The following is a 70,841-nucleotide window of genomic DNA, read 5'->3' on the forward strand; positions in this document are numbered from 1 at the left end:
TTTGCAGCAAGATAACATCGAACATTTAATGACCATAACCTGTCCTTTTCATCATCCTGATAAACTCATCAAGATCAACTTCTCCATCGCCTGCAATAACGGATGAATATCTCAGTTATTTCCTATAACCTAAGTAGATAAAATAGTCAAGCAACTGTACAGGAGTGAAATTCTATTTGTTACTTGCAGAGGGGCATTTGTTAGGGATAAGCAACATATCGCAATGGAGTCAAAGGAAAACTTAGTTAGCAAATTCTTCAAACTAGTAGAGGAAGATATAACAGTCCACAGGGACCACCCCATGGCAACGTAGAAGAGTAAAATATAATTACATTAGCTACAGGAAATGCATCTTATGCCCAAAACATTTAAACTCAGTACAATGGTACAGACATCAAGATGAAACTCTGAATATAACTGTAGAATGGAGACCTTCTCCAAAGAGCTTACAACTAGTTGTGATTCTTAAGAAGGCAACAGAGTGGAGGCATTTACAGAGAGGTGCAAGAAACTTGAAGAGAATTTTGGAATGATAATTAGAAAAGAGAAAGAATAAGTTGAAACACTCAAATTTAGCTAATTGCAATAAAGGTAGAGAGGACAAACTGTTTCTGCTTTGCAGGCAATAAGGAAAAGTTTTAACAGGTAAAAAGGCTATAAAAAATCTAATTTGGATCGCGGGGAAGTATCACATAGACACAAGTTTCTCTTTCTACAACACCTTGTATTTTGAAGATGAGACAATGAGGCACACACCAGATTTTCTTTTCTTTTAATTTCTTTAGTTTGAGTAATGACATAAAAGTAGAAAAAGTCTCTTGCGGTAAAGATGGTGTATGAACTAAGATAACACAAATACTTAGAGATACAAGATTAACAATCGTCTTTACATTGGAATTATTTGAACTTGATGGAGGCCTTCATGGATACTAACATAGGAAGTGGGTCAATGCATGTGCTCATTCTATGTTGATGAATTTAATTCCTTAAAAAATGAGATGAAGATCTGAAGTATTTTCAGTCAATTAGTTTTGTCATGCAGTCTACCTTCAATAGTTTCAATTTGGGCAGCACCTGAATGCTTATGCTCATAGGTTTTGTATAGTGAAAGTTTGAGATAAGACTTTTGTGTTTTCCCTTGTATTGTTGTAGTGGTCTGGGACCAAATGTTAGCTTTTTTGGTTAAGGCAACTATTCAAAAATGCAAGAAAAAGAAGGGAGCCTGAGATGCAGATGCAAGAAAATATAACTTCAGTCTGCATGGATACCTCTAAGAGAGAAGCTGCTTTCTATATCAGCAAAAAGGTAAGACACATATAGATCCATACGTACATAAATACATACATATATATTACATGGACCAAGCTTGGGAAAATTATACATCAGACCTTTTGTCGCAGAATCTGGTCAGACTATGGAGGTTTGGAGGGTGTGAGTTGATCCGCAAAGAGATGCCGATCTGTACACAAAGGAAGAAAAGAAAGGCTTGCCAGATTGGCTTCAGTGGGGGATCCTCCGATGCCTAAGTTAGAATAGAGAGGCAACAGTATAAAAGAAAAAAAGCTTCATCAGAGTGTGGCCTCTGTGAGTGGATGAAAATGTCATGCATACCTGAGGTCTCCCAGGCTGCCTCTTGATATAGAGGAGCCCATTTTGTTGTTTACTTGGGCTGACGTGGCGTATAATGATGGCCAGCCAACAGCCGGCAGTACGGCCACGGTATAGGAGCCAATCCACGTGGGTGGTATATGGTACTGACCGTGCACCGAATGCAAAGCTGTCGCAATGGCCAGTCACTCTCACGACGGCCCATTATTGGGACTATCAGTCCTTGTCGGCATGTGTCAATCGGCTCCTCGGCTAATAACTCCTCGGCTGGAGCCAAAGTTCACCTCAATTTATACCGAGGTCGGTCCGATTCGAGGTCGAGGCGTCCAATATTTTCTCCATCACTTGCCTCCCACTTCTGAGACCGAACTGCATTCCAGTTCAGATGGCGAAAGTCATGTCGTCATCTCGATCGAGGATGGAGATCGAGGATGGAGCTTTTGTCAGGGAGCCTTAAACGCGTCGGTGACGAAGGTGGTGAAGGATGAAGTCCTTTTTCTTTTCGCTCGGGTAAACCGAGCTCAATGTACTTTTTGTTTTGCCTGGTCTCTGGCTTCAATTTTTGCCCTTGTTTGTTTTTTGTTTGAGTCCAAGTCGTCGCCCCAAGCTTTGACATTTTGTTAGAGCTCTTTTTGCTCGGTTTCTGCCAAAGTCAATATATATGCAGCAAGACAATAAAAATAAAAAAAATTTCGAAGTACCTGACTTCGGTTTTCATCCTTCTTGTTTACTTTTGCTTGAGTTCAGATCGTTGCCCCAAGCTTTGACCTTTTGTTGTAGCTCTTTTTGCTTGATTTTTGTCAAGGTCAATATATATGCAGAAAAACAATGAAAATAATAATAAAAAAATTTGAAGTACCTGACATTAGTTTTCATCCTTCTTATTTATTTTTGCTCGAGTTCAGGTCGTCGCTCCAAGCTTTGACCTTTTGTGTAGTTTCTTTCGTTTGGGCACTGTCGAGCTCAATATATATACTGAAAGATAATAAAAGTAAAGAAATTTTCAAAGTACCCGACTTCGGTCTTTACTTGTGTTCGACCACTTTTCAGTCATCATGCCGAGCTCTTCTCCTTATGGAGCTTTAGCTCGCCTCGGGCTCCTCGATTGATCTTTTCAGAGTTTGGCCCTTAAGGAGTTTTGAGTGAGGAGATCCCAGATCAGCTCGGGGGTCTCCTTTCATCTTTGGACCATGGTCCTAGAGGCATCCATGAATTGAGATTCGGAGAAAGTTCCGAGTGGGCTCGGTTCTCAGAAGGTCAGCGCCTCCGTTCGTCTCCGGAGTATGCTCCTGAAGGCATCTCGGGGGTTGCTTACCAGAAGATGTCCAAGTGGGCTTGCTCTTCAGGAGGTTGGCGCCTCCGTTCATCTCTGAAGTATGCTCTCGGAGGTATCTTTGAGATTACCTACCTCAGAATATCCAAGTGGGCTCAGTCTTAAGAAGGCCTGCGCCTTCGTTCATCTCCGGAGTATGCTCTCCAGAGGCATATATGGGGTTGCCTACCAGAAAAAATCCGAGTGGGCTCGGTCTTCAGGAGGTCGGCGCCTCGTTCATCTCTAGAGTATGCTCTCGAAGGCATCTCTAGGGTTGCCTATCAGAAGAAATTCGAGTGGGCTCGATCTTCAATAGATCGTCGCCTCCGTTTATCTTCAGAGTATGCTCTCGGAGGCATCTCTGGAGTTGCCTACCGGTCAAAATCCAAGTGGGCTCGGTTTAAGGAGGCCCCAGACATCCTCAGGGTGTCTCCCTTATTGGGGCCCAGGCATTTTCAGGATGTGTCAAGTCGAGTCCGCTTATCATAATTGTCCGATCTGAAGGCAAAGACATGACAAGAAGATTTTTTTTAATTAAAGATAGCCGGAATACAATGGACCTTACTGATAGTAGATGCGGAGATAGTCGAAGTTCCAAGTCCGTGAGATCGGGTGCCGTCGAGGTGCTTTGCAGAGATCAGCCGAGGCTGGAGCATGGCGTTGCAAGGCATGCAACATGCCATGGGCTCCTCGCGACCTCATGCTGATTGTTCCTCCCATCAATTGATGTTGATGTAGCTGGAGGCTAGGAGCCCTCCTTCTAGCGCTAATCTGTTGCCGCAAAATTCGGTCCGACTATGAAGGTTTGGAGGGTGCCAATCTATCCGCAAAGAGATGTCGATCTGTACACAAAGGAAGAAGAGAAAGGCTCGCCGAATTGGCTCCGGCCAGACCCTCCAATGCCTAAGTCAGAGAGGGCTTTGGAATAGCAATAGAGAATAAAAAAAATACGAAGGAAAAGATTAGCGTAGAGCATTGTCTTCTTCTAGTCGGCCTCCTTTGGTCGGCCTTCTCACCTCGGCCTCATCCTTCACCTTCGCCTTGGGTTTCATCTCGACCTTGAGTTTCACCTTGGCTTTGGGCTTCACCCCGGCCTCTGGCAGCTCATAGACCTACTAACCTGCCAAAAGAAAGAGGGTAGGATGATGGGAAAGAGGGTAGGATGATGGACAAGGGGTTGAGAGCCTTTTACCATAAAAGCTTTGAGCTATGAGAGCCCCTAGCTAATGGGAGCTCCTGGCTACGAGAGCCCCTCTTTTGGGGTCCTTCGGCCCTCTTTATATAGGCGTGGCAGTAAAAAGCTATAACCGCCTATGTTGTCGTTGAGTCCCAGACTAAGATCGAAGCACGGCTTGGATGGTCTTGAGGTCAGTAAGAACCGAGGTGGACAAGGAAGGAGTGGGAGATTGATCTCCCTAGGGGATGGCCTACAAAAAGTTTGCTTGCCAGAGATTTTCCAGTGGAGAATCCTCCGATGCCTAAGTTAGGATAGAGAGGCAACAATATGAAAAGAAAAAAGCTTCAGCAAAGGGTGGCCTCTATGAGTGGATGAAAATATCATGCGTACCTAAGGTCCCTCGAGCTGTCCCTTTATCTATGGGAGCCTATTTTGTCATTTACCTAAGCTGACGTGGCATATAATAATGGCCAGGCAACGGTCGGTTGTACGGCCGTGACGTAGCAGCTAGTCCGCATGGAGGCATATGGTACTGACTGCGCGCCGAATGCAGAGTTGTCGCAACAGCCAGTCGCTGTCACGACTGCCCACTGCCAGGACTGTCAACCCTTGTCGGCACGTGTCAATCGGCTCCTCAGCTAATGGCACCAAGGATGTGTATTGAGCTTGATGCACCTTATCTTTCTCTGAAGTTCCCAAACCTATCTAACAATTACATAATCCTTACACTAAAGGAATCTGTATGTTATGCCCCGTACACTAATACACCACCGAATTCCAAAAAAAACTTACCTGTCCTTTTTCTAATTCAAAACTTAAAAATTATTCATATATTGTAGTTCATTTTCTTGCCAAATTAATAAGCAATGTAGGACATAATAATTTAACATTTATATTTAATTACTATTAGTGAATGGTTTCATGAAGGAATATGCCAATAAAAAAGAGGACGAAGATAAAACACAGCTTCAAATTCTGACTTACCCTAAGGTAAAACCATATTCAAGCATATCTACTGTATGGTTTCCAAAATACAAAAAATGCGAATTTGATAAGGCAATGATTTATATACATAACCTCCTTGTGCATTCTGCAATATAAAGTGGAACACATTTAAGGTGTAATGCTTATTTTACAAAAAGCTAGATCATTTCCAATATCTTTCCTTGACACTTTGATAAGGAAAGGGTTTTGATTTTCTCCATTTTTCACAATTTTATTGTACACATTGAGCCATGTTCTTTCTACCAGGAGTCCATATAGATACTGTATATGCATTATGAAGAGTCCTCATTCTAAAGTCAACCAGTGTGGGATATAAATGTTCCGAAATAACTATTGCAGTTCCTCTTAATTACACAGACAGAAATAGAAACTAAAACTAGAAATATTTTTCTCCTCTCCAGTTCGAATTCCATCCTCATTGTTGTTGAAGCTCTACCGAAGCCATAATAGGTGAGCTGCTGATTTCTAATTAGTTAAGGAAGGCAAGATTCTTCTAATTATTGCTAAATAAGTGTTGCAAGTATTACCAGTATTTCTACAAATTACTGACACTATATCTTGGTTGTGCTTCCTAAAAGTTTCAGAAAAACATTTTAGGTGAATATGTTTGTTGCCTGCATAAGAGAGAAATTACTCGATCAAATTAAGTAGGTTTAGCATGATTTACAAAATAAGATGCATGAAAGCACATTATTAACCCTAGAGACTATCCAAGGGTTCCACTGAAGATTCAAAAGGAAAAAGTTCTCACGATTTTGGTCTGCTTCTGCTATCATCTCTCTGATCTCTTGAAGAGTAAAGTTTTCCCCCAACTCTCTAGCAACATGATGGATATCAACATCAGATATCTTTCCCTGGAATAAGCCCCAAAAGAGTTATGACAACCTTGTAAAAGTCACATATAAAACACCATCGAAGTTATAATTAATAGATAGATAGATGGAAGAGAGAGGGACATAGATATTGATATATAGATAAAAGTGAGAACGTGAAATAGAATTTTACATTGTTATCTTGGTCAATAATGCGAAAAGCTTTCATTAGTTCTTCCCTGAAATCCCTTTCTCCCATCTTGGCTGTCATCATGTATACAAATTCATCAAAATCAATCGCACCACTGCCATCTTTGTCTACTTCAGCAATCATCTGATTCACTTGCTGCAATAACAAAAGGGTGTTGTGTTTTAGCTTCAAGTCAGATTTCCATAATGCAAAACCAAATCAAAGTTCAGTGATACAGGAACTTTGTACATCATTCATTTTGGAATGATTGATGGCACTCAATCGCTATTCTGTCAAAAAAAATTGAAAGGAAAATATATAGCAATAAGCACCAGTTGATTCATGCACGAAGTAAGTTCAACAAGGACATGCTACCTTTTAAAAAAAAAATCAAAACAAAAAATATTACATATAATCATGATGGATGACTTCGATTATTAATTTGTATGGCCCACTATTCATTTTGGGGCTGCCACTGTCCTAAAAGAAATTATAGCACTGTTCTATGATTTAAAAGGAATAATCAAACAAGAAAAAAAATTATGCAATCAACACCTTACAGGTCTTGACGAATTGATTTATTCATATACATTATTTTTCTATTTCAAACTTTTTAGGTATTCTTTTGTGTTAAGTACATATATACACAAACATGTCGGAAAAACTTGTTTTAAAATTCTCGATAAGTAATTTGAAAACTAGTTCTTATTTAGCCAGAAGAAATTCCTGCAGATTTGATGATCCTCATTTTTCATGTTATGCTAATAACTGAAATACAATCAACGTATCAAACCACACATGAATCAAGGGTGCCCAAAACGTTCAGTCTGTTATTACCAGGAGTGTTATATTGGGACAGCAATAGTTGACAAAAATGGTTAAGAACATCCAAGAATTTTTGGAGCAGTTGCAGCTTAACCAAGCTTAACCATTTGACCAATAATAAAGCAAACACTTTTCAAATACTAACTCGAAGCATGGTTGTACTTTCAAATGCTTGATAAGGAGAAGCATGGGTTTGTGTAATTTGGATTGTACAAAACTGTGCGAGAAAACGAAGATTATCTTTTGCCACTTACAAAAGTGTATTAAGCATGATCTAAAATGTGTCTAGAATCTTATACATAATACCGATAAAACATCAAAAGAGTTATATAGTGACTAGTGAGCCCCTTCAACTGATTATATAGTAGAACTTAGCATGATTTAAGCTCATTTAACTTAATTTCAGTTCATTTTCTTCTTTTGACAAGGATAAGCCTTTAAAGCCCAGCCAGGCATCTATAAGCAAATTTATACATTTTATGATTTAAGTGCACCAAGCAGTAAGATTCTATTTGAATATTCGAATTAGGAATTCAAAGTAAATTTTATCCAGAATCCAGTCTAACAAGATGATACCAATGGCTTTTTTTTTTTTTGGCTTCAACTAATATAGGTAAATCAGGAAAAAGCAGCAACAAAATGATCTATCAAGATGCAATTGATGGAAGATTCAACATATGATCCACTGTTACCTATGAATCTTCCTGGATATTCCAGAGTTTGCAACATGTAGAAGTTCATAAGTTTCTAACTATATCTATTATTCCAATGTTGCTTAACAACTTAGTGGTGGCTTCAATATGGCAACTCATCATAATGATCAAGAATATTGCAGTCCACATCCTCTTGCAAATGGCCTCATCTATGTACTACAGAATAGAAATGCATGATGTATAGAGGACATGTCAGTAACATACTGAAAATACTAAACACACATCAAGACTAAGTAGTGGATAACCATATTCCACTTACCAAAGGAACAAGTAATATATCACAAGACTTTTTTTTTGTATGAAGATATCATACATCAAAGTCCTTAGTCCATATTGAATGCTATGAAGTTCTAGGAACCCTTGGCTATCATGTTCACAATCTAGATGTTATATAAATATTGCAAATATTATAAGAAGCTTATATGCTGGTAGTATTATTTCCTGTGAAGAGAAACTTTAGTTATAAATACATCAAAATCCTTAGTCCATATTGAATGCTATGAAGTTCTAGGAACCCTTGGCTATCATGTTCACAATCTAGATGTTATATATATATTGCAAATATTATAGGAAGCTTATATGCTGGTAGTATTATTTCTCGTGCAGAGAAACTTTAGTTATAATTCTCAAGGTCATCTTCCGAAATACTAGTAATAGCACAAGTATAAAGATATTTTTTTCCGATTGCGGTAAGATAGTTAGCTGAGGACACTTGTTAGTTGTATTTGCTAATTTTGTGCAATGCTCGTAGTATGTAGGTCCTCTGGATCTGGCTTTTTTCCACCTCAACATGATGGCTTTTACTCTTTTAGTGCTTTTATTTCCTTCTCTGATGTTTCGATGTACTGGAGGCAGAGTATCAGTCTTTCCTCATGGAATGCTAACCTAGGTTTATAAAGAATTTATATCATTTATTCTGTTTCCTATGCATTTCTCCTGAATACTAAGGGTGCATCAAGTGGGAAGACATGCCCAGATTAAGGAGATGAAGATTGATCATATACTGCATTTCATAGGTTTCTGCTTAGATATTGTGAACTATGCAACATGCAGACTGGTTGACTTCTCAAGAATTTTAAGACAAGGTGGCTATCTTTCCAATCTAATAACCTTGCATGGACTGCAGACTAGGGTCATCTCTGCTTCAAGCAAAGAACTACCAAACAACTTATCGTTGGAGGTGATCCGAAGAGCATGATCAAATGGATCATGGAAAGGCTTGACATTCCCATCTACACACATCCATTTGAAAATGAAATACAGGTTTGTAGAAAGGCAGTTCCTATGCAAGATACAGAATGGAGGCTAGTGGAAAAATAAATGGCCAAGTAATGGAACTTCAAGAAAATCTAGAAAATTGCTTCCTCTTCCCTGACTCTTACATCATCTGTAAAGTTTTCCACAAAAATTAGTTTATCCCATGGTGTTTGCCATGAATATGTTGTATTGGCCTACAAATCACTCTTCCCTCACACCAATTTACAGCTTTCCTTTGTATTTAACAGAGATTCTCCACCATGAATTGCTATATAAATAGACAAATAAACTTATATAACTTTGTAAAATGACTTCGAACTTTAAGTATAATTTAAAAGGCAAAAAGGAAAAGAGATTTAATGACTTGAAATGGGGAGAAAGAGAGAAGACTTGTCACCTCTTCTGTCATTTCAAAACCCAAGGCCCTGCAAATAAAATATTACATATGAGTATTGTTGCATCACCCTCTACAATGAGATAGGATGCATATTAGTTCAAAAGAATGGGGCCTACTGAATAGAATAAGGAATTATTACCTCATGGCAACATTCAGCTCTTTGGCATCAATAGTCCCTGTAAACAAGATTCGTAGGTTATCCCACAGTGGAAGAGAGACAAATGAAGAAAAACAAATTAACAATAATTTAAACAAAAGTCCATACCAGAACCATCTGTATCAAAGAGTTCAAATGCTTCTTTTATCTCTTGCCTCTTTTGTTGACTTAAACCATGATGACGTCCTCTTGGGGTTTCTCTTCTAGACCCTAACCTAGGCTGAAAACTTGCCTACATAACAAACAATCATAAATTTACATTTACTCAAATAAGACAAGGTAAAGAGCATCTGTGGATGTTCTAATAACAAAGCTTCAGAAGCATTATATGAATCAAATATTTTAATCTAAGTACAATTGTTACCTAGAAGTTGGCATGGGAGCCAATCTTCCCAGTGTTCTAAAGTGCATGACACTTCAAACTCCAAAACCACCCACCCTCCATATGATATGAATATTCAAAAAAATATATTTTATCAATATTTCTAAATATGCTGAATATGAGTCTAAGTTAATGGTACTTCTTATCAATAAATCTGCATTTCACACCAGATCACACTAACAAAAGGAAGAAAAATAGATGACCCTTCAATAGGAATGTCTGAAACAATAAGTTAATGTTGTTTAGCATCTAAAATTGTTAACAATTATAGAACTATATTAAGTTGTCTTTTATTGGAACCTTCCAAAAAATTGTGTCAAGTGGCGACACTTATAGCGTGCAACTGATGTAATTAGGGCACTCCAATTTTAAGATGCCAAGGAGTGTCTTGATATGCCGCATTATGTCTGAGTGCCCAAAAGTGTTGCCACTTCAAAAATCTTGAAATATGTCTTTGGGCACTTTAGAAAACTTAAGAACTGAAGTTTTTAGATAACAGAATAACTATGGTATGTTGTACCGCCCCGAATTGCCCAATACCAAGCCATACCGGGGACAGACCGGCACAATTCCGCCTCTTGGTTCAAGAAACCGGTGGAGGGGGAGGGAGAAGGAAAGAGAGGAAGAGAAAGGGAGGGAGCGGGAGAGATATATAGGCGAAGGGAGGCAGAGGGAGCCCTGCGGCTCCCTTTTTTCGAATAAAACAGCAGCCGCAGGCCCCTTTTTTATTTTTCAAAGCGTTAAGTGAAGTCGGCAACAAACTACCCCAGCCGGCTTCGCTTAACACTTTGAAAAATAAAAAAGAGGCACTTTTAATTGTTTCTATTAGATGCTTTACTTGTAATGCAGCACTAAATGCAGCCAACAGGTACTATAACCCGATGAACTATGCTAAGCTTTGAAAGAGCTAGTGGATTCACGGGCGAAGACTACACAAGAGCTAGGTGGATTCACGGATTTAGAGGTTTTTGCCATATTTTTTTTTCATTGAAGACAATATCAAATTTTGGCAATGTTCTATCTTTGTAACTAAACAATTCCAGCATGTTTCCTTATTATTGGGTCATATTTCTACTATGATTGCATTGTAAATTTAATGCCTAAGTTTGAGGTCATGTCCTACATATGCTTCTGATACACTGTATGAATGGTGGGATTTTGGCATAAAAGAGCGACCCACCACACTAGGCTCCTGCTACTGCGAGGTTTAGGGGAGGTCAGATGCATGCAACCTTACCTCAGCATGCGGAAAGAATGTTTTTATGTTTCAAACCCGTGTTTCGAGCTCGTGACACCCACGTCACAATTAAGCAACCTTACCATTGCGCCAAGGTTCATCCTCATTTTTTATATATTAATAAAAATTCTTGGAGAGAACTTCTTTCACAAAACAAAGGGTTATTCAATTCAATTTGACTTCAATATCTGTGTTGATCTTCGAAGTTTAATCCAGGCTCATTCTTCACAATGCATCCACTTTGATGTTCAATTGTACCATCACATGAAATCTCACAAGATTACAAGGAAAAAATGGGGAAAGAAGATACTAGACATTCTTCAAACGTCTTGCCCTCATGGTAAAAGGTAAAGAAAATTGATAAAAGGGGAAAATTATGGATTCTTCAACTACCCATTTATAGATAATTTAATAGATAAGCTTCCTCTCATGTGCATTACACATGAAGAAGATCTAGTTAATATAAGTTTCAAAATTACTACTCAAAGGGTATGCCGCAAACATGGATACTTCACAAGAACAAGTCTTCTCCAAAAAGATTTTTTAATTGACCTGAATCAATGAATAGAAAAATTGTTAATCAGTTTTTGATAAAGAGCACATTTAGATTGTTATTCATGCCCTATCCTATTCTGGCACAAAAATACCGAATGAATGACTGCAATAGACTTTTAACATGGTTGAAATAATCCATCAAATCGTTATTGGGGGCTACCATGGTAAATTCATGAGTTATGCTTCAGAAAAAAAAATGTCGGCAATTATTTTACAAAGCTCAGTAGATGACACATTAATTGGAAAAAAAAGTTGAACTATTCTGTGATGCATGTACTATTGTAAAAAAAAAGCAATCACTACTCAAACTTCCTTCACTGGGATAGGTCCACAAAACTCAATGATCGAAGAGACCATCCACCTTGCTGGATAACGCTAACCAATATTAAGAAATTTAACTGAACCTCCCCATGCATGGAAAGTTATAATATAGTGAAATCTAAACAAGCACCCAGCAAGCACTTGGTTTATCTATAACCCAAGCTTCTTCAACTGTTGCTGTAGATAACGCATTATAACAAGATATGTACGCCTCACTTGCATTATTTGTCATGAAGCATAGAATAGAAACATAGACAACACAAACATTTGCCATCAAAGGAATTTACTGAACTTGTAATTGTTAGACATAGGCAAAGAAATTATCTATTTGCAGCGAAAAAATATTGGCTTTATGATCTTTTGTCATAATAATTGACAGTTAGGAAGCATTTATTTTCACTATAATCATCTAAATTCTACAGGTTCAATTCGATTGGCTCGTCTGTTTAGTAGACAACGTGAATTTTCACCTTTGTTTCCATGGTTTATTAATGTTGATCCTGCTTCTCTGTATTTGTTTGCTAAAATTTGTTAGAAATGTCAATATCAAGTGCATAAATTGCAGCAAATGAAAAGATCTGCACCCATAAATAGGAAGTTTAATCAATTTGTTCCAATCGGTACGAAGATCATGCAAATCTTCTTAGACCCAGAACCCAATTAGCACGTTAATCAGCACTACCCGAAGAATTAGCACTAATGGTATTTATAAACCCTAGCCCGGACAGATCATGAAAATTTGTAGAGCATAGTTAATGGATAGAAAGAAAAAGAATTGGCTAAACAAAATCACACCTTTTGAACAAAGTCAAATTTCTATTCAACTAACGCAAACCCTAATCCAAAAATTATACACTTCCATCTAGTAGATAATACTATAGATTTGGAGATCGGTCCAGTTCCCAATAACAATTGCCGTATAAAAAGAAAGGAAAAATAAAACATGAAGAAAAGGCGAGGTTTAAAAGAAAGAACGAATCAAAGAAATCAAGGCAAGGAGAAACGAAAGGAAACAACAATTGAATTGGTGGAGAAATTATCGGAAGATACCATTGAATTGGGCTGGATTTGTGGAGGCTTCCTCTAGGGAATCGTCGTCGATTGGGGTTCGCGCGCACGCCCCGAGAGTCGGTGCTTCTTCTCAGGCTTTATCGAAATTGGGCAGTTTTGAAAGCTGCCGGCTTTTTCCTCTCCGACTTGCCAACCAATGCGGGAAAGAAAAGCGGGTCGGGTCAGGAAAGCTTGTGCCCGTATTCACACCGTGTACCCGGTCAACCCGTGGACATTGACTACACTGGATTGGACCGGAACTTACTAATCACCGAAGCCAAGACACCCCAATTTCAGAGCACCATCGGTCCATCGCACAGCGCACAAGGACGCACGGCCAAAAAAGATGATTTTTTTGAGCACTGAGGATGTTAGATAAGCTCTAAAAAAAAAAAAAAATCTCCCATCTCCTCCTCCTCCTCCTCCTCTTCTTCTTCTTCTTCTTTTTTTATAACTAAAAACAAAAAAATCAAAAATTTTGCTTCGAATTACGGATCTCAACATCCTAAACAACCCTTGTAACATATTTGAAGGCCCCTGGTTATGTTATAGAAGTATGGTACGGGTAATATAAGTTAGGGATGTGAATGATAATGTGTAAGAGAGAGAGAGAGAGAGAGAGAGAGAGAGAGAGAGAGAGAGAATAATGATCAATATTTGACTTTTTAATTGTTCATTTTTAGATATGGTTATGAAATGTTGTTATACTGCAACTTTCTAAACTCTGTTTGTTCATTTTTGGTACTCTGCATTGCCTAAATCTTATATGTACCCATCCTCAAGCTTAAGCTAATAGGATATGCAAAATTTTTAATAATTGAGTTAAAGAGTGTGTAGATAGATTCAAACTCAAGACCTCTGCTCTAATACCATGTTAAAATCTATACTTGTCCCAAAAACTTAAGTTTATAGATGAGGTTGATTTATTTACATATTTTATATTTTCTTACACTGTTCCTCACTTGTGGGCCAGCCGGATTTTTTTTTAATGGGTGAGCCCAATATGTGAAATTTTTAATAACCCCACTTATCCCAAAAGCTTAAACTGATAGAATATGTGCAATCTATTCTAATACCATGTTAAAATCACTACTTATCCCAAAAACTTAAACTTATAGAATAAGGTAGATATATTTATATATTTTATATTTTATTACACTCCAACCACATTGTATGCTAGTTGCCGGAGGTTCTTTCTTTTTAGCAAAGTTGGGTCTGTAGCATTACTTGATAGCTAAAAATGATTGTTAGTTTCATAAATCTATTTGCAAGAAAGACTGGGGAAGTAACTGACTTGATTGTCATAATAAAAAGATATCAACAAGCATAAAAGGAGTAATTGCGCTATTGAACATTGGATCATGGTCTTAATAACTCCATTGTGGTTCTTCAAGTGGGGGGAAATCCTATTGTGGTTATGTAGCACCCTTATTTAAAAACCATAAAAGCCTCTACAGTCTGATGCTATTTTGGCTAAATTATCTTTTCAATGTTTTGTTGATTCATGATAGATATTTTGAATTTTTGATAATTTTTACTTTCAATAGGTATATTTTAATATATGCTTTAGAAATGTTACAAGGGACGAAGAACAATTAGTGGTAATGACCATCATTAACCAATATTGCCTCTTGCTTTTTGAGAAAAATATTGCCTCTTTTTCATTCTAGTATAGGCACAAATCATTGAGGAACAAACAAGCATATCCTCGCTGAAGAGCACAGCAAGGTCTCGGAGGCATCTCATGACATGTTCATCGTTGGATTACCTAAAGAATGCAAGACAATCCACTGCACTATTGAATCCCTCATCACGTCTCATTGGTGTGTCGTCCATCTGCTTCGAGATGTTTAACACAATTAACTGGAAATTTGTCTGCCTAGGTTGATGTTATCTGCTCTCTAAGTTCATGTTCTTTAGTAATCTCTAATCTATGCACCAACAAAATAAAAATAAACGATATCAATTGTACTAGCATGATAATGCATATGATAAGATACATAAATTGAAAATCCACTTTATGAATTACGATCTGTACATTCTCAAGGGACAGATTTAAATTTACTAGATTTTGATAATTAAATCATGATATAAGGTGTCAGGACTGAACTATCTCTTTTGACACCTATTCGATGATTAGGTTAGAAATAATCAAAATATATAGACTTTAATTTCTAGGTATTTTTATACTATAGATCATGTTTAATGGTTTTGATCTCAACTTTAGATAATCTATTATGATTTTGAACTATTAGCTCTTTTTTATGGAGTTAATGTAAAGCATGCGATCCAGTTCTTCTTTCCACCAAAATATATAGGAGATATGTTAATTATGTATACTTTACAAATGGAATCTTTTAATGACAGTGCTGACCATGGTATGGCTTCTGATATCCTTGTCTAGTGCATTTTGAAAGTGAAAGTAGGCGGTTAACTGGGTCACCTTCTATGCTGCTCGGCACTCCGAAGAGATCCTCTAGACTAGGGAGTCAGATATTCCTTCACCATTAAGCAGTCTAGTTTCTCTTGACAGCGCTTGCTACGCTCACACGAGATTAGTGTGAGTTGCCGATATACCAACAACAAAAAAAGTAGTTTGAGAAAATTTAACTTTTTAAAATACTAATAAGGGCATTCTCGAGGAGGAGCATTTTGGGAACAGAGAGGAAGAGTTCTTGGGAATCGGAAGTTCTAAGTTGTGTACATTGCCATACTAATATAGGTTTTAGGATTTTAAGATTAGGATTTAGTCAAGACATTTAGATGGATACCATCAATATTTGTCTAAAACCATGTGAAAGGCAGACCCAACATTGCATCTTCTTCATTCTGGTATAGGCACAAATCGTTGAGGAACCAACAAACGCGTACTCAGTGAAGGGCCCCAAAGGCCTCTCATGCTCATGGCCCCTGAGGCTTATAGTCGGATGACCTTTTTTGCAAGCTCATCCACCAACCTTATTGAGGTCCCATTATGTGCATTTTGATTTCCTACCTACTATGGTTAATTAAAGACTCGTTTGGTTTGCAAGAAGGAAAGGAGGAAAATATGGTTAAGAGAAAAATAGAGAAAAGACTCCTATAAAAATATGATTCCTACATTTCACTGGAAAAAAAAAATTCATATGGGACATGAAACAATCCAATTCCCAATAGCTAAAAATTGAAATAATTTATTTTTTCAAAATGTACTCTTAAAAGCGCTTTTAAGTAAAATGAGGCAAAAATTTTTTTTATTAAGAGCATAATAAATATTTTACATAACTTTTTTAGAAAAATACATGCTCAACTAAATATAACCTACTTTGTAATGAGCAATTTTTTCTTGGTCAATATAAAATGCAAACACCATTTTTTTAGGCATCATGTACCCAGATATATCAGCTTCCTAAGAAAAATATTCTAATAAAAGAAATATCTTTCAGTGAATCAAATAAGTCCTAAATTACTAGAATTTTAGACAATGAAATGTAGCCTCCACGATGCAATAACTATCCATTCCAAAAAGAAAAAGGGGGAAAAAACTTCAGGCAAAGTCCATTGAACTTGCATACGAACTTAGATCTTTCAGCATCAAATGATAAGACTGTACCACCTCAACAAGCTGGTTCCTTGATCTTGTGGCAGTCTGTCGTGACAAACGAATCACTGACACCTTGATATACAAATTGGCATAACCTTTTAGAAACAATCCAAGAACTTAGAAAGTTACATCAAGCAAACTGATTACTAATAACAAATAGTAACAATACTAAATGATTTGCCAGCAGTTATTTTGGTATTTTCCTGCAAATACTCAAGCAAACCAGGGGGCATAGCAGAAGCGCAGGTGGTAACAATTGAGATCTAGATGCCCTCCCCACTCGCTGATCTAGAAGGGGTTCTGTTGCTGCTGATATTTGACAAAATAGACTGCATGGAAAGTGAAACTGAGTAGATTGCACTGCATTTGGCATAAAATGAATTAATGATTTTGAGACCATCTTTTCCTTTGCCTCCATATTAGCAAATATGAAAATGTTAAAAAAGAAAAAAAAAAGAAACTTCAATGATTTTTCCAACATCAAATGTGGAAAAAGTCGACCTCTTTTTATAATTTTTTTTTCCTTTTATGCATCATACACCCCCTATGAGTCACATTTTTTGAGTAAATACAAGCTACAAAGCTGAAGCTATGGTACAAGACCAGCCCATTGAACTCGGATGAACACCCCGTGGTTCTTTACCAGATAATTAACAACTTGGCATGTGGTTACACAAAAATGACTTCAAATTTAGCACAGGGATGGCTCTCGACGTGTTTCCTAAGATCAGCATCACTGTCAAAATTAAAGCTGTATAATGCTTGTCTTTGTGCGAGACCAACTGGGTATATCTTATATATTTTAAGGTTATCATCTCCTCTAATGACTTCTGGTCTTTCATTCTTCCAAATAGGCGAATGGTTTAGTGACTTGAACTTGGTGAGGACTGCTGATTCCAATGCTTTTAAGGTCAAACTTCCAGACCTACAATAATCATCAAAATGAAGACACAAAGTAATTGAAGAAATTGCTACAAGGTTGCAAAAATGACATCAGACTGACAGTGGTAAACACTGTAGGCATGATTCTCTGAGTAAAGCCAGTGAAGCTAATAAAGATGGAAACTATGATTAATAAATGTAAGAGGCTATGAGTTCAAGGACGATAAAAGTACCTGAGGTAAAGTGATTCCATCTCGAATCGTCCTCTCTCTCTCACATACACATGGTACACAGTTCCTTTACTGCTGATGCATTTACAAGGGCGTGTCTGAAACTTGGTGGTCATTTCTTCTTTTTCTCGGATCTTTGTTGCAAGATGAATGCAAAGACGGCAAGATGAATGAACTGCTGCCATATCCATGAGTGCCTTGAAAGAATCAGATGGACCATCATACTTCCAACTGAAGAACAAGTAAAAATCAGTTAGGTACCTATTTTAAGTTACAGAGAAAGTAAATTTAAGTACAAGAGACCTCAAAATTTCTCTACAAGTTAAATATTTCCAAGTATACATGTTATTCATGTAAAGTTCACGTATTCAGGCTGGTAAAAATAACTTGCAAGTAGAGGGAAGATATGAAAGAAAGAAAGAAGATAGTAGATCATGCCTATTCCCCAGCAAAAGTGCAACACCCACATGCTAGAAATTCAAGTAAAGACCATGCTTCAACTTTGAAATATCTAATTACAATAAACATGACAATGATTTCTGAATGGTGCCTCACTTGCTCGGGTGGATTTCAAAATACCATGAAGTCGTACAAACAGCCTTAAGTGAACGTCTGCAATAGAAAATGCAAATCGAAATTCTAACAGCATACACTATTATTACATGAAGTGGTAGCCTGATATTTTGGTTTAGCAACCAACAATATTAGAGAAAAGTTGGGTTTGGCAATCTACTCCAAAATGACAAAACAATAAACGTTACTAGTTAAGATAAACATAGCACAGGCATGTTATCAAGGGTCAAAATGACAATTGAAAACAATTTGCGCTAAAGATTTTGGAGATTATTTTTGAGATCCCTCCATGGCACATTAGTAAACCAACTCAACATATATCATTGTTCCTTTTTACATATTTTAGATGAATTACTCATAAACTACTTAATAATCCAATGTACATATTCAAAAAAAAAAAAAATCAATATATTATGACATTTTACTCAAGGTATTTCACATGTTGTATTGCTGATCATCTAATACTTTCACCAAAATTTCCATCTCTTTCCTATTTCCCTTAATTTTACCTCGGCATTGTTTTAATACTAGAAGAAATATATACTAGTACATTTCAAATAGAGCCAAAAATTATGAGCAATGAGATACTAGATCTTGCAAATAATCACTCCAAGAACACTCTAGTTTCAATTCCAAATAATACAACCACTAATTGACAAGAAGACAAAAGAAGACAAAGGAAAATGTAAAATTACTTTACTATTGGTAACTTTATCCATGTAAGAAGATATCCACTAATATGTCAAAAAATATATAGACTAAAATGGTATAGCAACAATTTGCAAGTTATAAGAAATATTACCTTACTGACTTATTGTAAGCATCAGGGTGTGATGCAAGGTATTTGATGGTCTTAGCAACTGAGGCAACATCATCAAGTTTTTTGATATGCAAAACTGAACCAGAAGAAGGTGCAAAATCTTGGATATTAGGAGCACCAACTACAACAGGGACAGCTCCTGCAAAAAATATTAATATTGGAAAAAAAAACTGAGTAAAACCAGCATTTGATTTACAAGAAGAAGCCATGCTAATGTTTTAAGTTTGAACTAAATGAAAATAAAATTTGTATATCAGAAGAATAAGGCATCTACTAAAAAAAATTGTAAATCAGAAGAATAAGGCATACACTGAAAAGACATTGTTTTCTTGATATTAGTATCAAGCAACCGAAATTTTTAAAACTTGAAAGTGTTTCTTTTACAAATTACAAATGACTGCAGGTGGGAAAAAATAAACTTGCTGGGTACTAGAAAATTTCCTTCAGTTATTAGGGTCCAATCCATATTACTTGAGTTCAGGCTTATGATTACACCTGCAGTCGGTTTCTTTCATTAAGGAATTTTAGTAGGATCAGAAAATAAGTTTAAACAAACATGTTTATTTTTAGATCAAACTATAGCCTAAGCTTCAGGGAGCTGTAAGCCAAGAGATTGTGTTCATCTTCTTATACATGTTTCTATAATGGGCCAGGAAATGATAAACTTACCGGAAATGTTTGCCTCTACAAAGTAGTCTTACACAGGATTTTGATGCATGCTACCTTTTCCTATTTGTTTAGTTGTTTTTGATAGCCAAGTTTGATTAAAACCAAAGTTCGTCATCTTAGTACCAAACCCCGTACCAGTGCCATATTAGCACAATATCGGTAAAGTATGGAATTTTTTTTGATATACCGAGTGTCAGTACACCACACGTATTTGATACCGGTAACGAATTGGTACGCTATGATACGCCTCATACCACTCGGTTCGGACCGGTACAACGTACCTTGGTTAAAATACTACAAAGCAAAATCTATACATATAATTGAAATTAGTTTTTCCCAACAACCCAGTCATATTGGTAGAGTGGCACAAGTCTTTGCTCAAAAACCAGTCGAATGCTTCATTTGTGTTTGAGAGCATGGGTGCCATGCCTCTCTTTATTCCTTTTACCATAGTCATCTTTCAACCAAAGAGAAAAGAAATTTACACTTGTTCTTTCTCTTGTTTATCATGCAGTAGGAAATGGTTTTTTCAGCTATTAAGGATCCAAGGAAGTCCAACGTAAATTGTTCAAGGTCAATCTCTCTTTTCCTGGAAGTTATCCCTTTTAACAAGAGGTTAATAAAATCTAAGAAAATGAAACAAAAAAAATAAATAAAGGAAGTAGGAAAAACATGAAAAAACATATTAATGATACATAATAAAACTGAACAGGGAAGGGGCAAAGGGGGAAATAGTGTTCAGCTAACACAGTTCCCAACACACTGAAGAAAAAAATGAAGTGCTTTTCACAAAATCAAGGACGACAACTTGACAAAATGGAAAGGGAAAAAAAAACTAGTACTTGTTAAGAAGGAGCTGTAATAGTTCAAAACTCAGAAGTGTAAATTTCCAGAAGTCACAAAGATATACATTGGTAATGCAAGGTAATGAGCATACCTGCAACAAGGGATTGAAAGAATTTTTCTGTAACATAATCCTCTTCATTTGAATTCTCAAAAGCCAAGCTGAACTTGTAGTGCTTCAAAGTTTTTATTTTATCCACTATTGCACACACACCAAATAAAAGTCCTTGTTAGAAAGAGATTTAACTGTTTAGATAATATAAAAAATCAATTAAAAAAATATGAAGTGCTTGCAAATGGATGATTCTTGTATAATATATAAATGTATGCATGCTTGAGTTTCATGATAATTAACCATCGGTACATTAAATTTCTTCCCTCCATCTCGATTTTTTTTCTGCTTGATGGGTGAAGCGATGATTAGTTAGCTATTTTTTTAAAAAAAAAACAAAAAGATCATGACAGAGCATTTATCTACTGAAGATGGGTAAAATGGTCCAGGTACCAAGTTACTGATATTCCTAAAAGGATTCCACTGTTCCAAACCTCTCTTTTGATAAGGAATATGGCATTTCATTAGCACTACACAGCATCGCTTGATGTTTTAACTTATTTCCAGAAAGTCATGTCCCTATCTCATGAAGATCTGAGAGGCTGCCCACTGTGCATTCCATCCCAATGAATGATCATTTTTTTTTCTTTTTCAATTCACTTACTGCCTCAACAAATTATTTCCATAAAAAGAACCTCTGACTCATTCGAGGTGGAGTTACAACATATCCAGAAAATATAAAATCACTGATTGGACATCTTTGGCTATTAGCATCACCTAAAGGCTTTTTATGAAGATATTAATCACCGAAAAAGAAATCCTGTGTTTGACAATGTTTGACCATGACAATCCTACAAGTGATGTATTCCAATATTCCTTCATTCCAAATATGGAATAGAATGGCATGAACCATAAACCAATGTTAAGATTTCTAGAAGACATACAGAAAACACAAGCAAGAGAAGAACAAAGGCAAATATTACAATTGCCAGATGTAATGACCCACTAAATTGCTAGAATGAAGCAAACCCCTTTAAGCCCCCATGGAAGTGACATAAATTTGAACGATGTACTTGTTACAGACCAGAAAAATTTTTACTAGAGGTAATCACTTCCAGATGTACAAGTGTCTTAACAAATATGTTCCAGGAGGGTAGCGAACATCTGAGAACCCTCAGCTTCCTGTCTAATGCTGATCAAAAACTACATCAAAGTAATTATTTATTGTTTTCACCCTTTCAGAATTCAGATACTTCAGTTCGATAGTGCCAGGATTCTGTAACTGCAAGCAACCCCCCCCCCCCCCCCAAACAAAAAGGGAAAAAAAGGGAAAAGAATACATGCCAAAAACTTGCATATTATAATATTAATTTTTGACACAGATACACAAGAAGCACTGCAAGAGTGAAAAAGCATACAGCACACACCTTCTCCATCCCGATTTCGATGACAACTACCATATGAATCTATCTTGATATCCAGTTTTTCAAGCCTTTCAAGGGCCTGTAGACGGAAATTCCTTGCCCCACAATTTGAAATAAAGGCAGCTGCAAGGGCATCTTCAGTCTTCAGGTGCATGGGCGCCATGATGTCATATTCCGCCCATGAGAAATAACCAACAGGTACATCTGATGAAAGACTAGTAGTCATTATAATGTTGTACCCTCTCCTATCAAACAAGATAGAAAATCAGTTTCTGATCAAACATTCCAAATCTAAAAGCAATTCAAAGATGACTACAGACCCACTTTCAATCATCTCTGAAAACAAAAATTAAGTTTACATTCAATAGAGACAAAAGCACATATGCAACTGCAAACATTTAAACCAAAAAAAGGGAAAAACATCTGCAGTCTCTAGCAAATCAAGTGCATTTGAACATATTTTTATAGGACCTCAGTGTTGGTTAAAAAACTTGAGAAACTATCAGGAGAGCAGAATGTAGTTCTGATCAAGAAGATGGTTTGAACAATCTCCTGACTAAAAGATCAGGTCTAGGAGACAACCCTCATTATTCATATCTTTATAAGGAAAACTAAGACTAGGATGTGACAATTTGAACAGCCTCTAACAACGACATAATATGGTGTAGGTATAAAGATGAAAGCTCTCTGTACCATGAAAATCAGCAAACGACCACCAACCAAAATGAGGTGCTTGACATTTTATTCCGTTAAATATTTCAGATCTCTCTCTCTTCTCAATTTGCATGCCATGATTTTAGGTATATATACTTTAAGGAACGAAAGATGAAGGTTTTACGCCAGACCGACATTTGGAATAATGGAAAGCATAAATCTGTCGGGCTTCTTGCTTTGATGGCTCCGACAGAAAGTATACAAATTAAATGATGATAGCTTCCCAGATAAATAAAACCTCAAACATGGATGATTGATCAGATGTTAGAGATCATCAAAATGAGCAGGTAGGCACATATTGATTGAAACATTCTCAACCTTCTGTATAGTTATCCCAAGCACCCAACCATCAGAAGCAAATCAATAATGGAAGATCTGTGGCATTCCTGCAGCAATTGTAGTAAGTCTCATAACGAAAGGACCAGCAACACAAGCAATGTTGAGATGGCAAGCACCAAGTTTATATGGCTAAGATAAATGAACACAAACTTTATAAAGCAGAATTTAAACTTAATATGACCTTATTGCGAAGAATGGTGAATAAATGAGTCTATCTATATATTTTTTCACCTAGAGCACAAAAGGATATTTGACTCCGATAAGTGCTTACCCACCGTCTTGCCACATTGATATTGTTTTCTCCATAGTAATGTGATGATTCCATTGAGCGGAGGACACTTGCTGTCGCTGGATGTCGAGGACGTTTAAATGTAGCATCAGGCTCTTTGTTTGCTCCAGATCCAAATTTACAGCCAACAGAGCATGAAGCCCAATCCTGAAAAAAAGAATTAACGAAATTTATTACAAGAAAAGTGAATGCAGACATGCAGAAAGTAATTTAGGAGTTTAATTTTTTTCTTTTTTTTTCTTTTTTGGTAAACTTGGATATTATGTCTAAGAATGACAAGGCTTTCATAAAAGCACAAAATGATCAAAGAGTTGTAGATGAGTTTTTATTACCAATTTACTGCTTACAATAAAAGGTGCATATGCTTAAAAAGTGGAAATAAAGTGTCAAAGCACAGTTTTCTATGTACTAGTCTCCCACTATAAAGGAAAATTTGATCATCATCAGTCAGCAAATAACATCTCAAACAAATAAAAGAAGTCTGTATTTGCATTTAGTGGTTCTGGCGAAATAAAGTGAACTATTATATACTACAAACCAGTAGCAGAAAAACTGTACTTAACAGCAAAAATCAGTACCAAAAATTCAACAAAAGGTAATTGTTTGCAGCCAAAGAACAGATTGATTATGTTCTTCCGTATCCAGCTCCCACTACATTGATAAGCAAAAATTTTTTTGACAAAAGCAGAAATCAATAGCTTCAAAATAACTTGTATAATGTCTATCAAGGTTCACCGTCTCGGTACTGAAGCCTAAACCCTATACCGGTGCCACACTAGCACAATGTCGGCACTTGGTATGCCATCCATACCGGAGACCGGTACCGAACCAATACGGTACGCCTTGTACCACTCGATTCGGGCTAGTACGGCGTACCATGATGTCTATAGTTTAAATATAGTAAAATGTCATTGTCACCTAAGTACTCAATCCGATCATTCTAGAAACTCGCAGACCTGGTCTATGGAGCTTAAAGAAATAAAACTGTAGTAATAAAATATAAAAATAAATTGCAACATTCACTAGATGCTAGTAAATGGATGATTGTCATAAATGAAAAAGCCACAAAAGTCTATCCACCTTTGGAAGACCAGTCATTAGAAGGTCAACAGTCAACAGTAAAGCAAAAGGCATACTGGGTTGAAATCTTGAAAATAATATTCATGAAAGAAGGAACAAAAGGATCAAAGCTTATTGATCAAATAAAAGAAATAAATCACGAAAAAAATTTATAATCATCAAAAGATTGGCCATACGGCTTGCATGAATGGCATGTCTATATTTTTTCTCTTTTAAGTTTTTATTTTTATAAGGACTGATTACAGCTAAGCTAGTGGTGTATGGTAAGCTTGACAAAACTAAGACTTTTAGGCTTATTTCTTAGTCGAAGAAACTTTGATAAGATTCAAGAGTTTCTATCAAAAAATGGAGCACCATCATTTAACCAATCTCAATCTTTTTCTTTCGATATTCATACTTTCAAGTCCATCTACTGGAGGTCAACTTGAAAGGAAATATAGTGAAAAAAGGCCAGATGACTCACTATGACCATATTTAATCTAGGTGTAATCTTAGTTGCAAAATGTAGTTAGGACAGGTAGTAAATGGCTAAAGGATTCATCTAGCTCTGCTCTCAAGTGCATAGTTGGATTCAAGGATTCAAAGGCACTTCTCCTCAAGCTTACATTGGCAGATTATGAAGTATGGAAATTCAAGAGAAAACTGGTTAGGCACTCTGACATTAGCAGAACAGAAATTCAAATAAACCAAGAAACATGTTTGATATTGTCGTGTCCAAGACCCTGGATCTTTCGCCAAGGCTAGCAGACGGAAAAAGGAAACATCAATTTTCAACTCCACTAATGTGCATCAATGCTCTCCCCCCTAGCTGGAGTTCTAGTTGCAAATGTTCTATTATTTCTAAGGAGAGTACTCTTTTGTTGGTATTGCACAAAAGAGAACTGGCACACTCATTTCATTTCCTTGATAGTAAGGTAGCTCAAGTGAAAACAAATAGCAACATATATGTTCTAATGCACTGAGAATAATAAAATTCTAAATATTTGATCCCTTACGCAAAACATAGAGACCTTTTTCTAGTTTGTAAATCCTATTACAAGAACATAATGGTAATATTAGGGAAGGATGACATTTATAAGAAAATACATCCTGCTTGGAAGAGATTTCCTTGTTGAATTGCAGGCTTTCACTTAAATAAGCATCTGCTTTCTTAAAACCCCTTAGTGGATAAGTTCTTAGATTGAAGATGCAAGTATGGTCTCTGACGTTTGTAGCAAGTTCAGTGGAAAGACACCAAATAAAGTTTCCAGCATTGTAGAGAGACTTATATATATATGCTATATTCAATTAAAAGTGACTACTGAAATCACATTCAAAACAAAAAAAGTCGGTTGACATGGAAGATAGGGAAAAATTCAGACAAAGCACATAGAATTGGTTCCAGAAATTCCCATAGGCTCCACATGTTTGTCCTTTGGTCACTAAAAAAATGACCTTCCATGCCTAAGTCTACATTATCTCAACACCTGAAGTCTGAAGATTTTCTAATACCTAATATACTTTGGATACAGAAAATTAAGTAGAGTATCCTAGTATTACTCGTGTCATTTCCCATACCCATACTCATTTCAGGTCAAAAGTAGGCATTAGGGGTCCAATTGATGGGTCCATGTAACACAACTTAGTTGTGCTTGAGTATCAAAATGCATCCTGTGTCATTTACATGAAAAGTTCACATCATTGATCATGATTCGCATATTTTGATTTAAAGTATTACAAAATATCAACTAGTTTAGTAATTTCCAATCCATGAAACATATCAGATGAAGTATTATTTACAAAGGAACCAGCATGATGCATCAGCATGTATCATGTAATGCCTATATAAACAGGCAAAAATTGTTGCTGGTCAATATCACAACAGCATATATAAGACTTTGCAAATCAGTACCCTTGCAAATGAAACTATCTCTGTGGAAAATAATAAGAATCATGTTGTTAGAAACAAGACAAAGAATGAGAAATTGCTTTCATTCACAAGATCACTCAGCAGATTTGTCGACCTAAAAATATAAAATTAGTTATCATTAAATGAAAAATCAACATGTACACGTAACATGTTAGTAAGCCAACAAATAAACGGAGACCTTCTTTTGTAACTGCAAACTCGCATACACCCATAACCATTTTATGTTGATCCCAAACATAGCCTCGTTCCCAAAAGTCCAATCGTCATATTGTCCGATCATGGCACCATAGAAATTCTTGATTGAAAAGGCTTCAAAAATCTTATTAGCATGGTGCACCAAACGGAACTATAATCATCAATAACTACGAGATTCTCAAAAAGCTATGCTGTCTCAGAACATATCAATAACCAAACCATATACTTTGAATCAAACATAAAGGAGAAAGATTTGAAGCGAAAGGAGCGACCTTTTTCTCGGCGCCGGCGACCACGATGGGGTCGGTTCGGAAATCCCGAGAGTAAGCGACGGCGTCCTCCTGCTCCAGCCAATCCTCGCATCGACGGCCGTCGTCATCCCCGCCGTCGTCGACGGGCTCGGAGTCGGAGGGGAAGTGGAAGGAAGAGGTCCAGTGGCGGACCACGGCGGCGTTCTTGGCCATGTCGAGGCGGCCGAGGAAGGCGAGCTCGGCGACCACGACGAGGCCCACGAACAGGGGCAGGAGGCCCGTCCATCTCCTCCGCTGCTGCTGGGCCCAAGATGGCTCTCGCATCGATGATCTCGCTCCCTCGTTCGTTTCGCCACGGAGAGAGAGAGAGGGGAAGAAGACCCACCTCTCACCGCCCACGTTCTGTTAGGTCTCGTGGGGCTTGACAGCTTGCGGGTTTGGTAACTCGGAGATCCGATAAAATCCGACCCGACTTTTAGAGTGGGTTTTGGATCTAAGCTTATAGAGTTGGGTCTGGATATATCATATATAGCCTGATGGGTTGGGAAAATATCTGACAGCATTTTGCAATTTTTTTTCCTCTGGTACAAGAGAGGGCTAAGTTACTAAAACCCGTTATTAGTTGCACCACAAAAATCAGCCAGCAAAATATTAGCAAACTACTGTAGTATTTCACAATTTGCATGCGAGGAGAGGAAGATATGGTGATAAATTACATGTAATAACAGAAATTTTAGATATGGGTATGTATATTTTATTTTAGAGTTTTTTTACATGAATATCCTCCTAAATATCAGATTTTGCATGGATATCCTTCCAAAATTGATATTTACATGTATACCCTCGTAAAACACTTGTTTTGCTATTCTACCCTTTTTTATTTTTGTTTTTGCATATGTATTTATGCTATTTAACGATGTTAAAAAATTAACGGTTTCAAATTAACATGACTAAAATACCCTTAATAGGTAGACATGCAAATAGATCGCGATTCCGATAGCAAAAGAAGAAAACAAGAACAATAGCGTAATTATAAAATTTTATTTTATTTTTAAATTAATATAAATATGATTTTTTTAATACCGTTAGAACAACCGTTATATTACGGGCATTTGTACAATAATAGAGTTTTACGAGGGTATACATGCAAATATCAATTTTGGAAAGATATTCATACAAAATCCGATATTTAGAAGGGTATCCATGCAAAAAAAACTCTTCATTTTATTTTGCAAACACAACCAAAAATTTATGCAGACAGTTATTGGTTCTTGGTAAAGCTCATTATCACAAAATCTTGGTTCAGAGAGTACGACCCTAGCCATGTTAGGCAATGGATCGAGATTCGATTCAATAGGGTGTTGGCCCTTAGTTCGACCCCTTTATATTAAGGCCCCAGTTCTTCAAGAAATGTCATAGTTTGCTCGAAGGCCAGAACTCTAGTCTAGATGGATAAGATAATGAATGAGAAATAAGAAATAAAAAAAAAAAGAGAAAAGTACAAACAATCAAGTTATTGAGTTAACATATCTAAATTGTTTTACGTTGAAAAAGATATTGGAAAAACAAAATTAACAATTGTAGCCTTGGAGCTACATGATGGTGATAGCATTTTGCGATAGAGTTCGATACATGCCGAGGATAGGAAAGAATTACCAAGGAAATATGTACCTAAAGGCTCGTATGTACAAAATCTTGAACAAAAATGCACTTGTTATGATGGGATCTTGGATAGAAACAAGTAATATTTTAGTAGGTAAATTAATATCTTAAGCAGTGAATAAATTGCCGGATACCTCGGAGGATAAATTATTAGTTGTCCACTAAAGAGAGTTTACCAGCAGCTTATGCATTTATTGGGAAGTAACATTCATCATGTTCTCCTGATGCCTGTCAATACGGGAGATAAATAGCACAGAGGCTGGGGAACAAGATCATAAGTGTTGATGATGACATGATTCTTCATTATGTCTTTCAGGGATACTGCTATTTCATTATGTTTTCATGGTTTTTTGATTGCGAGTAGCCCAGGAGGAGGCCACTGATCCCAGAGTCCCAATATTTTAGATGCCAAAATTCGTATAAAACGGCAATCTTTGTTAGCTAGACCTCAAAGTTCTAAAATTTTTCAGAACTGTGACCTCCAAAATCACCAACTTTCCTCTCTTCCTTGTGTCCACGATTCGAACTGGTATAACTAATTTTAATTGCATTCAAGCTTAATAATTCAACTGCGCATGTAATCCAGAACTTGTCTCTAAATTTCTTCTTATTCCTCCTGTCATTAGCTACCTCCTGAATCTAGCTGAAATTGAATTCAAGCATCCAGTTAATCTGAACTCAATTGTAACTATAAACTTCTCAACGTAAAGCCAGACCTTCCAGCATTTCCCCTCCAAAATATACCTTGAGTCATGAATAAAGTTAACATGCCAGAAGAAGAACAAAGTCCAGTGCTCCTAATTATTATAGCACAGGAGATTATTCAGAGACAAAGAACAAGATTTTGGAGCACCCCAGAAGTTCTGCAGTCCCATCATAGCTGAATTCCTGGAACATCTCATGACACAGCTGGACATTCTTAACATGCATTTGGCTTCTCTTAGTCATTATATCAAAGATACCATGATAAAGCATAAAATCTTCTTCCCGATCAGAGATATTGTAGTAAAGATAAACAGAAACAGAATGCACCGTGATTTTAAATTCAGCACAAATAAATGTAAGAAGCATAGACATCCAAGAATCAAATCATTCAAATGGTCTGAACTAAATTTTCATTTCAATTATAAAAGAACATCTAGTCGTCTACATATTTTGCAAATAACTATTCATGACAAGCATCAGCTGCAGGCTGTAATATAATACTGAGGAATATTTCACCAGCAAACAACATACAGTAAAGCTACAAACCATCATGATTCCATTGCTCAAGATCTCCGATCTTATCCACATATCCACACATCCTATGGACATCTAAAAAAGAAACAGAAAGGGTTGGGCGTACTGCCAGCATTAGCTATTATTCCTTAACAAACTATGTATATATTATTCGAGCCTACGTAGCAGCATCAACATTTTTTTCTGTTTTTCTTTTTTTTTCGAGAACTTAGAACGGTTGGATGACAGCAACGTAAAATCTACAGTTATAATTTCTGCAGAACTTATAACTATTCTTGGTGCCTGATTTGACATCTTCATCTCCTCAAAGAGACTATCTTTAGATTTTGATGCAGTGCTTAACCTGTTCAATTATCTGCACTGCTCGTGTATCATGGCTTCCGCTTCACATTAGCTGACACTTCAAATCCTGGTCTTTAATTGGAGGCTCAGGCTCCACAGGGAGAAAACTACTTGTTATCTCTGATGTTTTACTGCTACATTCTGCATTTCCTTCATTCAGACACACATGATTCTCACCAGAACTTGGTGTTGCATATGATTTCCGAGATGGAACGACCTGAAAAGTATCCAAGGAGCAGATACATGTGAGAACTTCCGCTAAGAGAAATCATTTTACATCGACTTTCATGATCTATGACAAGAAATAAAACTGACAAAATTGACCAATTACTTGATCATTAACCAGCCGATCTGCAACTGCTGTCCTTGGTCTTTTTTTCCTGTATGTTCTACTTGATTGCTTCATTTGTTCAAACTCATCATCAACAAAGTTCTGATCTGATACCTCTGTAGAAATTCACAAATTTTACCCTTTCTGAACATGTGTCAAGTAAAATAAAAATGAATTGGAGCATTGTTACCTCACCATTTTTTTTATTTTACATGGTAAGTAGATATTGCATTATCTAAGTTGGAAGCAACACTCATGTAGCAGATCATCTGGTTAAATTTGATAAATTATTGGAGGCATTTATCTTTTAGAGGTATGATGATGCAGACAATAGAATGGCAGGAGGACACAGATCTGGAGTTAATACAGTTGTTTAGAGCATCATCTAGGCATTTCAAACATCAAGTTAATAAGGTTGCAAATATAAGAATTTGATCGATGGTTCACCGTACTAGCCCGAATTGGGTGGTACAGAGCGTACCGTACCATACCAGTATTCGGTACGGGAGGCGTACTAGTACAATATCTGGTACGGATGGCATACCGACTCTCGGTACGCCAAAAGGATCCCGTACCATACCATACCAGCACCGTGCTAGTGTGGCACCAGAACAAAGTCCAGTACCGAAACGGTGAACCCTTGTTTGATCTATTGGGATGAGTTGATATCTATGGGATGAATTTCTTTTTTAAGTAAAATTTCATTATCCTTGTCCTTACAAATATCACTACAAAAAGTGCTTAAGACCATTCCTACATGTAGACATGACCCAAAACCTAATAGTCTAGCTGATTTTTTTTTAAAATTCCCATATTTATTCCAGCAGCTGATATTCAGGTGGAACTCTTATTGATCATCTAATACTGAGTAATGAGCATGGCAGATGATCAAACATGAATTTGGAACTTTGCTAGGAAATATGGATCCAAGAACAGTATGATCAAATTCTCTCTCAAAAAAAAGAAGACGAAGAAGAAGAGGAGGGGGAGCAAGAGGAGGAAGAAGAAGAAAAGGAGAAGGGGGAGGATTAAAATAGAATATGTAAAAAATGCAATTAAAGTAACCACTGTCTAAAATGATTATTTGAGATGAAACTAAAGTAACCACTGCCTAGAGGCTCATGTTCTCTTTAGCATCATATCAAGGCTCATATGGTTTGCCTTGAGGCTCACCAGTGAGACCATGTAAGAGAGGCATATGGATCATGTGAACAAGCTCAAGTAAAATGCACACATTAGCCTTATATTATGATCTAATGGGAGGCATACAAATCAAACTATGACATTTTGGTGATCTAATGGGACACATACAAATCAAACTATGACAATCTTCAAAACAATCATAAGGAAATAAATTTCTTATATTTAATTTTACATGATTTTATATCCGAGCATATTTGCAGTCAAAACTAGCTAATGACAGCATTTCAAATATCACTTTTGGTAGATTTCTAAGTAATTCTATTAGAGATTAAATTTCTTCGAGGCTTATACCTTAACCCTTGCAGCAATACCTGACCTTTTCTTTTTGAAGGAGGACATATGTAGAATGATGTTTTATTAGAAATTTAGAACTAATGACCGGAGGATATTCACTTTGTATTAAACTTGTTATCTTGAATATTTTAGCAGAAAATGGATAAATACATGGTAGAATGTCTCATATGATTCGATAAGGTAGATGAAGAAGACTCTGACAATGTGAAGCTTCTCTGTTCTACCACAGATATATGTGGCTGACTCATGGAAAATCAAATAAGACAACATTATGGTTGGCATTGACAATTTATGGGTAATAACAAAACAAGTTGGATAACTTGAAATATGTTAGAAGATGCTTAAGCATAGCAGCAGTTGAGGACAAGTGACCAAGAACTGATAAGAACGTTAATACCAATGCCAAGAATAGAGAAAGGGACGAGGTCCAAATGAAGAGAAATACTTGGAATTCAGTCATATGGGATGAAGAGATGGGGAAAATGACCAAAAGATCCATCGCTGAAAAATAAAGCAGATCAAGAAGATCAAAAGGCAAATCCAAGTTTTGCTGAAAGAAGCATAAGCAACTTGGGCAATAGCCCAAGTCTGAAAGGTGTTTCCCTAAGAGTTTGGCCTGGGGAATTATTCCATCTTTTCTTTGAAATGATTGGTGGTGCCTCTGCCATTCTTGGAAAAAGGTAAAGAGAACTAGATTGGAAAATAGTACATCTCATAAATCTCCCAACCTAATAATTTCTGCGATGAGAACCTCATTATGTGCTTCTTATACACAAATTATGAAAGGAACAAGATGATTGTTTTCTTGATAGAAAATTAAAAAAAATATGACCTGAAATCTATCCAAATTCCTTGGTTCTTTAAACTACTTGATAGCCTTTATGCTGCATCACACAAGCTTCTACATAAACCAAAATAATATTTCTCAGTGCTTGGTGTACTTAAAATCCATACATTCGTAAAAGTGAACATCCAAGACCATTGCACAAGGAGGCTTCAACTAGGTGCTGATGCAAAATTGTTCTGTCTACCTAATGCCATATTTCCTCATTTTGCATGCCCAACTTGTTGCCCTTGCACTTGAGCTACTATTTGTGGATATTCATCATTATTTGTCATGAGCAGGATAACTGCCCTATCAAAATCATTGCTTGCTTCAGACATTATCACCCGAGCCTTTTCTCATCAAATATGTGGTTGGATAAAAAGCATGAATCAACTTAAAAGACCCTAAATCGATAACAGATTATACAACCAGTTGTTGACCTGAAAGCAACCATTGAGAATTTGGTGCCAGATTCGCAGCTAAGGCAAATCTAAGCATGAGAAGAGCTTGCATGAAACTCATATGACAAGTTGGCAGATCTGAAGATCTACTTAATTGCTTACAGCATCAGAATAAAGGTTGCCAGGACAGCATGCCACCAGCACATGATACTTCTTTTTGAAGAGACCAGCATATAATACTCCAATTCACACTCACACATCAGAATAAACTTATATTGTATCTTCCCCTTCTCTGACATGGCCTACCTACTCTCTTCGAACAAAGGTTCGAACTATACCAAGATGAACTTGAAGAGCCACTGCATACTATTACTCATTCGTCTAATTTCAATGTTCTCCTACACCCCTCATCCTTGCTTCTCGTCCAAAGAAATTCAAATCCTCAGCCTCAATCTTTTTTTTTTTTCCTTTTAATTGCCGCAATCAACTCCTGTTCATTAGCTGATCCTATACTTGCTTTAATCCACATCCAGAATTTTCTTCCATTAAATCAAAACAAACACTTAAACAGACTATCTATATGCCTAGTTACTACACCAACCACTTATAACAAGACTGAAGAAATATCTGGTTGAACAGCAACCCAGAATTGGCTGCCATATCGTTGGGAGGCCCAAAACTTATACCAAGACTGAGGAAATATCAAAAAACCTCCTATCTTCAAAGAACCATATCCACAATAGCAGAAGTGAAAGAGGTGGGCAAAGTCAAACAGAGAGGTAAACAGGCAAGCAAAAGGAGAACCCATTATAAAGGGGAATATGAGGGCAGGAGGCGGCAAAGTCTTGCCTCAATTATGGTTGCCACCACCACCATCCTTACTTTAGAATACCCTCCACTACCAGGAAACAAACTCTGGTAGACCCTGCCCTCTGAGAACTAGTATGCAGCCTTACATGAAGAGCTGCAAATGTTCCCGGCAAGGAAAATACCTGCCCTCACCATAAGAAATGCTATCATCCTAGAAGCAGGAATAGTATAGTACACAGATATATGGGACCTGCAGGCTTTCATGACATCTAACCAAGCTTGAGAAAAAAGGCATACAATGTAGGAGAGGAGCAGCAATTTATAGAGAAGAAAAGTAGACAGAAATGGCAGGTAAGTATTTTCTCATGCTTGAACTCACTAGAGACTGAGCTTTGATGGGATATATGGCAAAGGAGAGTAGCAAATACAACAGGAATTAGATTTGCTACTTATGGTTATTAACGGTTATACTTGTAAGGAAAATTTACAAGAGATTGAAGGACAAATAACATTGTTTGGAAATACAATTGCTCTTGATTATGATGCTTTATTCTTTAAGAAAACAAACAAGCTTATGATTATATGCAGTTTCTCTCTTCTTTTATAATCAAAGGCACTTTTTGAGAATTTAATAGTTATTATTTTATTGGTGTCATTAAAGTTTGGTACATTCAGTAATGTTTGATATTGCACAACAAATACATTAAAAGATATTACAAAATAACAAAGATAAAATAAATCTGTCTAGAAAAGAATAGGAGAAAATTTTGAAGAAATTAAGGCTAAAATTGAACATCAAAGATATTTGTGTATGACTGTAGAAGGAAGAAAGAGATCAGCCACAGAAAAAAGTTAAAAGGGGCACCTGTAGTGCTTCCCACGGAATCTTGAAGACATATGTGAGGGCAGGATAGAAGCTGCTTTGTGTTTATTGCTTCTCTTCCATGGCTCTGAGTTGCTACTTCAATTTCTTGTGTGGCTAAGACCCTGTCATTCACCTGGTTTGATGTAAGACGCGTCCCTTTGCCAGTGGAAGGTGATCTGAAATGCCGAATCCATGGATTTGAAGACAAAGAGCGAGGTTCATTCTCAATGTCTTTGCATCTTTTAGCTCTCTCAAATTTTAGATTCTCCCAACAGCCTCCCTGCAGGACCTTATACTGCAAATTTATATGTTTAGATCAAGGAAAAAAAAAATTAGAGGTCTTAGGAATTGCTACCAGATAATAGAAACAGGAGGAAAAAGTACTCATCAATACCTGACCAGATGTCAAGCTACTGGCATTTGACCCAGATGAATTTCTGCGTATTTGTGTCCTTGACAAAGATCCAAGCAAATCCTTTGAATTGTACTTGCTGCTGTATAACTGACTAACAAATGACGCTTCTATAGAACTAAGATAAAGATTGTGCTTCTCATCTGTCCAACCAGTTGGCCAAGAATCTACCACCTGAGGCCCGTAACAAAAGAAAGCTTGTGAAGTGCATTATTAAAAATGATCGTAACAAGGTAGCTACTCTAAATAAACCTATTTTGAATATTCTTAGAAATTCTAGTAAAAATATATGTAACATTGACTGTCAAATAAAATCAAAAAAAAAAATAAATAAATTCTTCCTCACTGTATATGGAGACGATGACATGTACAATCTAAGGTAAATAGAAAAGGAAAACAAGTTTAGAAATCTATAAAGTCTTTATAATCTTCACTTCATATCATATTATGTTTTTGTTACTTAAAAAAGTTGCTCTGCAATCAAAACAAAGTTTCTTAGGAGTAACAAAAAAATCTAGCGGAGCAAAATGAATACAATGGTTTCATAAGATGGAGTGAATACAAGTAAGCAAATGAACTCCATATAATTCTGAAATCTATGTCAAATGGTAGACTTAGGCATTAAAGCTTATCCATCGCCATTTAAAGCATATGCTCTAAATTATTCTTCCAACCAAGCAAGTTTCTTTTCTTATTTATGTTATGGTGCGTGAAGAAAGAAGTGCTCATGAAAGTGATAATATAGAGTTTCATGATATCAGCAGACAATAGAAAGAGTAAATATTTAATGGACAAAAGCAAAAACTAATTTCAAAACAAGAAAAAGGAAAAAAAAGAAGAGAACAAAAAGTCCAATATGATAAATGGAAAATAAAAGCCTCCACAAAAAAAATATAAGCCAATATTAGCGAGTGATTTCTCTCCATGGAAAGTGCATTATCTGCAAATGGAAAAAGCAATACAGAACTTCGGCGACATAAAGGTGTATAACCTATCAAAATAGTGCGGTTCACCGAAGAAGTTCTCTAATCAACAAGGGCAAAGAGAAATTCCAAACAATAGCAATAACAATAGGAAGAAAAAGTCACGATGATAGATGGAATAAAATATGCTTCCAGAAAGAAATTAAATCTTTCCTCCCTTTTCACAGACAAAGGACGAGGAAAACTAACATCTAGTTTCGGTATAGGAGATGAGAAGTACAGCAGAGCCTCATGACCAGGAGAAAGACACCACAAGCAAAATATCTAAGTCAACAAACAAAATACTTAGTCCTAGAGAATAGGGGGGGAAAGTGGTGTGCCAGTATCGGTAATTGTTCGGCCCCATCTGTGGACCAGTTTAAGCAGCTGAATCTTACTATTCTAACTTTTAACTCTAGTTCAGCTGATATTGAGAATCTTTTTTTTTCTAATTTTTATTAAAAGAAAGCCCCAAGAAACTTCTATCCCATGTAGAATTAACCTGCTTGTATTTTTCTATCTATTATATTGAATACAGTCCTTTTCATTTTTCTTCTTCTTGCTACACTTTCTCCTGATCTTGCCTTTAGGAATGGACAAAAGAATTGCCCCTACAGATTGCAGACTTGATCTCACGCAACTTCCTGCAGATTTTCAAAGTTATCTCAGATAAACTTCCAAAACTTGAGATATGAAGAAAAAAAAAGTCAGGTCTGAAAGCGAATAGAATCTGATTGTGAGATTTACCTGCATCATGAGATCCAATTAGGATCATAAATATCTAATCTATGAGGAAACTATTCTCAAACAGCCTTAACAAGTTTCTCAGGGTCATGGAAGGGTACCAGTTAAAAATGATTCTTGTTGTTTTACAAGGCTTACCATGATGAAACCAAAAACAAGGCGCAATCTTCTAACTCATACTAATGAATTAAGCTCAATTTTATTCTAAAAATACTTCAATCCATAGCAAGACCCTAAAACCAACCCCCTCCGCCGCTCACTGCGGCACTGCCTTTCGAATAATCCATCAATTAATACTAGAGGAACAAATCTTTCCCATAATGAAGCAACCAATTACAAAACAACAAAAGAAACCATTATCTTTTTTTTTATGATAAGATATGGAGGAAATGAGACACTTCCCCCATGATTCATTAAAATATAAAGAAGTTAATTACACGGTAGGTTACAAAAGAAACCACTGTCAACCAAATTTTCCTCTTCAAAATCCTCAGAACAAACCAAATCAAAATCAAAACAATTATCTAAAGCAAGTACACATCCTCACGAAATCAAAAAAGGAGAGAAAGGAAGACCGCATCAATTACCTTCCTCGGGCTCTCGATCCCGGAAACCTCGGCCTTAATCGGCCGATTAGACCGGTTATCATCCATATCTCCTCGCAACCTACCAATCTACGCCTCAACCTTGGGAAAACCCACAAGAGCAAGAGAAAGAAACGAACCCAAAACTCCTCGATTTCTAGCGCTCCGAATCGCCTCAGATCACGAATGAAGGGCAAGAGGTCTTGGAGCCGAGACCTTTATCCGGCGTGGCACCGCTTTTACACGTGGCGACGACGACCCAAGCGTGACACCTGGCGGCAGACATAATATCTTGCGGCAGATATTTTTGAGGTGCCGAAAGATCTTGGCTACTGTAATGATGACGTGGCAGCTGTCAGGCTCCGCGGACTTCCGGTTCCGCGATTTTTTTCCGGTTTTGAGGCTTAGCTTTTACGCTAACCAGTCTGAATTTGGATGTACGACCATAATTTAATTATTTACCTTATCCTTGAGTATTTTTTTTGGCTAAAAAAAAAAAAAAAAAAGAAGAAAGAAAGAGGAGGTGAGGAGGCATATTTCCTGCTGGAAAATGTTCGATACGGACAAACAAGTTTTACTTTGCCCTTTCTACCTACGGAGGAGTCTCACCAACATGGGAGCTTTTTTCACGTGTGAGTACGTCACATCAGCACTACCTAAGTACCAACAGACCAGATGACGATGACGACTCCACTGGACAAACTAAGCAGGAGCATCTGGTCCCCGTATTTAATCGACGTCTGCGCGTTTCGAATCTGAGCCACTCCGGTGGAATTTTAGCCCCGTTTCAACCGTGCTACTATCTTGATGGTTGAATGTTATCTTTTAACAAAGTAGTAACGTAGCCTGAAAAAAGTGTTATTATCTCTAAACACATTATCAAGCGTTATTTTTTTTACCATAATTTTAACACTTTATTGACATGCCAGATGTCCAAACCTCCGGATCTTACTCTAATCTGTCTCAATTTTGACTTACCACCATAATATACCATGCTTGGGCGTTATCTTTTAACACATAACTTATGTAGCCAATATATATATATATATATATATATATATAAGAATAAAAATCAGGGTTACAGCTAGGAATGGATTTAATCCATACACTCAACAAGGTGCTTCAATTTAGAAAGTTTTTTCTCTTTTTATCAAACTTGTGTTAGTATTTTTTTTTCTCTTTACTGCTAATTTTTGTTTTCTTTCTATGTATAATATAGTATATTTTAGCACCATCATCTAGGAAAAAGGAGAAGAAATCAGTATTTAAAAATACGAAAACTCGGTTCACTTGGATTTTTAATGATCCACGTGAATTGACAACTCGGGCAGTTTATATTTTAAGTTAGTACAAAATACAAATATATATGAATCATATGCATAAAATAAAAATATAAAATATGATTTCAAATTAACATAAAGTAAGAAAAAAATATAAATATAAAGTATTAAATAATAATTATATAAATTTAAGTTGAAATGCTGAAAAATCTGAAAAATTAGAAAAATAAGAATAATTCTAAAAATTTGATTGAGCTAGATAACCCAATTATTCAAAAATTTGGCCTAGTCATTGAGTCGGATTGTTTGAGTTCTTGATTGATCACTTACATATACTTAAGTGATCTAATAAGCAACCCAACCAGAAATTCTGCCAATTTAATCAAAATCAAGTGATGCTCTGTTGGACTGCTAGATTTTTAAAGAAGCAGAATAATAAACTCTAGAAGTTTGATCAAGAACATCATAGTTAGGTATCCGAGAATGATCCAGGAAAAGGGATAACCATTTCAAAACAAGCAAAACTGATGCGAGTCCTATAAATCTATGTGATCCCTCAAAAAACAGTTATCTAGACTTTGGTTCCAAACATTGGGTATCCACTTGCTAATTTTAGCTTTTTATGAAGTGGGGTTGCTAGAGCTTTTGTTTTGTTTTGTTTTTTTTTTTTTGATAAGACATTAGAAGGAAAGAATATACCTCCCCTAAAGATCTTGCGGCAGATATTTTTGAGGTGCCAAAAGATCTCAGCTACTGTAATGATGACGTGGCAACTGTCAGGCTCCGCTGACTTCCGGTTCCGCGATTTTTTTTCGGTTTTGAGGCTGAGGCTCAGCTTTTACGCTAACCAGTCTGAATTTTGATTTACGACCATAATTTAATTATTTACCTTGTCCTTGAGTGTTATCTTTTAACAAATTAGTAACGGAGCTTGAGAAAAAAAAAGGCGTTATTATCTCTAAACACATCATCGAGCGTTATCTTTTTGACCATAATTTTAACACTTTATTAACATGGTAGATGTCCAGGGCCCCGGGTCTTTTGGTTCCATGGCTTTTTAGCTTTCAGTCCTAGTTTTTACTCCAAGCTATCTCAATTTTGACTTACCACCGTAATAGACCATGCTTTGAGCGTTAACTTTTAACACATAACTTATGTAGCCAAAATATAAAGAAAAAAAAAAACGTGATGTTAGAGATATTCCGAGTCGAACCTGCCAAGATTATTATTATTTGACTAAAGATCAGAGTTTCAGCTAGGAATGGATTTAATCCATACACTCAACAAGGTGCTGCTTATTCTTCTTCTTTTTTTTTTTTTCTTTTTTCGGTATAACAGTTGCTCACGCTATTTTGGCGTGGGTATAACCAGTAGAAACAAGGTACTTCAATTTTGTAAATTGTTGAAGGCCCCTTTTTTTTCAATCTTTTTATCTAACTTGTGATAGTATTTTTTTCTCTTTACTGCTAATTTTGGTTTCCCTTCCATGCATATTTTTCTCTTTACTGCTAATTTTGGTTTCCCTTCCATGCATAGTATAGCGTATTTTAGCACCATCCTTAGATAAGGGAAAGGGGAAGAAATCAGTCTTTAAAAATAAGAAATCTCAGTTCGCTTGGATTTTTGATGATCCAAGTAACTTGACAACTCGGGCAAGTTAAATTGCAAGTTAGTCTAAAATACAAATATATATGAATTTTATGTATGGAATAAAAATGTAAAATATGATATCAAATTACATAAAGTAATACAAAAATATAAATATAAAAAATTAAATAATAATTATATAAATTTAAGTTGAAACCTTGAAAATTTTAAAAAATAAGGATAATTCTGAAAATTTGATTGAGTTAGATCACACAATTATTCAAAAACTCGGTCTGGCTATTGAGTTGAATTGTTCGAGTTCTTGATTGAATCACTTACATGTACTTAAGTGATCTGATAACCAGCCCAACCAGGAATTCGGCCAATTTGATCAAAATCAAGTGATGCTTTGTTGGATTGCCAGGTTTTTAAAGAAGCAGCAGGATAAACTCTAGGAGTTTGATTAAGAACATCATAGGTATCCGAGAGTGATCCATGAAAAGGGATAACCGTTTCAAACACAAGCAAAACTGATGCAAGTCCTATAAATCTATGTGATCCCCCCAAAATAGTTATCTAAACTTTGGTTCCAAACATTGGGTATCCATTTGCTAATTTTAACTTTTTATGAAGTGTGGTTGCTAGAGCTTTTGTTTTTTTGTTTTTTTAATAAGAATTGCAAGAACATTAAAAGAAAAGAATATACCTCCTCTAAAGAAAGTATTGATACAGAAATTTGTTCACCTTTTATAAATAACAATATTATTACCTCAATCAACATAAATCTCAATTCTTATCACATTTGTTACATTAGTTGTCATTTGAAAAAGGGCAGGTGCACCCGTTGACATTATAATTTGTAAAAGCCAACTTCCTAAAGATTTCCACTAGTTGGCATGAATTTTTGACTTTTATTTCAAAGTTCACATATGAGATCAAGCTTTTAGCCTATTATGCACCTTGTTAACTTGGAGAAAATACTAGACAATTGCCACCATAATCCGTTGTCACATGTCCACAAAACTCTTCAATCTATCACTTGAACCTTCTAACTAGATTATTTTTATATTTTAAAAAGCATGTGTAATTATAAAATATTATATTTTCACTATAAATTTGAATTCATTGGTGCAAAATTTGTAATTGCATCATATTAAATCTACGAGTTTCATTTAAAAGAATATGCAATACATAGGTTCCCAAATTTAGGATACATAATTTCTTAAACAGTAATAAACAGATGGGGTAATCAATTACCAAAAAAAAAAAAAAACAGATGTGGTAATCCACAAACCCGACATGCAAGACCTATTTAACTTGTAAACTTGTTTAAGACTTAATCTAAATGCTTTTTTTTTGTTACCGAACTAAAACTCATGTCAGATCGAGTAATCAAATCATTATAGACCAACCAAACTCTACCTGATTATTGAACAAGTTAGATGTATCGAGCATATTATTTCGAATAAACGGACCATGTATAGTTCTTTTTTTTAAAAAAAAAACTGTTTAAATGATCGGATTTGGAGTAGCAAGTTTTACTTAAGCATGGAGGATACATCACAAGAGGGTTTTTATCCTTAAAGCCATATGAATCTTTATTAATGTTATGTTGTAAGGCTTTCTTTGCAACCCTACATGAAAATATGACACCACACTAGGAATCGACAGATGCATCAGCTGGAAGACACACAGATGATGCTTTTGTTTCTCATAATCAAGTAACAAAGACAGAGTCCTGGAAAAAAAAAGGACTAGCAAAATTCCCCTAGGTTAATAACTCCTAGAAAAAAAATAATAATTTGTACCTAACAAGTAGCTATGTGATATACACCAACTTGAAGCATCATGTATGTGCATTTATCATTGCTTGCTTTGTCACACATATGGAGGAAAAACACATTACAACCAAGAAAAACAAATTTGTCATGTTTGTTGAGCTAGTATACAGAGGAGGAAGGTCTTTGTTCTCTTCTATTCCTTTCATTTTATTTTGCCAGCCAAAGTTCAGCAATGTTGACGCACTGAGCATGCAACAACTCGGGCCCATTGCCTCAACCTTTTCTTCACTCGTTCCGGGCTTGCACCTTCAAACCCCCCAAAAAAATGCCACATCAGATTATAATCTTGACATGCTCGACATACTATGTATGCATAAGGATCACTTGATGTCGATAAAATTACAGTTTATAGCAAATGCTTGATTCATTGTGGCACATCGAAAATGAGGTGATATCCTCCGAAAGAATTCACCACATCTGAAATCAAAATTATGTAAATAAAGAACTGGGATATCTAAATAAAGAGAGCATACGTATGCATCATAATTCATTAGGAATTAGTTGGCAATACCAGAAAAATAATGCTACAATGCCCAACTTTGGTATCAGAATTTTTCTCCAAACAGATAGCATGCCATATGGCATGAAAGTATCAGTGCAGCTCACAAGATAGTGTAATATTCACAGCAAGACTCTCTGCCACATGAGATGCTAGTTGTTGATGGAAAAGTTTTGGTCATGGAGTTGGGCTTTGCAGAATTTTCTAGTAAAATTTTACAAGAGACATACATATTCAAGAGTCCCAAAGGCCTAAAAGATGCTGCTCTCCTATCCTGTTCTAAAAATGAATGAACACTGTACTCGTATCTCAATTAGATGGTTGCAATCTCATGTGGCAATTGGTATACCAGAATTCCACAATCCTCTCGCATACAAAATACATGTATAAATTCTAACAAAATGTATTAACAAAATCCATATTTTGATCATCCCTAGAAGATAATTTGAACTTTAACATTTGTTATTATTTTGTAGCTTTTTTTTTGTTTTGGTTAAACCAGAATCATTAAATCAGTCTAGAACAAACAATTTAAAAGAAATCTCTCTCCTAGAATAATAGCATTCCTAATGATAAAAATCATTATTTTCTTAAGTATTTTCGGTTGTCGGATACGCATACCCGGGGAGATTATGGAGGCAGGGGAATCAGGCGGGGACCCGTCAATCGAGGAGTCAGATCCTGGCCCGGATCCGGATCCGGATCCGGATCCGACAACTGAAACATGATACTGCTTGTGAACCGCATGATAGAGATCGAGGGCGGGGAAGGTCCGAGCGAGCCTGGCGACGGTGGTGGTGCCATCATCGCCGGAGTCGAAGGCAAACCCGAATCCGAGATCGATGCACCCGCGAAGCTCGTCGAGGTCCTCGTCCATGACGCTCCGGCCAACCGGAGCTCCCCTCAAGCGGCCATGCCGGAGGCTCTTCCTGCGACGCCAGGCCTCGTCACGCGCCGAGTCTCGTGACCGGCATCTCTTCTCGACGAACGGGAACCTGGATTCGGGGTCAGCCATGGGGGATCCCCCTCCTTCTTGGCCTCGTGGGAGGCGGGAGCCTGAGAGGTGGGCACGGGGCTTGGATCCTATTTCTTTCTTTCTTGAGGGATGGAAGAAGGGACAGGGAGGGAGAGGGATAAGGGAGGTCGGGGGAGTGTTTTTAAAGGGCAATAGATGGAGGGAAAAGAAAAACGGGGCCAGGTTGGCAGTTTCGCGTAGATCTTGGTTGGATCTTGGTTGGTCTTAGCTATGATATCCTGTCTCCTCTCTTTTTCTTTTTTTAGAAATTAACTAAATAATACTTATTGGATATTTATAGTTGTCCACCTGTTTGCACTCCCTCCCTTTCTCTCTTCCACCTAATTAAGGATACATTAGTAGGTTTTATAGATTAATGGAAAAATCTAGATTTATGAGACCAAGCCCTTGATCATTAACATGTTTCTCTTATAATTCAGGTGAAATGTTAACAACTCGCTCTCTAATTTCCAGAAATATGACCATATTCAGTGTCGACACATAGAACGTATGCTTGGACTTTCCACAACGGGTGCATTAAAATTGCAAATTATATTTGGTGCTTAATGAACTATATTGTGATAATAGACAAATATTACATAATAAAATATGAGATGCATGATTGCATGAGTATTCAACGAGCCTTAGTTAGTGTTATACGATATATCCCATGCATCTTGGTGTGTGATATGTACTCCAATTTTATGCTACAACCATTTTTCCGTTAATCATTTTTCAGTTGAATTTTAATAAAATAATCAAAACTAAAAGAGAGAAAAAAATGTCATGATGCTTTCCTCTCTATAATATCAGCCACATTTATAACTCATGATTCATAAATTTAATGGACGAGCTTTGCTATGCGTGAAGGTGAGCATGGCTTTGTGAGTTTGATACGAACATGCATAGTTGGATATGCAAAAGAAAAAAAAAAGTCCTATTTACTTGGAATTACTATAGTTTATATGAGTAGTTACCTCTTCAATACGACTATCTCTCCATAAAAAATCTTATGCATAAGCCACACATGTTATGTCTATTGGACTCAAATTGTACACATTTGATGCATGAAATTAGAAAACTATACAAGTTATTTGCAGGAGGCCAAGAACCATATATATAATTACATTGAGGTGTAGATTCATTATTTTTTATAGGGTGAACAAATATAAAACTATCATTAAAATCAATGATAGAAAATGACTCCAAGTACATAGCTTTAAAATTTTCACTTCATATAATTTCAATTCATATAGTATGTATGTGCGGGTATGTGCATAGGTGAAATATGTTGTATATATCGAAGGATGTGATATTCAAGATATTGGAGAAAACTAGAAAATTGAATAAAATATTATTTTATCTCCACAATAGATTTAGGCCATTGTCATGGTATCGTAGTAAGTAATCCAATATAGAGAGAAAAAAATACAGCAGATTCATATGGCAAAATACATCACATTCATATGTCATTATTGAATACATCTTTATGCATCCTTTTTTTCCTATTTCTTTTATTTTGTTATTTTAATAAATTTTTAGTGCACAAGTTAAATAAGATTAGCATATTTACTCTGGATCGATGGGACAACATACACAATATTTTAAATTTACTTTATTTTTTCTTGCAAATTTGTGAGATCATTGTGTCTCAAGAATATAACTTTATTGCTTACTATTGAGAATAATGGACAATTAATGACCATCCAAAAGCAGTGCCACATTGGATATGGTGTCAATTTCTTTGGGATATATTTGTAATCATTTTTGCTAGTTATTAATATAGAAAACATTATGATCATAATAGAAAGCAATATAAACAAGAATATAACACTGGCATATGTTTGTGACCCTAAAATAAAATATTTGATTTCAATTAATATAGGCATTTCAATTATTAAATAATAGGGAATAGAAAGAAAAAATAAATTTGAGATATTATTAGTTGAAATCAAACAAAATTTGAACAAATATACAAATATTAATTTATATAATCTAATATAAAGAACAACAACAAAGCAACTGAAGCAACTGAAGCATCATGCAATTGCTTGTTCTATTGCCCCCTAGTATTTTGATGATAGAGAAAGACTTCTTAAAATATTGCACACGTCTTAGGAGGAATATTTCTTTTGCATATAATTTTATTCTAATGTATATTTTTTAAAAAATATTAAAATTAATTGATCATTCTTAGGTTTCTACTTGGCCAAATGATTCTTCAAATTATTTTATACAAAGAAACCATTTAGGAGTTATTCAGCTATTCTCAAACTAACCATGACTAATTCAATTAACTTTGATGAATCATGGATTAGTGATACTATGTTACCTTCTTGGTTGGGTTAGCTTGCTATTATTTGCTATTATTGTATCTCCTAAGTTTGATTTTATTTTGTGAATTTTTCAATAATCTTGCATACATTTCTATTCTTTGTTATTTAAATTCTTTCCATTTTTAGTGAATATTTCTTTTCTTTTATGAATTGTGAGTGTTTAAAAGCAAATTGTTTCTGAGTATCAAGCTTATGACTACACATTTTAGGTACATAAAAAAAAATATTTTACAACTTTCTAACTTAAATATTATACAGGCAATGGGCATGCGCCTATACTAGTCTTCTATAATAATATATCCAGGCAATTACTTGTACGCTGATGGCTGTCTGCTCAATTGTTTAGTTTCCAACTCTCCTAGTGGAAATAACCACCATATTATTTTAAAAGGAAAAAAAGCTTGTCGCCATTTCGCTGATTAGGTCAGTGCTAGCTTCCATGCCTGTCCACCTCATGGCCAACACAGTAGTTCCGAGAACAGTGCTAATGAGGATTGAGCGGCTACTTCGGAGCTTTCTGTGGGGGTCGTATGGAGGGGGTCACGGGGTGCATCTAGTGGCATGGGAGAGCGTCTGCCTACCAGTGAGTGAGGGTGGCCTCGGGGTCTCGTCTCTGGTGGAGCGACGTGAGGCGCTGATTGCCCGACATGCAGCTCGATTCACGCTGGAGCCACAGGGATTCTGGAGTCAGACTATGGCTACCAGATATGGCCGTACTGGCACTGCAGGGGCGGTCCGCAGTGGGCGTCGCTGTTCATTCATGTGGCGAGAGATTGCCAGATACCTTCCCATGGTCGAGGAGAACACTAGATGGTTGATAGGAAATGGGCAGAGTATTGATGTGGTTGGTGACCCATGGGTGGGTGCCCTACCCTTGAGACGTTGGCCGACTACGGTTGACATCGAGGCAGTGGAGGGACTGCGGGTCTGTGACCTCCTTGTCCCGGGCGGGGTTGCCTGGGATGAGGATAGGGTGGGTTACATGTTTGGGGCACACTTGGCTGAGAGGGTTAGGTCCCTTCCGATCCCGGGGCATGTGGGTCCGGATACCCGGGTGTGGAGCACGTCGTGCAGGACCGGAGTGAGGGTGGGGGACCTCTCCCGTGTGCTCCGGCCAGAGCATGAGCCAGGGCCGGATTGTGCCTGGGTCTGGCGCCTAGGCCTCCATCCGAGGGTCGCACTGTTCTTATGGAAGGTTGCTTGGGTTCGGCTTCCGACAAGAGCAGTATTGAGCGAACGGGGTTTGAGGTTGCCCTCAGAGTGCGGGGCATGTGGAGCTGAGGAGTCGGTGGACCATGTACTGTTTCAGTGCATATGGGCGAGGGCGGCGTGGTGTGCGGCGGGGCTGCCATGGGATGGTTGGACCCATGGGGACCAGTTCTTACGAACTATTCGCGGGTGGTCGGGTAACCCATTGACTCGCCAAGAGGCGGTTAGAGCGACCTGTACAGCATACCAGATATGGCTGGCTAGGAATGCTCGAACCTTTGGTGAGCAGAGCAAGTCGCCAAGGCTCGTGGCGGAGAGCGCCCGGGCGCAGGCGGTAGAGTTTAGTCGTGCTGTCTCCTTAGACGGACTTTTGATAGCTCGGGATATCTGGGGCTCCCCTTCTGCCTCGGCAGCTTCTCACACGGTGTTTTTCACCTGGGAGCCCCCACCCCCAAGCTTCCTCAAAGTCAATTTTGATGGGTCCGTGCTGGATGGTGGCACGATAGGTGGAGCGGGTTTTGTTATTCGGGACCCTACCTCCAGGGTTGTGGCGGCAGGAGGCTGTCAGGTATTTGACTGTACGGTCCCTGGAGCGGAGCTGAGAGCTGCCTGGGCGGGTCTTCGACACGCTCAGCATGTGCTCTCAGCTAGATCTGTCATCTTGGAGGGTGACTCGGCTACGGTCATTAGTTGGATCCAGGGGGGTCTGAGAGCCGGTGCTGCCGACCATCCCTTGGTCCGCAATATCGGGTTGATGACGAGGGACGGAGGGGTGGTTCAGGCGAAGCATGTGTTTTGAGAAGCTAATGGGGCTGCGGATTGGGTGGCCATGTATGTGGCCAACCATGCCGGGAGCACCTTATGGGCTGGGGACGGGGAGCTGCCTCGGGAGCTCCGGGATGTCTTGTTTTCCGATTTTATTGGGTGTATCCGTACACGTGTTGTATAGATCGCCCGGTTTAGCAAAAAAAAAAAAAAAAAGCATTTCACAAAATATATATTGATAAGAAGTTAATGAAGTATAATGCATGGTGGTTACAAGATGACACTATTGCAAATTGCATAAACATCGATTATTCTCTAGAAGGTAAGCTAGAATTGATTACCATGTTTTGAAATTCTCACTGCCAAAAATAATGCCTTATGTCTCATGGACTAGACAAATTTGGAGTACCTATCCTTTAGGCGAAACAACAATACAATATGGTTGATTTTGAACATACATCCACATTTTCACCAAAAAAAAAACATACATCCACTTAATCTAGAGCTCACAAAATGGTGCCCCTTATTTCACTTTCCCTGGGCTAGAAAACGGTGATTAAAAGGTGTCACTGTTGCAAATAATTCCAGTCCCTGCATTGATCAATGGATTTAGAAGTTGCATTAACGTTCTCAAGTTCAGAATTTTCTCTGGAAGATAAGCTGGAATCTTCTCTCTATGGTGTTGTGGTGGGACGCCAATACAATCCACTAGATTTCAAATCCAGTTCATGATCATCTTTACTTTTGAGCATAGTACTACAAATTTATTTTTTACAATACAATAAATAATATGATAGAAAAAGAAAAGAGAATAAAAAAGTAAGAGGAAAAAAGAAAAGAAAAGATTGCCTTGCTTGGGCTGGGTTAGGTCTAATTGTCCGGTCAACTAGCCGAAGTCTTGACTTAAAAAAGAAAAAAGCCCAGCCCAGTAAGGGATTGGAAAATAGACATTTCCGGGAGATTCTGTGGAGTTGATTAATTTCTTCGATCAGCTTCACGAGGTCGCGGGCTGTAATTCGATAGCCTCTCTCTTCGACCTCCATCAAAACTTCTAGGGTTAGGGTTTTGGAATCTCTTCTGCGATCTCCGAATTGAGAAAGGAGTGAAGAAAGATGTGGCACGAGGCGCGGAGGTCGGAGAGGAAGGTCCACGACCTGATGGACGCGGCCCGGAAGCGGGCGCAGCGGCGCGCGCTCTTCCTCGCCAAGCGGCGGGGCGACCCCCAGCAGTCGCTCCAGATCGTCGGATCTCGATGCCGCGTCTACCGCGACGATGGCCTCTACCAGGCCGCCCAGGACCAGCAGGGCCTGTACGTCCTCCCTCTCCCCCCTCCCCTAGAAAAAAATTCTAAAGTGTTTTTCCCCGTTGTTTCGTTATGGGGTGTTTGATTTTTTGTTTGATGCCTGGGTGTATATCTGAAGGTTTAAAGCTCTTGGTCTCATGGTGATTTTTTTCTTCTTCTTTTGATTTCATATCCTATCCGTTAATGAAAAGTTTCATCTAGGCGATGTACAAATGATTTTATCGTATACAATCGATTGATATTACTCTTAAGCCAAAAACAGAAATTTGAAAAAGGTGTTCATGGGCATAGGTTCGATTGTGTTTGAATTTGGAAATCTTTTGCTACTACTATGAATTGACTTTCTACATTGTACCACTCTGTTAAGTTATTTCATGTTGAATTAATGGGCAAAGAAAGAGAAAAAATACTTATGCTTAAATTTGTTTTGCTTTTCTCAGTAATCTGAAACAGAAAAGCAAATAACATTGCTATCCTATTCCAGACAACAAAGAAAAATAAAATTGAAGACCACTTTCAAGAGATGATGATCATTCAATCTTAATGTGTGATTAAGTTTTGATAATACAGGCAGGAACCTGTGCAGAGCTGTTAATTATTTCTGCATGGCTCACTGAGATAAAGAATTTGTTGATTTATAAATCAACACATCATTTTAGTCTCATTGGCGACGCTGGTATTCCACCATGCCTCAACAACATATTTAGCAATAGGGTTTTGCTTGCCATCAAGCTTTGATTCATGACATACCACATCAAGGTTGATTTGAGAGGCATTTATTGATCAGGATCCATTTATCAAATCCTTTCAAGGTTCTTGTGAAAATATAGAATTTTATCATTCACCACAATTTTTCTGTAACTTTAGAGAAAGAAAAATTCATTCACTTCTTGAATTCAATCTAAGCTCTGAATGCCAATTTTGGCATTTTGTTTATACCTTTTGCGTTCTCATACCGAGAAAAAAAACAAATCCTGTTTTGCCAAGTGTCTCTATCCCAAGTGATTTCTAACTTATCATTTTCTTAATTGATAGCATCCAGCTTGCGAACACATGTATAAGACGCTCACCTATGAGGGAGTGAAAACACCAAAGAGGACCAGTTGGTTGGACCCTGTATGGCCCAGGTCAATACCTAAGCAGATGCTTAAGGAGTTAAATCTCCAAGTCATGAAATATGCATTTCTATGCTGCTCTATAAGAATAAGAATAAGAAGAATGCAGCATAACAGAAAGAAGAAGGCGGCAGCAGCAGCACTGCTGCCACCATAGTAGTCAAGAGGAGGTGGCGGCTGCAGAAAAAAAGATAAATGTAAAGGGACGTAATAGAGGAAAGGGTGGTGGTCATTCAGAGGCAGTAGCAGAAGAATAAGAATAATAAAATTCAGAGAAAGAAGAATGGCAAGGAGAAAAAAAAGAATATGAAATCTGACTAAATGAAGACATTGAATTGATTAATATGGTGCTTTCTTTGCTTAGATGACTGCCCAAAACATTCATTATAGGAAAGTTTCTTAGATATCTTAATTTTGTTAGAATTTAGAAAACCTAGAAAGGATTGCTTGGGTAGTTTTATGTAATAAATGGGGGAAGAATTGTTGTTACATTATCAAATATTAACTGAAATATAATGAGTTTGAGTAATTTACCCTTGGCTTAGAAGTTGTAAAACAAGTAGCTTTAACATGAGCAGTACCTCATTCTCTCATGATGTCTGATTGCCATTATTTTTCACATGAATGAATTGTGTTAAAAGTGTATTTTTGTTTCTATTGCAGGATACCATGGAATGGAAAACAGGATATTTTGATTGACAGGTATATCTTTTAACCTTTTAACCTTTTCATAGATCATGACAGCTCTGACCTAATTCGCTACATTGGTGGACAGATTTGATGGTCGTGCTTTGCTTGATTTCATTCGAGACTCTAGTTCTAGGCCTTTTCGAGTTCAAGAGAAGACTGAGGAAGAAGAAGAGTTAGAAGAGTTTGTTAATTTTGAGCGTTATCGGGATTTAATTAAGCATCGGCGTAGAGGATGTCGGTAGTTCTTGATTTTTTTAAAAATTCCATATTAGTGCTTTAAGAATTTCAATTTTCCCATCTAATTCCAATTTCTGTGGGTGATGTTTAAATTTTCTCATTGTCAATACTGACTTTTTTGTCTAATGACAACAATACTAAATTATCTGAACTCTGTTTATGTGCAAAATAATATCTATCCACAGTTACTGATGAGGAGGGTTTGCAACATGTTCACCAAGAATTGGAGGCAAAGACTGCTGTTCCCTTTGCTTTGGAGAGGTATGGATGACTTCTTTTTCTTGAAGATTTTGATATGATAGAGCACTTTTATATCTTCTGTCTCTTATGAGTGAGAATTCTTGAATTCCCAATTCAAAAATTAAATATTTTTCAAAGTTGGGGTTCTATGTGCATAAAACCTAGGGGTGCAAATGAGGCGAGCTGCTTGCGAGCTGCTCGAGCTCAACTCAGGTCCAAGCTCGATTCAACTCAACTCTGTTACCGGGCTCGAGTAGCTTGAATAGTTTGCCGAGTTGGGCTCGAGTAGCAAAATACTCAACTCAAAGTCTCGTGAGCCTAGTCGAGTATATATTTTTTTAATAGTATTGTTTTTTATTTATAATATATTATTAGTTTAATATTTTAAAAATATAATGTAATGTTACATTTTGTTTTAACTATATTTTTAAATTATGACCAAGGCTCGAATTTGAGCTCGAGTATGGCTCAGTTGATTTTCGAGTTGAGTCGATCTCGAGTGTTGCCCTTTTTTTTTTGTCGAATCAAGTTTGAGCTTGGATATTGAGGCTCGATCGATCTTGAATTGAGTTTTGAGCCTAAATATTTTGAATCAAGTTGAGCTCGAGCCTCTACTCGACTTGACTCAGCTCGATTGCACCCCTAATAAAACCTATGGATAATATTCTTGAGCTTGTTGGTCATGTTGCTAATTCAAGCATAATTCTCTAACTAAAATAAGTATTTAATGTGTAGTATTTTTCCACTGTCTTGCGGTATGCCTCTTTATACCTTACAACTTGCTGTAACCAGCAATGTTCGAATGGCTACACTCGGAACATAATTCATTTTGGCAATGGTTTAGATATGTTTCTTGTACTTACCTCCACTGATTGCAGTGGACTAAAGATTCCTTAAGTTACACTTAAGCATTCATGGTGTAGGTGAGAATGGCTTTCTTTTATAATAGGTGCACACACAACTCATAGGATGTGTCCCAAAGGATGTGCGCTACTTTGCATAAGAGTCATGATTTCTGATACATTGGTTCCTGCAACTGATTTACTGCCGGTACCATGTGGTCTCTTTCCTATATGATCACGTAAATTTGAATGTATCAACACGATTTGTAGGGGTAGCAACATGCAATCCAATTTAATTTTGTGCCTAAATCTTCATCTTTGCGGCGCATATGGCAACACACTTCAGTTGGAGTACCATACATGTTCGGTGTATACCTTTTTTTTTTTGAGACTACTGCCTTTCTTATTAGCATTCAAACAAATTGGTAGGGAGTATAGCTTTTATCATTATCTTCAAAAGATGTAATTTCATGTATTCTAAAAATATGAGTGTGTTCTTTGTATCTAGTTAATTTGCTGTGCTATGCACATTGCCGCAACTCTTTTTTTGTATGTTATAATAATTTAATTTATTCCACACAGACCACATTCATTACAAGCTCCAGCGAGCAAAGGTTCATACTCGCAGGTGGGGTTCTCCTACAAAGGCGATGGTAATGAAGAATCCCATCATCTGGACAGCGATGATGAGGATGAAGATGATGAAGATGATGATGATGAGAAAGACTTCAGTAGTGATGATAGTAATGACGAAGGAATGGAAAAGATTGCAAAAGAATTTGGTGTCAAGAGATATAACTGGCTAGTTTACATGGATAAAAAAGCCAAGGAGGAAGAGAAACGACAGAAAGAAGTAATTAAAGGGGATCCGGCAATTGTAAGTTTGCTAGCAGATGTAAAGATCTTTTGAGTTGGTTGGTTGCAGATGTGCTTACCACCACTGTTGTGGGACTTACATTTCTAAAATTGGCAGAGAAAATTGAGTCGCAAGGAAAGAAGGAAAGCTTCTCAGATGGAAAGGGAAAGAGAGAGGGAAGCAGCACGTTCAATTGGAAGAGCACCCCATCATGATCCCTACAGGTAAAAGGCAGACAGAATTTTAAATTTTCCTGGTAATTGAATGCTAAGGTCATATTTTTCAATAGCTATGTTTCGTGTATTGATTGTTGTGCAATGTCATTGCTAATTATGCCGATGGGAACATCCATGATTCAGGGAGCCACGGCGAAGTCCCACATATGAAGCTTATCCTCGCTCCAGAATGTATGCAACAATTATTTAAGATGCTATTGTTTATCATTTTTGAGGTATACTTTTCGAGTGCTACATTTTATTTTCAGCTATACCTTTTCTTTTTGACAGGTCCAGATCCAGGTCACAATCATATTCACCTTCACATTCAAGACGACATGATCGCAGTTCTCATGCTGATAATGGACATCGGAGCAAGCCAAAGCCGCCCAAAATTGAGTATATTACAGAATTTGGAGGTTCAACTGACATGGATGACCAAAAAGTGGAAGGAATCTCCCCACCATCATCTCCATTGCAAGCTGATCTACTGAACCGGTCGGGGCACTCGACCTTTAATTCTTGCAAAGATAGGGCAATGTTTTCTCTGCTGCAGCTTATTCTGGTGCTCTTTCTGGTTTCCTAAAGCTGAATATATGGGGTCTGGGGGTAGGTGAAGCCCAGGTTTGACAGCATGGTCTGGGGGAGGGGGATTAGGATAGGGTTGGCTAGGTTAGATTGGGAGCTGTATGAGCTCTTTGGGATCATCTATTTGCCTTCTTCAACGCACAATTGCAGTTCTTTTGTAAAATATATCTATTCAACCACTTCCCAAGCCTCGTTAGAAGGTTTCAAAATGTTACCGTGGGTATCTCTAATGTTTCTTGCATGTTTGCAGGTCATCTGGTAGTCAAATTCTTGAGGCACTTCATGTTGATCCTGCATCTGCTCTATCCCTCGAACGGGAAAAGAGTACCAGAATGTCGAAACCATCAGTCAGGTAGATCATCAACTACCTGTACCTTTCTAGCTGTGTTGTTGTGGTGGGTGCAGATTATGGTGGGTGTAAGTTGAAGTCTGCCTTTACCTGAACTACCGATGAAACCTTAAATACGTCCTTGTAGAATCCTTGCATCCTAGACTGATGTCTCAATTTTGGGCCCCCCATTCAACTAGGGCACTTGGCCCAGCTTTGGGTCAGATGGGAGCAACGACTGGTTGGATTTGAGCTACAAGTTATATTTCTAATGGTTTTTAATATATACAGGATCATTATTCTAATAGTAAGATGTTTTACCATTTTGTTAAGTTAGGATTTATATTGATAGCATGAGTGCTCTCTGAATTTCTGACTTTGCAAGTTCTGATTTTTGAGTGCCAGCACATCATCATCAGCAATAGCGAAACTAAGCAAGACTGCTACTGGGGGTCCTTTAAAAACCCAACTAGGTGAAAAGAAAGAAACTCCACAGGAACGTCTGAAAAGGATAATGAGTAAACAACTGAATAAACAAAGTAAGGTTTCTGACTTGTCTGAGCCAGCAGCAACAAATGATTCTGTTAACAATGCAAGCATATGTTGTGGGCTATATGTATTTATAAAGTCATGCTCTGTTAAAATGAAAACATATTTTATGGGTTATGATTAATTATAAAATCCTCGACAGTCTTAGCTGTGCAATTGATTCTGGCATGTGGCTATTGATGATTATGCCCTGCAGTTCGAAAAGATACTGCTGCCGAGATGGCGAAGAAGCGGGAGCTGGAACGCCAGAGGCAGGAAAAGCTTGCAGAAACAAGTAGAATAAGTCGCTACAGGTATCGTAGCCGTAGCAGAAGCCGGAGCTGTTCTCCACCAAGGTACATTTCCCAGTAAAACTGGATTACTTCTTTCTGTTCTACTTTTCAGTGAGCTTGTTATATGGAAATTTCATTGTGAGACTGATGAATCTAGCAGTCAACTAAAGATCATTAGATATCATAGAGGGTTAGTGTTACTTTCTGTCAGTATGTTGCAAAAATTATTTCTACTAATAAAGTGGGTTCTTAACCATGTGACCATAATATTACCTGTTTGGTAGCAGCTTAAAGGTATCCTTTTTTGCTTTTAAGCTTATTTTTGACATGCTCTTATCAATGATAACAAATTTTTATCTCAGCCAATATAGTTAAATTTAATTGGTTAAAATGAATATTCTTCGAGTCCCATCTCTTGACTGCCATCTGAATTTGTTGCAGGTCTCATCTTTTTCAATATTTTTAAAACGAGTTCAAGCTATACATAAACCTGTCATCTTAATCAGTTATCTATCATTTTGCCCACCATTGGTGCAACATCAAGTTTCCATCCCAATTGAAATCCAAGCTGTTCTTAATGGTTCTATACTTTTATCACTTATGCACCTTAGCATGCTTTGTGCTCATTGCATGGATTAACACCTTCTTGACTTAGTATTCAATAATGCTAGTTTTGTCAGAATATGACTTGTAGGTGATATCCATGCAAATTCTTAAAGGAACAATATTCATCTTATTATGTAAAGGTGGTCCATGAGGCTCCCGCTATTGCGGCATCTAGGGTGGTTAGATGTTACACAGCCTTACCCTGTGTGCGGAGAAACTATTTCCATGTTTCAAATCAATGAGCTTTAGGTCATAGTGGAGCAACCTTACTGTTATGCCAGGCTCTCCCTTTATCTTCCTGTACATTTGTGTAAATATTTCACAAGGTTACTAGGTAATGATGACTCTTTGCTTGCGGCCTAGTTTTTGTTGCATTTCCACAAAAATCTTTTTTATAAACTATGTTTTGGGTTTGGTTGGTCTGAATGTAATAATTCTTTCCAATGTAACATACCAAGATTTAAGTTTATTAATAGTGTTATTGATTATTTGAAAAGCTTTCTGGATAACGTGTCCGTTAAGCTGCCTAATATATCAGCTATCCATCCAACTTGAATATGTTATTGAGGAGTTTGCAGCATATAGTCAAACTTAAGCAGTTGGTCCACCAGGACTGAAATCTCAGTTAGCCTACACAAGCACCGTTATCCAACTGTTAGCGAACAATGAGGTTCTTATGTGCCTGGATTGCAAGAGTTGGTTGTGTTTTGGTCAAAAATATTTTGTGGCTTTGAAACCTTTCTTGCATGTTGAGAAATTTCTTAGTAATGTTAGCACACCAGTCATATGTTAAGCTGCACATTTGTACATTAAGTTGCACATTGTACTACGTTTCATTGTGTTGATTCCTTTTCAAGGTTCCCTAGACCTTTGTGGTGATAGTGTTATCATGGTTTCTGATGTCATCCTTGAGCTGATTATTCATTAAATAAATATTGCTGTAGTTTTTCTTTATGGTGATTTTGAAAAGAAATCCACATCGATCAGCAATATATGGCATGAGGTGATTGTCCTTGATTGGCAAACCTATTATTTCCATGTATACAGCAGGCTTGGAAAATGCTGCAATGTACTATATGATATGGTTAAATTGCCATTTCATAGCTCAGTTACCACGAGTGGCTACATATTGTTGGATGTAAGGTGTTTCATACTTGAACCTCAACATGAAGAATGTTATGAAATTTGGTGGTGTTCTTTTGTCAATACTATGAGTTTTTTTTTCTTTTTTTGTTTATTTTTGTGCTGACAGTCACTCCACAGTAAGCAGAGATCAAGTCAGTCTAGTTTCTTAGAGAAGCCTGCTATACTAGAGCAATTGCAAATATTAGGGCAAATACTTGGCCACCAGTTAATCGGCTTAACTGAGGAACACTATTATGAGCCCGTTATGCATTATCTTATACCATGCTAGACATTATGTGTGTATTGGAATTCTCAGCCTTTAGCCTTGGTAACTTCTTTTATGGATTATGGGGGGAGCAATTATATACCTAAGGGGGCTCGCGCCAATTTTTCTACATTGACTTTCAGATCAATGGCAGACAAGCACTAGAGCTGCAATGTTTTAGAAGCCAAGGCAGACATGCATGTCCAGTTTTAATTGATCTGTGGGAATTTGTTACTTTAGCAGTCGATGCATGAAAGAGCAGAATGATTTCGGAATTTGTCGTCGAATGTCCTGATATCAACTGATCAGTGTTAGCTGTCAAAGCCATGACGGTCAAATGGCAAAATTATACGTGATTTAATTATAATAGCATAGCTCTTCTGGGAGATCTATAAGCATGGCATGGGACAAATATGTTAGGTCAGGTTTTGCTCAAACTTCTTGTTCAACCTGAATGCTTTCAGTATACTTTCCTATAGGTTGCAATAGGAAGTAGGTTTTCATTGATCAGTGGTCTGAGCTTCTGTCACATGTGCAAGATTTTAAAATAGGTTCTTCATTCTCTTTATTATGAAGTTCGTCAATGAGGTGTTTTTATTTGATGTACGGCATCTCATTCCAAAGTAGAACTCCATTAAACCAAGTATAACTGGATTTCTAGTCGGTTATAGTATGGGAAAAATCATGAACTGTTCGATGGTGAGTTGTGTGTGGAGATTAGTTTTCAATATTTAATTAGTTTGATAGCTGCTACTTGTGATAAGCTCCTTATCACATTCTTTTACATAATTCTTCAATAACCTTCACTCCTCTTGTGCTAATTTAAGTGATCTTCATGTAGAAATAATTGGGAGTTGCTTCAATTTTGGTGTTATTACTTGGATAAACAATTAGGTCAGTTCATTTTACTAGATAATCAACCAATTCTGATTGCAAGGTGGCTTTATCCATGTTGTGCATGATGTGTTTAGGTGGTGGGGGAGACTGATCATATCCGTTAACTTGGCAGCCTTGATAATGAAGTAATTGAGCTGTATCTTTCCATTATGTGCGGGGGTTGTCTGATCTGCGTGCATGTGCGTGCATGAGATCATCCTTACCCATTTAAGTATCCAGATGCAAAGCTCAAAAATAAGCCTTCCAAAGACAAATTCTGTCCCCTGACAGCATTCACCATTCACCAACCTTTCTGCCTCTAAATTTCCATCTTGAATCCTGATGCATCAGTGAGACTTTTCAATCTACAAACCAGATGAAGAGAACAAATTTCTTCTATCATAGGTTGAAAGGCATTCCAAATATATCAAAATCAGGTTCCACCGACAAAGTCCAAAAGCAGTCTCGTATCAATATATGTTAGGTTACTGACTGCATCTGATCCTTGTGGCCCATTGCCAGCAGTTTGAATAGGAACATCAGTGATATTGAATTGAACTCCATAATATTTTAAGCTAATTTTTCTGTAAGTTTGGAGCTATTTTGATTCTGCATTTCATTTTTCTAGCGCCGGCTCTAAGATGCCCAATATGTTTTTTGAGTTTCTCTATATCGAAGTTTCCTGTTATAGGCTGGTGATGACATAATTCATGTGTTTGTTGACAGAAGACGACAACATGGTAGAAGCTGCAGCAGGAGCAGGAGCAGGAGCAGGAGCAGGAGCCCTCGTCGATACTACTCCAGATCGCGTTCCCGTTCTTTCTCCCGATCACGTTCCCCAAGGTAATCACATCTCTCAGGTACTCTGATATCTCGAGTTGATTGTGTTATACCCATGTCAGATTTTTATGAACTTGGGTTCTTGAGGAGATTCTGCTGTCGCAGGTTACGAAGTCGGTCCAGACACTGAAGCATTGTGATTAAGCTAAAGTGGATTCTGATAGTTTTGTAAGCTATCTTTATAGGATTCTGGGCTGTATGTGAATTCAATTCTGCCTGATTAACATTCACTGCCCTTGTTCTTCGGTGTTAGTATTGATCATGTTTTGTGTAAAGAACATGTCAGCAAGAGGTTCTCTGCATGAAACTCTGCATCTTTCTTGGTAACTCCATTTGAGGGAACTCTCTCTCTCTAAACACCTATATTTTTAGGACCTTTTTTTATGCCATCGTCAAAATCTTTCCAGTAGAATGCAGATAAACACAGCAAATGATAGATGCTTTACCAGATGAACCTTTTCCGTTCAGGAAATGGGGCATATGTCCTAATATAAGTTCTCAAATCATAAAAAGCTTGTGAAGGAAATCTAATCTCCTGGTATCCTGGAAAATATCTTAAAAAATGCCAATTCCTGTGGTACGTAAGTGGAGATGTTGTTGCAGTAGGTGCTGCAGCGGTAAGAGATGCTTCGTGCTACCGGCTTCATTTCAATGCTTGATGTTGTACAAGTGAAAGTCTTGATCCAAACCTGCATGAATGTATGTGCCTGAAATTGCATGGATGAATCTGGAAACTGCCAGGCCCAATTTTCTAAGTATACTGTTCCTTGGGTGGACTCACAAAAGGAATGGTTGAAGCAACCATTCTCTTTGCTAGATGTATTGCTACATTTATGAAATTCTCATATTCAGTAAACACTTAATTTTTTTTTTTTCAGGCTATACAAATAAACACTATAGATGGTGGATGTTTATGGGTGTGATTACAGTCATGACAATGTGGTATGAGGCCCAACTAATCATCCTGACATCCGCCATCACACCTCCTTTGGAGCTGACGTTTTAGCGACCTAATCAAAACCACCTAACCTTTGATAAGCCAGGGCTGGTTGATTCTTTTTCCCTAGTTTGATGAGGGGTTTTCGTCACGGCCATGGCATCGAATGATGTATGTGTAATGACTGAGATCCTTGCTTTCTTATAGAATATAAACCGATATTCCCCTGGATATTTGTCTGGTGTAGAGCTGATGCATGCATGCATCTATGTATATTCTTTTACTACAAGTAACTTTTGATACAGATTAAAGTCAGTACCCGAAAATATGTTTAATATTTCTCGCACTCCGTATTTGAGAATATCACAGTTCTTTTGTCGTAGGCCTTTTGCCGTTCAACTGTGATGAACTGAAATCTTATTTCATCATGATATCAATCACCCGTAGAGGTGGCTGCTATCTCCCAGCTTTAGCAAGCTTGCTTTCGAATATGAGGAGGCTAAAAAGAAATCAAACTCAGAGAAAGCGTAAAAAGTAACGGAGGGAACCAAACAGAGTGTTTTATCTTCTCTGGAAGTTCTTTGCGTTTAAAAGCGTCTAATAAAATGATGGATTATCGTATCTAAAGGCTCAATACAACGGAGTTTTATACCGAGGTGATATATCATCTGATACTGCAATGCGAACGGGGAATGCAGAAAAAAAATGAGCATTTGTTGATGGATGGGAGGATTAACCCCTTGGAACCATTAAATTTTTTGAAACAATGGCACCATCCTACTGGTGGGACCAAATGGATGGTTGGCCTGCCACTCTTTGGTGGAAGGTGAACTATAATCATGCCGCAGTTCAGAGCCTGAGACATCCTCAATCAGAAAAAGGTTTTCCACCATAAGGCACAGCTACCCTTCATTTATTCCTTCCCTAAAAGCTCGCCTGCGCACGGGCACAAGCCACTCTGCAATTAATCAACCACCGAGAAAGCAACCTGGCGTCCTCTTTTGACTCTCTTTTATCTCACACTCTTTGGTGGTTCGCTTCAATGCTCCATCTTTATAGCCCCCACTTACCTAAGCTTCCATTCAAGTTTCAACATCAACACACTTGCTTTCCTCACTAATCCATTCATATCCATACTTTAGTGCCTTGGTAAATCTATAATGATCAAGTAATAATGATGTCTCTATCCAACCTTTTCTAGGCTTTAATGCTTTATAGCCCCTCCAACTTGTACTAGGTGATTAATCTAGCTAGTATAAAGTATAGGCAACTATGGGGAGGTGGAGACCTCCCCTTTGGGGGCTTTTAGATTACATGTTGTTGGGACCATGGGTTGAGGAGCTCGCCAATGTTCTTGGCTTAACGCATAAGCGCACTTAGTAGGAGAGTTAAGTAATGATAGAGGGTCTAGCACTCAACTTTTAGCTTGATCAAGGCTTTTATGCTATGAAGAATCCAATCTTAATTACTAGCCCATGGCGTATGTGCTTCCTTAATTTCAGCAAATAGGCCTATAGCCCTGGCGCTACTTTTATATTGTCAGCGTGATATCGTGACTCTCGTGCAATGAATTTGCAATGAGTGCTGTTACACCCTCCAACTCTCATATTCAGATGATTAAAGCTCAGGATGAAAGCTGCTTCTCTCTTCATACCTATCTATATGTCTGCATGGTGTAACTCATCATGCTCTAATTTTATAATAAAACAAAGCTTACATCAGGACGAAGATGTTACATGCAAGATGCTGAATTTGCTATTTGAAGCATCCAATCCTGTAAACTAAATTCAAGAATAGACTCCACCTCCTGCCTTCAAAACTACTAGTATCATTGTTGATAAATTTAAAACATGAAAAAATATTTTACTCTTCAATGTAGTTAGTTGCAAATTTTCTTCCTCTTTTTTTTTTTTAATACTTAACAGCAAACTATGGAAAACAATTATTTAGGAATGAATTTTGATTTGTTTTATCGAATGCAGTAAAATGTTTGTGAAATGTGATTACAAGAAGGGGTTAATGCTGATGTAATTTTCGTAAAATGCCTACAAAAATATTAGAGAAATGGCTACAAAATCACATGACAATTGGATTTAGTTTCTGGTGATTATCTATTTTGTATTTGCAGTTCCCCATTTGTCTTGATTCATGCACAAGTTTCTTTCATGTTTTGATAAATATTATCTATTTGTTGCTTTAGGAATTTTACCTACCATCATTTTTTGCTTCAAGCATAATGATGTTTCTTTTGTGCCAATTGCACGTTTTACTCTTAGGTTAGAGAAGCTTAGTAGAGTTTCAGACCAAAAGTTTTCTATTTTGACCAAACGTATCTATTGAATTTATTTTAACGGTTGATTTCTACTGGTAATTTGCCCAGACCTAGATGCAACTTCTTCTTCTCCTTTTTTTTTTATGAAAACGGGAGGCTTGACCATCCGGCTTTATTGATGCACGAGCTATTTATAAAGGTGTAGTATGTACATATTGGGGGTGTTGCTGGAAATTGGATCCGGGGGCAATCTTCGGTCGAGGGAGAGGGAGTTGCGGGTCACCACGGCGGGGCGGCGACCAGTCGGCGGGCGGCGTCCTCCGTCTGGGGTGGCCGGAGAGAGGGAGCTGGGGGTCCTCACGGCCGGGCAGCGATCCGTCAGCGGGCGGCGTCCTCCGTCTGGGGTGGCCGGAGAGAGGGAGCTGGGGGTCCTCACGGCGGGGCAGCGATCCGTCAGCGGGCGGCGTCCTCCGTCTGGGTGCCTGCAGACAAACCGGTGGCCGGGTTTTCCGGCGCCGACCCTTCGACGCTCAAGTCAGGGAGGGGGCAGATAGTGTAAGGAGGAGATGAACAGTGCTTGTAAGGCGCGGAATTTCCCAACCCCCTCCTGAGAAGCCAAGGCTCCCTTTTATAGGTGGGGGTCGGTTTACCTGTGATGTAACAGGGCGAGGCCATAGTACGGCTCGGCATGTGGCTCAGGTCGGCGCACGGTCAGGCGAATCATTGTACTGATGTCGGCGGTGAGGGCGTCGTACGACCCGAACCAGTACGCTACCAGGCGAATCATTGCATTGATGTCGAAGGTATGGCCGAGATCAGAGACTTATCATGGTTGACCAGACTCTGCTGGGCTAACTTGCCGTGGAGAGCCGAGGATCCGTAGATGTCAGGAGCCATGCGCATTAATTGTGGAGTAAGCCGGAGGTCCGCATTAATGGTGGAGTAAGCCGGAGATCCACATTAATTGTAGAGTAAGCCGGAGATCCGCATTAATGGTGGAGTAAGCCGGAGATCCACATTAATTGTAGAGTGAACCGGAGGGTTACAGCGGCCATGCGCAATAAATGCTGAAGCAGTGGCAGGGTATGGTCCTCAGTTGGACCTCGGAGGAGTACGGCCGTAGTAGGTGGCTGACAAGGGTAGACCTTGAGCATCAAGATTTTCCTAGGTCGGATGTCTTGAGGTCGGGCGTTCCGAGGTCGGACGCCGACTTCGGCTGTTCAGGGTCGGCGATTGTGCGGCTTCTTGGGGGCATTTGTGTCACTTGGGGGGAAAAATCTTATTCCCCCAACACTACCCCCTGACTTCCGAGTTCGAGCGGCTTGCGGGCTCGGACGTGGAGAGTAAAGTCTATCATTAAAGTTGGGGGGCGAATCTCGTCCGCGCCCTCGTGTTTCTCGGAGTGTTTATGGCGAGACCCGCGCCCTTGGGCGTTTCGAGGTTGCTTTGTTCAGCGAACTTATGGTGGAGCTCGTGTCTTTACGTTTCTCGGAGCGGGTGTAACGGGGGTGGCGTCTCTTGGATCGCCAAGATCGCTTCGTGCGGCGGACCCATGATGAGGGTCCTTGGGCTCGACGAGGCGACGCCTCGATCCCGTAATCGAGACTCTCCGCTCATGAATGAGTGTGCCGTTACGGGGTTCAAAACGGACACGCGGCATGACCTAGGATCGGACGCTTCCGATCTCGTATTACTGGATCATGGATCCGGCGAGGTGAAGGCTACGTCGGGGCTCCACGTGCCCCAGGGCCTTATTAAATGAGGGGAGCGGAGGTGCCGTCCGTTCGTTCTTCAAGGCGATTCGATTCTGCGGACCCATAATGAGGCCCCGGGATCCGATGAGACAGGGCTTCGATTTCGTACCCAATTTATTGATCCGGAGTGAATATGGTGCCTCGGCCTCCGAGGTCGACACGTGGCGCGACCCGGTCGGGGGATGGGAACCGACCCTGTTGATCTGGGCCGTCAGGGGGGTCTATATAAACCCCTTGAGGTTGCCCTAAAGGTTTTATTTGGCTGCCTTTTATTTTTGTTGTCTTTCTCCCTTGCTTCCTTCTTCAACCGAACCTTGCCGTTGGTGCCCGGAGCGATTTTCGGCGATGTCCAGTAGGTTTTCACCCTGTTTTAACTAGGGTTTCCTTCCTTTCTTCCTCCCCTATCTTCAGTTCCCCTTTATTTTTCTGTAAAAATGGGTTTGGGTCCTGAGGAGGTAGGGTCGAGTCTGTCAGAGGAGGAGCTGGAGTTGATCCGCTCCCGCTTCTTCTTCCAGCCCGGGTTTCGCCTTGAAACCGCGGGGCCGGAGGACAGGGTGACGCAGCCGCCCCCAGGTCAGATCGCGGTCTACCGCGAGACGCTCTGGGCTGGTCTGCGGTTTCCCGTTCATGAGTTCGTGAACAACCTGCTGGCCGAGTACCAGCTCGTCCCGGCGCAGTTGGCTCCGAACTCGTGGAGGACGATAATCAGGTTCTTGTCCCTGTGCCTCGGGCACGGGATCCCGATCTCAGTGGGTCTTTTTCGCCGGTGTTTTCTGTTGAAGAAGAACCCGGCGGACGCAGGGTGGCTATACTTTGCCTTTCGGGGCGGTATGTCACTCTTCCAAGGCGCCCCTTCCTCGATTCATGAGTGGAAGGGGAAGTTTTTCTTCCTGGCATCCGAGACGCCTTGGGGGTTCGACCCGAGGTGGGGACACCCTCGGTTGAAGGCCCTCAACAAGCTCTCCGAGCCGTCGGGGAGGGAGCTGAGGACCCTAGACTCTCTGCGAGCCCTCGGGAGGGGCAACGACCTGACCGAGCTCCTGCGGGAGGGCGCCCTGGCGAGCGTGGGTCTGAGCTCGGCACGCCCCGAGGGTAAGGGTAGTTATATTACTTTCTTTCCTTGTCATTTGTTTTCACTGCTACTGGTCTGACACTTAGTGAAATTTTCGTTTAGACATTCCCTTCATGCCGACCAGCAACACATCGCTTTTTTCCCGCCTGAGGAGGCGAGAGGCCGAGGCCGGCGGAGCTATGCCTCAGCCTCGGAAGAGGGCGAGGTCAGACGGCGCCTCGACGTCGGCCGGGACGAGTGGCCCCGAGGCGGGGGCCTCCACAGCCGACCCGAGGCGGGCACGGGTCGTCAGCGATGTGGGCCCATCAGCCCCTCCTTGCCCTGCCCCCATTGCCCAGCGGGGGGAGCCGTCCACGATCCGGCAGCAGCGCCCGGGACCTGAGCCGACTCGAGGCCCCGAAGCGAGCGGCTCCGGGACCTCGGGCTCGGGCATGCCGGGCCCTTCCCGAGCTTCCCGGGAGGAGTCAGTCGAGCCGGACTCCCCTATTCCCGAGGGGAGCTCGGCCATTCATAACGCCGAGGTCGCACGCTCCGTGTTTCGGCGTGCGATGCTTCCAGCGGACCGGGCCGAGTTCCGGAACATTTCGCTGGAGGTGGTCGTTGACAGTGCTTACTGCTACACCGTCCGGGTAAGCTCTTTTTCTCGATTTCCTTAAGGTCGTCAGCGAGTCCATATGTTTTCAACTCACGATTATTTTGTCTTTTTCTTTACAGCATATTCACGAGCTCGACGCCCTGGTGTTTATCGCCCAGGGTTGTCAGGAAGAGACCCGGCAGGTCTGCCGGGAGTTGGAACCGGCCAAGAAAAGAGTCGCCGAGCTGGAGGCGGCGTTGGCCGAGGCCGAGGCTCGGTGGGCGGCCACCGAGGCCGAGCGCCTCGCTATGGCGGAAGGGCTCGGGGAGGAGAAGGCCGCCCACACCCTAACCAGGTCGGCCTTGCGCGGCACAGAGGCGCGCTTGGGGGAGGTCCAGGCCGAGGTCGCGGCCCTCAAGTATGAGGACGGGGTTTCCCACCTCCGAATCGAGCAGCTTGAGGCCCGAGAGAGGAGGGCACTTGAGCGGGCTGATCACGCCGTGGAGCTCTTCAAAGGGTCGCAGGAGTTCCACGACATGCTCGAGGAGGAGACGGTGGACGGGTTCCTCCGGGGCTTCGAGAACTTCCGGCTGCAGATGCGCCGGTACTGCCCCCAGTATGACCTTTCAACGGTCCGTCCGAGGATGGACTTGGGTTACGGGTCCGATATGCAAGACCTTCCTGCCATTTTGACGTCCGAGGCAGGATTGTACGAACAAGACCCTGCCGGGCCCTCGATGACGGCGGCCGAGACGGATGACGTCCCGGAGGCGACACCGGCGGCCGAGACGGACGACATCCCGGAGGCGGCACCCGAGGCCCCTGCCCCCGACCCTGAGCCTGTGCCGGCTGAGGTCATTATTGTGCCAGACGACCCCCCGGATGTCGCCCCCGCAGCTTGAGACTTGTATTTTTTCTTTTTCATTGTATCCGAGGTCGGCTCTTGAATGGCCGACTTCCAATTTTGTAAGTGGCCCTCCGGCCCTTTGTCAATGAAAAAATACTTTCATTATTCTGTGCTCGTCTTTCCCTTTCTCGTCGTAAATAAGGCTAGAGCCTTAGCTAATCGCCTTTAACTTTGTATCTTGGTTTTCGGGCTGCTTAACGAAGTTGCCCTTTTTCTCAAGTTATATCTTAGCCTTCTCGGATTTTAGTCATTCCGACCAAAGGGAGCTCCGAGCTTAGGTTTCTAGCAAATTTCTCTAAGTCCCACAACTCGGATCTTAGAATTGCGAAAGTCGTCACGTTCGGCCTTCGGAAAAATCCCAAGGCATCGAGGTCGGGCCTTAGCCCTTCGAGTAAGACCGGGGTCGGTCTGTCCGTGCCGCTATTCGGGGAGTTTAGTCGAGTTTCCAAACTCAACTCCGGACCCTTCGTGGGGAACGTGGGCTGATAATTAAGTTATTGCCGAAAATTTCCATAGTTATCGTTCTCGGAATTTACCGAGATTTCGGTGAGTAAGGCAGGAATCTCTAAAGATCGCCTTAGTATCTGTGTTCGGCTGGTATGCTCGTGGCTGAGACCACTTTCTCAGCTAGACATCGGAGTCTGTGTATGGGGGCCGAGTTGGGCCCTAACTTACGAAGACTTTGCTCAAGTTGAGACTTGACGAGTGGAGACTTGTCGAACGGAGCATGCATAATGTAATTAGGAGATCGGTCTTAAGCCGACCCATTGGAGTAGCCCGACTTTGGGGCGAGATAGGACTCCAACGTTAGATGATTAGCGGTATGTAGATAAAATTTGACGAGGAGGGCATCGAATTAGATGTACCTCTTGCATTCTCGGAGTTGTGTTTCACATGGTGGAGTAGGTTGCTTCCCTTCCTCGTCGTCCTCCGGAGTCATTTTTGACTTGTAAGGGGGCTCGGGCTTCTCACGGACCCGACGACACCCACCGAAGTTGAGAGGATCTGGGGCGCCCCAACCTTTATTGATCTACAGTTCTTTTCGAGGTCGAGGGAGCTTGAGACCCTCTGGTCGGACCCCGGGGCGCCCCAACCTTAGTTGAGGAGTCTTGTGTCAGGTCGGCGGGCCTGTGGGCGCTCTACCGAAGTAGGGTGCGCGCTAGTTCAATGGCAGAGCTCTGCTTCAGAAAGTATTGTCCGCTTCGGGGATCGGGGATCGTCGACCGCTCCCGGGGGTCCACTTTGTGGCGCCCCGGGTGGAACCACCCTTTCCACCCCTCACGGCTTCGTCCCTAGGTCGAGGGAGTTTGGAACTCAGCGGTCGACCCTCGGGGCATCCCGACCTTAGTCGAGGGATCGTTCGTCAGGTCGGTGGGTCTGGGCACGCTCTACCGACCTGCGACGCTTTCCGAGGTCGAGGGAGTTTGGTTCTCTACGGTCGACACTCGGGGCATCCCGACCTTAGTCGAGGAGTCGTTTGTCAGGGGATCGGAGATCGTCGACCGCTCCCGGGGGTCCACTTTGTGGCGCCCCGGGTGGAACCACCCTTTCCACCCCTCACGGCTTCATCCCGAGGTCGAGGGAGTTTGAGACTCTACGGTCGACCCTCGGGGCATCCCAACCTTAGTCGAGGGATCGTTCGTCAGGTCGGCGGGTCTGGACACGCTCTACCGACCTGCGACGCTTCCCGAGGTCGAGGGAGTCTGGTTCTCTACGGTCGACCCTCGGGGCATCCCGACCTTAGTCGAGGGAAAGTATTGTCCGCTTCGGGGATCGGGGATCGTCGACCGCTCCCGGGGGTCCACTTTGTGGCGCCCCGGGTGGAACCACCCTTTCCACCCCTCACGGCTTCTTCCCGAGGTCGAGGGAGTCTGGTTCTCTACGGTCGACCCTCGGGGCATCCCGACCTTAGTCGAGGGATCGTTTGTCAGGTCGGCGGGTCTGGACACGCTCTACCGACCTGCGATGCTTCCCGAGGTCGAGGGAGTCTGGTTCTCTACGGTCGACCCTCGGGGCATCCCGACCTTAGTCGAGGGAAAGTATTGTCCGCTTCGGGGATCGGAGATCGTCGACCGCTCCCGGGGGTCCACTTTGTGGCGCCCCGGGTGGAACCACCCTTTCCACCCCTCACGGCTTCTTCCCGAGGTCGAGGGAGTCTGGTTCTCTACAGTCGACCCTCGGAGCATCCCGACCTTAGTCGAGGGAAAGTATTGTCCGCTTCGGGGATCGGGGATCGTCGACCGCTCCCGGGGGTCCACTTTGTGGCGCCCCGGGTGGAACCACCCTTTCCACCCCTCACGGCTTCTTCCCGAGGTCGAGGGAGTCTGGTTCTCTACGGTCGACCCTCGGGGCATCCCGACCTTAGTCGAGGGAAAGTATTGTCCGCTTCGGGGATCGGGGATCGTCGACCGCTCCCGGGGGTCCACTTTGTGGCGCCCCGGGTGGAACCACCCTTTCCACCCCTCACGGCTTCTTCCCGAGGTTGAGGGAGTCTGGTTCTCTACGGTCGACCCTCGGGGCATCCCGACCTTAGTCGAGGGATCGTTTGTCAGGTCGGCGGGTCTGGACACGCTCTACCGACCTGCGACGCTTTCCGAGGTCGAGGGAGTCTGGTTCTCTACGGTCGACCCTCGGGGCATCCCGACCTTAGTCGAGGGAAAGTATTGTCCGCTTCGGAGATCGGGGATCGTCGACCGCTCCCGGAGGTCCACTTTGCGGCGCCCCGGGTGGAACCACCCTTTCCACCCCTCACGGCTTCTTCCCGAGGTCGAGGGAGTCTGGTTCTCTACGGTCGACCCTCGGGGCATCCCGACCTTAGTTGAGGGAAAGTATTGTCCGCTTCGGGGATCGGGGATCGTCGACCGCTCCCGGGGGTCCACTTTGTGGCGCCCCGGGTGGAACCACCCTTTTCAGCCCTCACGGCTTCTTCCCGAGGTCGAGGGAGTCTGGTTCTCTACGGTCGACCCTCGGGGCATCCCGACCTTAGTCGAGGGAAAGTATTGTCCGCTTCGGGGATCGGGGATCGGGGATCGTCGACCGCTCCCGGGGGTCCACTTTGTGGCGCCCCGGGTGGAACCACCCTTTCCACCCCTCACGGCTTCTTCCCGAGATCGAGGGAGTCTGGTTCTCTACGGTCGACCCTCGGGGCATCCCGACCTTAGTCGAGGGATCGTTTGTCAGGTCGGCGGGTCTGGACACGCTCTACCGACCTGCGACGCTTCCCGAGGTCGAGGGAGTCTGATTCTCTACGGTCGACCCTCGGGGCATCCCGACCTTAGTCGAGGAAAAATATTGTCCGCTTCGGGGATCGGGGATCGTCGACCGCTCCCGGGGGTCCACTTTGTGGCGCCCCGGGTGGAACCACCCTTTCCACCCCTCACGGCTTCTTCCCGAGGTCGAGGGAGTCTGGTTCTCTACGGTCGACCCTCGGGGCATCCCGACCTTAGTCGAGGGAAAGTATTGTCCGCTTCGGGGATCGGGGATCGTCGACCGCTCCCGGGGGTCCACTTTGTGGCGCCCCGGGTGGAACCACCCTTTCCAGCCCTCACGGCTTCTTTCCGAGGTCGAGGGAGTCTGGTTCTCTACGGTCGACCCTCGGGGCATCCCGACCTTAGTCGAGGAAAAGTATTGTCCGCTTCGGGGATCGGGGATCGTCGACCGCTCCCGGGGGTCCACTTTGTGGCGCCCCGGGTGGAACCACCCTTTCCACCCCTCACGGCTTCTCCCCGAGGTCGAGGGAGTCTGGTTCTCTACGGTCGACCCTCGGGGCATCCCGACCTTAGTCGAGGGATCGTTTGTCAGGTCGGCGGGTCTGGACACGCTCTACCGACCTGCGACGCTTCCCGAGGTCGAGGGAGTCTGATTCTCTACGGTCGACCCTCGGGGCATCCCGACCTTAGTCGAGGGAAAGTATTGTCCGCTTCGGGGATCGGGGATCGTCGACCGCTCCCGGGGGTCCACTTTGTGGCGCCCCGGGTGGAACCACCCTTTCCACCCCTCACGGCTTCTTCCCGAGGTCGAGGGAGTCTGGTTCTCTACGGTCGACCCTCGGGGCATCCCGACCTTAGTCGAGGGAAAGTATTGTCCGCTTCGGGGATCGAGGATCGTCGACCGCTCCCGGGGGTCCACTTTGTGGCACCCCGGGTGGAACCACACTTTCCACCCCTCACAGCTTCTTTCCGAGGTCGAGGGAGTCTGGTTCTCTACGGTCGACCCTCGGGGCATCCCGACCTTAGTCGAGGGAAAGTATTGTCCGCTTCGGGGATCGGGGATCGTCGACCGCTCCCGGGGGTCCACTTTGTGGCGCCCCGAGTGGAACCA

General features: G+C 39.9%; 5 protein-coding genes across 17 annotated transcripts in view; 1 reads left to right on the forward strand and 4 right to left on the reverse strand.

Moving 5' to 3' along the window:
* The window catches only part of LOC103718298 (putative calcium-binding protein CML13), a 13,392-nt gene extending 236 nt beyond the window's left edge, over window positions 1-13,156 (reverse strand). The window contains exons 1-9 of one of the 5 annotated variants that reach the window (XR_015987178.2): window positions 12,999-13,156; window positions 9,562-9,685; window positions 9,436-9,472; window positions 9,297-9,324; window positions 6,108-6,260; window positions 5,854-5,956; window positions 1,612-4,040; window positions 1,389-1,459; window positions 1-90 (exon numbers count right to left, since the gene is read on the reverse strand). The exon at window positions 1-90 is cut by the window's left edge and continues 236 nt beyond it. Coding sequence is in view for 2 of the 5 variants with exons in the window: in XM_026808943.3 (XP_026664744.3) it covers window positions 26-90; window positions 5,630-5,716; window positions 5,854-5,956; window positions 6,108-6,260; window positions 9,297-9,324; window positions 9,436-9,472; window positions 9,562-9,685; window positions 12,999-13,001 (600 nt within the window). In the remaining 3 variants the exon portion in view is untranslated. Of the gene's footprint in view, window positions 91-1,388; window positions 1,460-1,611; window positions 4,041-5,629; window positions 5,717-5,853; window positions 5,957-6,107; window positions 6,261-9,296; window positions 9,325-9,435; window positions 9,473-9,561; window positions 9,686-12,998 lie in introns of all 5 variants that reach the window. The other 4 variants (XR_015987180.2, XR_015987179.2, XM_026808943.3 and 1 more) reach the window with 4 other exon arrangements.
* A 3,388-nt stretch (window positions 13,157-16,544) lies between these two features.
* Window positions 16,545-27,253, reverse strand: LOC103718299 (glycoprotein 3-alpha-L-fucosyltransferase FUT11-like). 6 transcript variants are annotated; one of them, XM_088721930.2, is made up of 7 exons: window positions 26,873-27,240; window positions 23,403-23,563; window positions 22,078-22,319; window positions 20,693-20,797; window positions 19,069-19,225; window positions 17,697-17,924; window positions 16,545-16,910 (listed from the first exon to the last, which is right to left on the reverse strand). In XM_088721930.2, exons 1-7 carry the CDS (start codon window positions 27,173-27,175, stop codon window positions 16,769-16,771), a joined length of 1,338 nt encoding a protein of 445 aa, XP_088578056.1. In that variant the 5' UTR covers window positions 27,176-27,240; the 3' UTR covers window positions 16,545-16,768. The 6 variants fall into 6 exon arrangements, with proteins under 6 accessions (XP_088578056.1, XP_088578057.1, XP_008805272.3 ...); XM_088721931.1 differs by having other exon boundaries at window positions 16,545-16,941; XM_008807050.6 differs by lacking the exon at window positions 16,545-16,910 and adding an exon at window positions 16,918-17,506 and having other exon boundaries at window positions 26,873-27,253.
* A 2,352-nt stretch (window positions 27,254-29,605) lies between these two features.
* LOC103718300 (cold-regulated protein 27-like) lies at window positions 29,606-37,737 on the reverse strand. Its single transcript, XM_008807052.6, has 5 exons — window positions 37,530-37,737; window positions 35,219-35,410; window positions 34,825-35,119; window positions 30,426-30,541; window positions 29,606-30,311 (listed from the first exon to the last, which is right to left on the reverse strand). The coding sequence occupies exons 1-5, from the start codon at window positions 37,593-37,595 to the stop codon at window positions 30,138-30,140; spliced, it is 843 nt and encodes a 280-aa protein (XP_008805274.4). The 5' UTR covers window positions 37,596-37,737; the 3' UTR covers window positions 29,606-30,137.
* Window positions 37,738-42,400: 4,663 nt separating this feature from the next.
* LOC103718311 (uncharacterized) lies at window positions 42,401-44,214 on the reverse strand. Its single transcript, XM_088722996.2, has 2 exons — window positions 43,262-44,214; window positions 42,401-42,480 (listed from the first exon to the last, which is right to left on the reverse strand). The coding sequence occupies exons 1-2, from the start codon at window positions 43,746-43,748 to the stop codon at window positions 42,401-42,403; spliced, it is 567 nt and encodes a 188-aa protein (XP_088579122.2). The 5' UTR covers window positions 43,749-44,214.
* A 4,776-nt stretch (window positions 44,215-48,990) lies between these two features.
* On the forward strand, window positions 48,991-59,312 carry LOC103718301 (CLK4-associating serine/arginine-rich protein). Of its 4 annotated transcripts, none has more exons than XM_008807053.6 (13): window positions 48,991-49,367; window positions 51,140-51,178; window positions 51,252-51,400; window positions 51,589-51,664; window positions 53,068-53,362; window positions 53,459-53,565; window positions 53,701-53,748; window positions 53,848-54,054; window positions 54,395-54,496; window positions 54,872-55,011; window positions 55,218-55,356; window positions 58,892-59,008; window positions 59,111-59,312. In XM_008807053.6, the coding sequence occupies exons 1-13, from the start codon at window positions 49,171-49,173 to the stop codon at window positions 59,133-59,135; spliced, it is 1,641 nt and encodes a 546-aa protein (XP_008805275.2). In that variant the 5' UTR covers window positions 48,991-49,170; the 3' UTR covers window positions 59,136-59,312. The 4 variants fall into 4 exon arrangements, with proteins under 4 accessions (XP_008805275.2, XP_008805276.2, XP_008805277.2 ...); XM_008807054.6 differs by having other exon boundaries at window positions 58,895-59,008; XM_008807055.6 differs by having other exon boundaries at window positions 54,878-55,011.
* The last annotated feature ends 11,529 nt before the right edge of the window (window positions 59,313-70,841 follow it).

This window comes from Phoenix dactylifera, chromosome 5, assembly GCF_051530095.1.
Source record: "Phoenix dactylifera cultivar Ajwa chromosome 5, Ajwa_hap1_PhDact_Kaust_v1.1, whole genome shotgun sequence".
Classification (NCBI taxonomy): domain Eukaryota; kingdom Viridiplantae; phylum Streptophyta; class Magnoliopsida; order Arecales; family Arecaceae; genus Phoenix; species Phoenix dactylifera.

Bases quoted from the DNA above. Each gene is read 5' to 3' on its own strand.
- LOC103718299 (XM_008807050.6), bottom strand. From the start codon at position 27,175: ATGCGAGAGCCATCTTGGGCCCAGCAGCAGCGGAGGAGATGGACGGGC. The intron at 22,320-23,402 runs GTGGGTAAGCAC...CTTGTTTGATAG, and splicing joins AATATCAATGTGGCAAGACG to GAGAGGGTACAACATTATAA. The intron at 17,925-19,068 runs GTAATATTTCTT...CTTGTTCTTCAG, and splicing joins GCTTACAATAAGTCAGTAAG to TTGGAAGTATGATGGTCCAT.
- LOC103718311 (XM_088722996.2), bottom strand. From the start codon at position 43,748: ATGGCTGACCCCGAATCCAGGTTCCCGTTCGTCGAGAAGAGATGCCGG. The intron at 42,481-43,261 runs GTTTGTTCTAGA...GGGGGTTTGAAG, and splicing joins AGAGAGATTTCTTTTAAATT to GTGCAAGCCCGGAACGAGTG.
- LOC103718300 (XM_008807052.6), bottom strand. From the start codon at position 37,595: ATGGATGATAACCGGTCTAATCGGCCGATTAAGGCCGAGGTTTCCGGG. The intron at 35,411-37,529 runs GTAATTGATGCG...TACGGGCCTCAG, and splicing joins GGATCGAGAGCCCGAGGAAG to GTGGTAGATTCTTGGCCAAC. The intron at 30,312-30,425 runs GTAATTGGTCAA...GATACTTTTCAG, and splicing joins ATCGGCTGGTTAATGATCAA to GTCGTTCCATCTCGGAAATC.
- LOC103718301 (XM_008807053.6), top strand. From the start codon at position 49,171: ATGTGGCACGAGGCGCGGAGGTCGGAGAGGAAGGTCCACGACCTGATG. The intron at 53,363-53,458 runs GTAAGTTTGCTA...TAAAATTGGCAG, and splicing joins TTAAAGGGGATCCGGCAATT to AGAAAATTGAGTCGCAAGGA. The intron at 55,012-55,217 runs GTAAGGTTTCTG...TATGCCCTGCAG, and splicing joins TAAACAACTGAATAAACAAA to TTCGAAAAGATACTGCTGCC.